Source organism: Ochotona curzoniae, unplaced genomic scaffold (genome assembly GCF_017591425.1).
Source record: "Ochotona curzoniae isolate NIBS_2020 unplaced genomic scaffold, NIBS_Ocur_1.0 scaffold_4506, whole genome shotgun sequence".
Taxonomy (NCBI): domain Eukaryota; kingdom Metazoa; phylum Chordata; class Mammalia; order Lagomorpha; family Ochotonidae; genus Ochotona; species Ochotona curzoniae.
The window spans coordinates 29215332-29287420 of record NW_024467119.1 but is presented as its reverse complement, the minus strand read 5'-3'; the positions used below and the strand labels follow the sequence as shown (position 1 = coordinate 29287420).

Below are 72089 nucleotides of genomic sequence, written 5' to 3'. Positions count from 1 at the left end.
ACAAGTAAGAAGTATTCGTAGGCATTTGCAAATATGTTTTTTTCCGTCCACAATAGTAATTATGCAACATGCACCGAACACACATGTGACATATGCAAACTAGACAGTGCAATCTGATCGTGAAATCATCTAGAATAAAAGGAAATTTTGTTTTTCAATGTCATGAAAGCATTTTTAAAAAAACCATTGATCTGCTCTTTCAAATGTTCCCTTTTCACTTTGTTGGAGGACCTAGTTACTTTTAAATTGTTCTCTTAGACAGAGGAATCTCATGAAGTAGAAAAGAAGCAAAACCTTCCTTACTTTGGTTTTCAAAAACCACGTCCCCATGGAAAACCAGGGAACAGATGAGAGCAGATGAGAAGACTGTTCCACAAGCGACATGGAGGGAGGGACCCGGAGTCACATCAAGGGGAGCGAAACGGTGGGAAGCAGAGCTGAGCCTTGTTCCCGCCATCTTCCAGCTTAGAGTCTCTGAGAGAGAACAGGGTCCTTAAGAGGCCTTGGAGAAGTTTAATGGGAAGCACTGCCTCACAGCTTCTGGTTTAAGCCCTGGTAAGGTTGGAAAACTCCAGAGGACTGAAGTACCTTGGAGCAGAGGGTATGTACTATCAACTTCTACCCTCATGGGGTGGAAGGGAGAAAAACAACAGGTTTGGTCCAGGTCCCCAGAGCAAACTACAGACATAGATTCTTGCGCCTCAGACCATGACAGGAGCAGCAGAATAAGTATTTCACCCAAGTGTTGTGAGGAAGAAGTGAAAGGAGCTGTTAGCCCTGTGGGGATCAAGTGGACAAGATGAGGCATATCTTATCATACCTGCAGTAACTGTGCATAAGAATCCTAGGTCTACCCTGTAAAAGACAGCTTCCATCCACGTTTGCCCATTTAGACACAACTCTAGAGAAATTTCCAGTTCTCTGACTGTGGTTCTGTTTGAACTTGGGAGGGATCGGGGACTCAAAATAGAAGTTGTTGCAAAGGAAGAACGTGTGACACATGAGGCCAGTTGGTCTATCTCTTTCCCAAGGACTAGCCTTGCATTCCAGGGGGCTGCTGTCAGACCACAAAATACCCACTGCCTTACATCTTGCTCTCAGGAAATGGATGCCTGAATGCCTCATGTTTATGTGAATCATCTCTGCACCCTGAACCCATAAGCTCAACTGACCACTGGACGTTTTCACTTAGATGTTGCAAAGACACCATATGTTCATTTCTGCAAAATCAGCTCTCTGTGGTGTGCTGTGTCTCAGTGAGTGAGACCCTTTCTGGCCAAGACACAATCCAGCAACCTCGACCTGGTCCTTGAGAGACCCCTCTCTATCATCACCCAGCTTAACCTATCACTCTTCTCCATTTCCACCATTACCACTTGAACCAAGACTCTCATCCCATTCACTATCATTGCACATATTCGCTCTGTGCCCCTTTCTTTGTGCTTTCTACTGAAATTGAATGCTTTTCAAGGCAAGACTCTACGAGCATGTGGTATGCACAACTCACTCCCAAAACCTCACATGAGTTCCATTGCACCAAATAATTAACAGGTTGATATCTACGTGAGTTGACTACATGATTTTTATACAACTGCACTTTGAACCAGGCTCCTCTCAATTACTACACTTCAGGCACAACAGTCTCTTTCCTTTCCTCAACATGGAACTCCTTGAACATCTGAAATGTCCTCCTGTGGAACACAGGTCTTCATGTTCTCCTTAGTCAATTCTCACATCTGAGATCTTACTGTTTATTCCCAATCCTGTCAACCAATGGTAGCCCCTATTCATGACCTCAGAGTACTAGATATTATTGCTTCATAGCAATGACCACAAGTGTATTGTTGATCTATTCTGTAGGGTTTTTTTTTTTATTATTCTCTGTCTTATTAAATTGTCAGCCCAATGCACAGTGAGAATTCGGAGCCCTCTTCTCATCAACAATGACTCAATTCCATGCTGCCTATCCCGTAAGTTATGGAATGTGGAATGCTTCAATAGTTCAGTCAAAGCTGGCACTATTTGAAGATTTCATTCCAGGTGTGAGTTTACTTAACTCTCACAAACAACCCTGTGGGGCAGGTGTTGTGACCACTTTTATTTTTGAATGGAAAAAGGCACAAAACTCACACAGCAGGCAAAAAGTTCAGAGCCTGTGTTTTCTCTAGCCATCTTCACTCCCCTGAGAACTTTATTCCACAGCGAACTCTGGTTCTACCATGAGGAGGCCACCAATGATTATCTCATGATTTTTTTTTTCAAGATTTGTTTATCTGAAATCCTGAGCAACTTGAACTTGTGCCATCCAACTCCCTGCTAATGTGCCTGGAGAAGCAGCTGAAGATGACTTAAGCACCTGGGCCTTTGCCACCTGTGTGGGAGACATGACTTGGGAGATACGGATGGAGTTCTGGGCACCTGGCTTCTGGCTGGTCCAACCCAGCCCATGGTATCCATATGGGGAGTAAATTAATGAAAGATGGTGTGTGTGTGTGTGTGTGTGTGAGAGAGAGAGAGAGAGAGAGAGAGAAAGAGAGAGAAAGAGAGAGAAAGAGAGAGAGAAAGAGAGAGAGATAGAGAGATAGAGAGAAGTGTCTCTGCATCTTTGTTTTAAAACAAATTTTTTAAAAGTATCTGGGAGCTGGTTCAGTGGCATAGCACACTAATCCTCCATCTACAGAGCTGGAATCCCATATGGGCGCAGGTTCATGTCCTGGCTGTTCCACTTCAGATCCAGCTCTCTGCTTTTGGCCTTGGAAAGCACCAGAGAATGGCCCAAATCCTAGGGCCTCTGAATCCACATGGGTGACCCAGAAGAAACTCCTGGCATCTGGCTTTGAATCAGCTCAGCTCTGGCTATTGTGACTATTTGGGGAATGAATCACAGATGGAGTATCTCTCTCTCTTTCTCCTTCTCTTTGTAAAATCTGTCCTTAAAATAAAAACAAATAAGTCTTTCAAAAAAGAATCTGAAGAATGTGGGAGAAGTCTGTTCTGCCCTGCTCTCATGGGTTCTGGTGATTGCTGGCAGTATCTGTTTTTTTTAAAATATATGACCCTGATCCTGCTTTTATGTTCATGTGGCAATCTGTGTATACATTTACATATACATACACATATACATATACATATACATATACATATACATTTCTGTCCCTCTGTGTCCAAATTGACATACATATGTATATATGTATTTATAAGGTCATCGCAAATACAATAAGCTGATCATGTAGGCTCTGATCCTGGATACTAATGCTTTATGATTAGTAATGGCACATGATTTGCAAATATTTTATCTTCATTTATTGATTGCCTCTTCATCTTGTTAGTGATTCCTTTTGTAGCACAAAGATAAGCAAAATTTTAGTAACCTATTATTCATGGTGAGTCCTATCACACAGTAACTAGAACTGAATCTAAGGTCCACATCAACAAAGAAACAAATAATTTAATCTACAAAGCACAAAATGTACCGGAGACAAGGAAAACAAGAGGAAAACAAATGCCTTAAGGAAATGATAGACCTTACATTACCATGAAGCTCTGAAGCTCCTGAAATACCCACAAAAGGGCTCCTCTGTCTCTTGAATCAGCTCTAATTATGAGTGTGTTTTCTTTCTGAACAAGCAATTTTTAAAATAAAAGAAAAACAGAATGCAGAGTCAAATTGTGGAGAGAAAATAGCAAAGAACACTTGGCATGTTGGGGAGGTGGGAGCATTTTGGTAAAGTCTCAGCTGGCACAGTATAAAGAAATCTAAAGTTCAAGTAAGAAGTTATTTGCATAGAAGCAGTCAACATATCTACAGGACTAGATAACATTTCCTGAAAGCACATAATATGAAAAATGTAACTGACTTGGCATGTCAAAGTTACAACATTCCTTAGGAAACCCACATCCCATTATTGCAGTGCCTGTGTTCAAGTTTTTCAAGTTTCAACTCCATCTCAATTTTAGCTTCCTGCCAATGCACATCCAGGGTAGTAGCAGGTGATGTATAGGATGATTCGTCCCCTTCTAAGCTCGTATCTCCTAGCTTAGGCCTGGCCCAGGCCTGGATATTGCAGCTATCTGTGCTCTTTGGGGACTTGACCAAAAATTGAAAAATCTCAGTAACTTTGTCTCCTCTCTCTTCGAAATAAATTAAATAAAATTTTTAAGTGTAATCAACCAAAATTCTCAGGAATGTCAATATGTGACATACGGTCAGATAAGAGAAACAATAAATGGAGAGAAACACTTTGAAATATCAGCATATTATTTTCAAAAGAAAAGCAGAGACAGGCCTTTGGTGTAATGACCTGGCACTGTGAGATTCCCTCATCCCACTTCAGATAACCAGCCTTCTGTATATGCGTGTCAGGGAGCAACAGATGAAGACTCACCTACTTTGATCCCTAACACCCGCATGAGAAAGCTGAATTGAGTTTCTGGCTCCTGGTTTCACTCCAGCCCAACACTGGCTGTTGAGAGCAGTTGAAAACTGAAGATCTCCCTGTCTCTCTGGCTTACGAAGTGAAACTAGATTAACATAAATTCTACAAAAAGAGAGAAAAGAAAAATAGTTCATGTAATCCTGAATCTCAGGAGATTAGGGAGTGAAGGTGTCAAGCTTTAACAAGCCTCTGTTGAGCTCTGTGAACTGCTAATCTGCCAGCCAGTTGCATCCTCATCACCTGGAAAGCTCTTTAAAGGTCAACATTTCCAATCCCACCCTAGCGTCTCTTCACTTAGGAGGACTCTCACCAGGCTCAGGATTCAGCATTTTTTAAAACTTTCAACTGCAACCTTCTTCTGGTTTTGGAGACATCTGCATCATGTTTATTGCTTGGGGTACACATTTGACATTTTAAGAATTAGTTTTTATTTTATATAAGCAGAGCATATGTCAACTGTGAGTTCTTAATGATACTCCCCACCAGGTTCTGTGCAGTCCTTGACTGACGACAGAAAAGTGACTCCTGCTTTCCTCGGAGTCACAAGCCTTTGTGACTAAAAGAAACCAGCAATTGCCAAGCTAAGAAACACCTGTAAATAAAAGAGGTGGTCATTATAAAAATAAGCACCTATAGACAGTGTTTATTTTATTGAAAAAGTAAGGGTTTAGAAGAAGAACTCAAGCTATAATAAAATTAATTATTGTTCTGCCTGCCATCCTAAGGGAAGGTTTCCAAGGAAAGGAATTCTTTGTCACCATTTGGTTGTGTTCATGGCTGCCAGTTTCAGCTGCAGCAGCTGCTTTTTGAACTGTGTTATGTGTTATCTGGATGATTCCCAGTGGTTTCTCTCATCCACGATCCCACAGGACACTATCTTTCCTCAAGAAATCACTAGGTGGTCTGCTAAGTAAATATTTATCTTATGAGTTTGAAAATTTCAGAGATAGAACACTCCCATCTACTGGCTTACTCCCTAAATGCCTAAAGCTGCCAGTGCTGGGCTGATGTCAAATCTAGGAATTGGGAAACTCAATCCAAGTCTCCAAATGAATGACAGGAATCCAGTCCCTTGAGCTAGCAACCACTACCTCTCAAGGTCCATATGAGCAGGAAGCTGGAGTTAGAGAGCTGGGACTAATCCAGACACTCCAGTGTTGGCTAAACCACACTGTGACTGCACCAGGGATTTTCAAAATCTCCACACTCATGTTCAAATTTCAACCTGGCTTGAAACATCCTCAACTCATTTCCCACAGCTCCATCCAAATACACATTTTCTGTCCTATCCTTCACAAACCACTAATGGCCCTTACTTACTGTATTAAACTTGAATAAATCCATCTCTTCTGCTAAGTAGTGAATCCCAAGAGGACAAGAACCAAGTCTTGTTTGCTGGAGTAACTTATATTACATAGAATTTTGGTAATTTGGGGTTGAAATCAAATTTAAAGTATTCTACATCCCGTTCCTTTCATAATTAAAACAAGCATCCTTTAATGGATGGATTAATAAAACTTGGTAGAAGACATAAACCAAAAGTTTAACCTCAAGTAAAATCTGCTACCTGAAGTTTGGGGCCATTTGTAGATACAGTCAATAATAGTTTGTGGATGCTGGTAATATGACTCTGAGCAGGCACAGCAAGTATTACTTTAAACACAGTAAGAGTTGATCATGAATAGAGAAGCTTTGGTTCAGCAATAAAATATTTTGTCCTTAATGCAGAACCTAGAAGTTTAGCAACAAAACAAGTAACAACAGCAAGAGCAGAGTAGCTTGTATTTGTTCATAGAATCCTCACATGAGGCAGTTACTATTATTATTCTACTAGTTAATAACATGTCTGGTGTTACACATGTTAGAAGTAGCAGAACTGGGTTTCATCTTCTGAGAGCCAGTAAATACCATGGATGTAGAGGTGTCAAAACAAGCTGCCATGTGTTTTAAATCTGATTCTAATAGCTTTGTGATTGTGGGTAAGATTTTATGCTTGTATTCTCATTACTCATGCCTGGTGGCAGTTTTAACTGGAGCGGAATGAGCTCTTTGCTGAGTCCATCTGGCTGTTGCAGCCTCCCTAGCCCAGTCTTTCAGGATCATTTCTGAGAACAGGGAAGGACTTTGCCGCAGGAGAGCCACTTCATCCATCCTAAAGGCCTATCCACTCTGGGCTTCTGGAGGTGGCTTTTGGGTTGAGCAATCCTAGAGTCCTCTGCACAAGGGCTTGAGGTTCTTGGAGCAAAATTGCCCTATCGCTGTGCTACATGGCTGCTGTATTGCATCTTTAGAATACATACTGAAGACAAGTATCATTAAATTTTTAGGATTGTACCTAGGAACTGCATTGAATCTGTTACCTTTGTATGAAAATCAGGATAACAATGGAGACTGGTGAGAATTGGGTAGTAGTAATTATCATGCATTTACTATGACCTTAAGAATCTAATGTTTCAATAAATTCCCTTCATAAAATAAGTAAAAAGGCTGTACTCTGTACCTGCACATGAGCCAGGCTGCCCAATCTTGGTTCCTTCACAGTGCAAATGGATGCTCTGCTTTCTTGATGACTTTGAGCTTTAAATAATCAGTCACAAGATTCTGTAAGAGGCTTTATAGGGGTAGTATGAAGCAGCCAGAACCAGCCTGGAGTTCTGTGCCCACTCCCAGGCTTTATGCCAGGACAGGGTCCTCAACTGGCAACAGATTTATAGCAATTTCTGAATGAGATTTGGTGCTTTTCTGATTCTTCCAATTTCCCCCCATGTTAAATTGCAGAATCCTGTCATTTTTTTTTCAATAAAGCATTTTTTGGTAGCAGCAGTGACTTTGGCAGTTGCAATACAGTAAGGCTCTGATTATTTCATGTTTCATAGCATTCAACAGCTTAATTCAGATACATAAGATTTTTTTTTTCCCTACAGTACTTTGGTTGGATGTTCCCCCAAAATTCACATGCAGGAAACCTAAACCCCACAAGCATATGCAAGCAGTGCGTAAAGATGGGATTGTGGGAGATACTTAGATTTGAATGAGGTTGTTAGGGTGGGCCCCTCCAACTCAACTTTAGCGGTTTGATGAGGAGAGGATGAGAGATTCAGGTTAGAACTATGCTCTGTCTCCATGTGATTCCTGTATGTGATTTTGACACAGCTAGAAGGCCCTCACCAGACACTTGCACCATGCTCTTGGCTTTCCAACTCGCAATCATGAGCTAACAAACTTCTGCATGACACAGACTGAGGCAAAAGATCACACATTTATCTGATGTCAACCTTCTGCTTCTTCAAAGAGCAAAGCTGGGAGGGGCTGGTCTTTATTTCTAGTGTTTTCTACAACTTCTGCACACATGAGCATGCTGCAGAGTTGCTACCAAGTCTCTTTGTTCCTGCTTCTGTGGGCACAAGGTTTGATTCCTAACAGACAATAGGAGATGGTTTGTCTGCCTGCTTTGTTACAGTACAAGATCTGTAGATTCTCCTCTAACGGGAGAGCAGAATTCTCAATTCTTGTTGCATGGACTCACAGCACTCCATGTGTTAGGAACTGTCTTTTACAGTAACTCTCCCCCTCCCTTCCTTTTAATGAATCTGTAATTGGTACTTTTGGTTGTAAGGATGTGAACCAGATTTAGCTAGCTTAAGCAGAAAATGAGATTTCAGGGAGAAGGGTATTAGGAACATTGGTGATACCTAAAGACAGAAATGTAACTGGGGTTTAGGAACAACCAAAACTGATCATTCAAAACTATTAAAATTCTCTCCACCTCAGTTTTGTTCTCATCTCTATAGGTCAGCTGCATTTGTCTTTCATTCTGAATTGAGCTATTGGAGCCTACAAAACATTTGTAGACTTCAGCTTTCCCTAGACAGTGGACCAGAGAATGACATCTCTCTCTCTCCACTTGCTCCCTCTCAAGTGAGTAATTTTAAGAAATACATAAAGGATGTAGCTGGTGCCATATGGGTCATGTTTGATTTTCATTTTCATCACTTCAGCGACACATTGGTTATTCTGTAGCATGTTGTTAAGCTTCATGTTGATATAAATTTTCTATTTTTCTTCCTGTTGTGGATTGTGTTTGTTTAAGGTGATGTAGAATAGATGTGTAGCAGAGACTGACTTGTCCAGATGTGGAGACAGTGCCGTACGCCTCTCTGCCTCCAGACCAAAGATGGACTCCCAGTGAAACAGTTGACTATATTCTGACAGTACGATGCTGGACTCATGCCTACAATATCAGGAAAGACTTCAACAGCAGAATGATGGACTATTCATGATGGACTACCCACTGTAATCCTAGAGGGGAAATCAGTACAGGAGGGTGAAGGGGCTTTAGAAGAGGGGCAGAAAATCCCAGAGCCTATGGAACTGATCATAAAAAAAGATATAACCAATGATATAACCAATGATTGCTTTTAGTTTCATTAAGTTATAGGACTACTATCTTTACTCCTGTAGTTGCTAGAATAAAAGATTCATAGACCCAGTATGGGTCACATGACTTGATAAACCTATCAGTATGATTAAGAGTCACATCCTAGAAATGAACATCCACCATTTACATGGCGAGAGGTATGCAAGGGATGAATCTTTTTTTTTTAAGATTTATTTTTATTATTTTCTTATTGGAAAGGTGGAGAGATAGAGAGGAAGATCTTCCATCCGATGATTCACTCCCCAAGTGAGCACAACGGCCGATGCTATGCCGATCCGAAGCCAGGAGCCTCTTCCGGGTCTCCCACGCGGGTGCAGGTTCCCAAGGCTTTGGGCTGTCCTCTGCTGCTTTCCCGGGCCACAGGCAGGGAGCTGGAAGGGAAGCGGGGCTGCCAGGATAGAACCGGCGCCCATATGGGATCCCGGGCGTGCAAGGTGAGGACCTTAACCACTTGTGCCACCGCGCCGGGCCCACAAGGGATGAATCTCACAAAGGAGATGTTGCGAGGACAAAACAATATGTGGATGCCTCAAAAGCTTGTGGAAAATGAAATTAAAGGGTGCTACAGCCTTTTCTGACCCAGCCTGCTCCCAGCACTGGCGCTCGTGCTCACCAGCATGAGCTGCTGCCTAGCAGGGGAGTCCCCAAATTTCCCCTACCAGGCCTGCACCCATCACCGGATCTTGTGTGTGTCTTTGGATGCTGCTGCTTATTAAAGGGCAACTACTATAAAGAGACTTCAAAAAAGATTGTGGGGAAATAGAAGTAAAAGACAAGATTTTTGGAATAAACATTGTTAAAATTTATACATATTTTTCATAATACATATTTCCATGAATAATTTTATTTAAAAAATGTTGATCAGAATTCTTGCACCTATAGACTCTATGAAGTGTCCCCTCAAACTTTCCATTTTCCTTTCCTCCAACATATTTGAAGAATATCCTTGAGATTTCTCCTACTTGGGATAGGGATTCACCTGAACAAGCACAGTGGCATTAGGTAATTCTCCTATAGCTATTCAAAGGGAAGAACTCATTTTACCAGGGCAGCTGTCCATTAGAGCTCAGATACCCAGGACCAATTTGGCTCTGTGGTTTTTACTTAGTGGTACAGTGATGCTCTATTTGAGATGACTCACTATCAAGGAAGAATCTTCTTTAAAAAAAAAGGGGGGACTCTCCGTAATATTTACACCTTTTCATTACTATACTAGGTTTTCTATCTTTGCCTATACTTACCATGTCATAATACATTTAAATATCAGAAAAGTAAGCTTGTAACTTATACTAAGAGGCTATCCTGGAAAAAAAGGCTATGGTATTGTGAAAACGAGGAACAAATGGTAGGAAAGGGAAATGGGGAGTGAGTGAATAAGGGAGAGAGAAAGGAGAGCAGTAGCGATGAACTTGTAAGACTATCAATTGCATCATGGGAAACAGTAAACAAAAAAAGAAAAAGGAGGTGGATAAATTCCCCATAACTGAGTTTTTATTCTTTTTTTTTTTTTTAAGATTTATTTTTTTATTATTTTTTCATTGGAAAGGCGGATATACAGAGAGGAGAGACAGAGAGGAAGATCTTCCGTCCGATGGTTCACTCCCCAAGTGAGCGCAACGGGCCGATACTATGCCGATCCGAAGCCAGGAGCCTCTTCTGGGCATCCCACGCGGGTGCAGGTTCCCAAAGCTTTGGGCCGTCCTCGACTGCTTTCCCGGGCCACAGGCAGGGAGCTGGAAGGGAAGCGGGGCTGCCGGGATTAGAACCGGCGCCCATATGGGATCCCGGGCGTGCAAGGTGAGGACCTTTTAACCACTTGCGCCACCGCGCCGGGCCCCTGAGTTTTTATTCTTTAGTCATTCACCTTGTTAAAGAAAAGAATCTCAATTTTCCAGAAGAGTTTTCTGAAGGGTACAAGACAGACTGTCTTATCCTAAAGTATTTGGGAGGAAGTTGCCAAGATATCATGATAATCCTGAATGATTTAGTGTGTAATTCCTATAGCAAGAACCTGCCCCTGTCATACACATAGAGCATCAGCACTGGAAAATTATCATTGATGCATCACTGTATCTAATCTCTAGACTCCCTTCAGGATTTTACTTTTCTCACAGAATGGTCTTCATAGAAAAAGAACTCATTCAGGTCAAATGTCACATTGAGATGCCATAGCTCTTTAGACACCTTCAGTCTGAAATACAACTTTCTTTGACTTTCACGAATGTCATTTAACAGGAAGTAGATATTTGGTCTCTGTCCCTAGTTCCTGATACAGTTTCTAAAATCCTTTTATTTCCTGAATGATGGAGGTACAAGGAATTTTATATATACAATTATTATCACTTATCATAATATATTATGACACATTATATGATATGATATGATATAATATATTGTATAATGTTATATAATACTATATATTATTAATAACATATATAATATATATTATATATATTTAACTCATTAGAAGCCTCATAAGCTATATCAAAAAGTGGCTGGCAGGGTAGTATTCCTTAACAGAGGACCAAAACAATGAGAAGTTTGGAAACTTCAGTTCTACCTACCATTGCCCAGGGAGGGGGATAGGGATGGAAACTGAATTAAGGACCAATAGCCAATGGTTCAACACATCTTGCCTAACTATTGGACCTACCAATACAGTCCTAAACATTAGGATTTGAGGCACTTACACCTAGTGATCTAGAATGAACTTAAACCTGGTGAACTAGAGCATGCCGTGTGACAGGAGAGTACACACCTTGAATTCCATTTCTCACTGCTCAGCCAGCTATTTGCATTCAGCCTTTTCTTGCAATCTGTTTCTAGGGAACTCAACCTTAGGAACCTGTTCATCCCACACCTGGACAATTTTAAACATGTTTACAGGAAATAATGAACAGACAATTTGATTAGTCCTCCATCGCCAAATCTTTGTTTTCACCTATCTAAAAGAACGAGATGTGAGTGTGTGTGCATGTGTACATGATACGAATCTCTCACCAAAGTGTAGAGGCAGAAGAGTTGGGCAAAAATGAATCAATTACTTTGAAATGTTCCTTGACTCCATAGCAATAGGCAAGGAGGCTAACCTAGAGTTAACAAAAATGTTTTTGAAGCAAGTTGCACACAATGCTATGTGGGGCAACTTGCTCAATGAAGTCATAATGTGGGCATGGTACAAGCACTGTATCTTTTGTGTTTCTATGGCATGTGGTAGTCAGCTCTGGGCCTGAGCAATGCATTTCCTTCCCTTCCTCCATGGTGAAGTTCTACCGGGAATTACCATTTTTGCTTCATACAAGTAGATGCCATACAGTGTCTGGCATTTTTTTTTTTGAAGAGAAGGTTGAAAATAATAATAATGTACTTGGACTTGCTATTTTAACCCCCCTCAAAACCACTCAGTACAAACAACTTCTAGACCAACTCTGTCTGGGAAGAGCATATTTAGAAAGAAGGGAGACACTATAGACAGTACCACATAGAAGAACGAAAATACAAACCTCCCCGCCTGATACATTGTGGGAAGCTGCAGGATGTTGACTCACTTTGCAACTATAGTCCTTCCTGAGCTCAGAAAAAAAAAGGTAAGTAGTTTTTTATGCAACTGGTACAACTCAGACACGTCTCTCCTGACTCTGTATTGCTATGGGACTACTTGCGGCCAATGTTAATATCTGTATTGGACTCAGTTGAATTGTTTTTTCCAAAAACAAACCAAAGGATTTCTCAAGTATAGAAAACATCATGCACACACAGTACTTTCCTGTGTAAGCAACTTGGACATTTGACAAATGAAGGGAAGCAAGAAATATTGATGACATTCCAAAAATAAGTACACACCTCGAATCTTACAAAACCATCTATTTGCAAATGGCACAACCTGCTAAATCATACAGGAAATTAAGGTAGATGCTAAAATCTAGTCAACCTCTTCTGAGAGAATTTAGAGTTTTTATGGAGGAAGTTCTCATAGTTACAAATGAATGTTTCCAATTCCTCTGTAATGACTTGCTACATCTAAAGTATTGGCTGGGAAGAAATTCATTTTCCTTACAGAATATTTTACAGCTGACTAGTAATGAGGAATTTTGTCCAAAGAAGTGTGTTTTGACTGTGGGCAGGATAAATTATAAGGATGTTCTCTCTTGCAATGTGGTGAACCTTCCCCCAAGAGCTCGACATCTTGTACTAATGGGTATGACTCTGTACCTCATGGCTGATTTGAGCTAAAAACTTGGTACACACCGAACTACAGTTCAATTAAATGACCTCCCGAAACCATTCACTCTCAATGAAGCTCATGATGGAAGGATCCTTCTCTCTACCAAGAACTAGTTTGTGAGAATAACCGAATCATTTTTATTTTTTCAGCTCCTCATTCTGGGTATTGGGAAGATGTACATGGTCCCAATGGGGGAATCCTCAGAGGAAACAGGAAAGGTTTTTGTTTTCGCAATCTTTAAACAACCTGGACGCTTCAATGGTTGCTTGTGCCAGGAGGAGTTATTGGTTTTCTTGAACTTTCTGGTCCTGTCCAAACCACCAGTGATGACGATTTGGCTTTCAAAAACATTCCCTGACCAATAATTTTTTACATAAAATTAGGATTGAGCGTATAAACTGACTGAATCACATTTTTTAAAGGAAAAGGCTATTTTTCCTCTCACTGTGCCCCCTCTGGTTGAATAGTACTATATGCATGTAAACATCTGTTTCCTATTTTTTTAAAGATCCATTTATTTTTCTTGGAAAGGCAGATTTACAGACAGAAGGAGACAGAGAAAGATCTGCCCACTGGTTTGCTCCCCAGGTGGTCCCAATGACTACTGCTGAGTTGACCTGAAGCCAGGAGTCAAGTGTTTCTCCGGGTCTCCCACTTGGGTGCAAGGTCCCAACTCTTTCCAATTATCCTCTACTGCTTCCCACACCACAAGCAGGGAGCTAGATGGGAAGTGGAGCAGCTGTGGTGTGAATCAGCTCCCATATGGAATCCTAGCGCATGCAAGGTAAGGATTTAGCCAGTGAGCCATCTCGTGGAACTCACTCCCGTTTCTTTATCCATTCATTTGTTGATGTGCTCTTAGATTGATTCCAATACTTGGCTTTTGCAAAGGGCACTGCAATGAACAGAGGAGAGCTGGCATTTGCGAAAACATAGATGAACCTGGAGAACATTACGTAAGTGAAATAGGTCAGATTCAGAAAGACACTATTTCACTCCTATGTGGGATCTAAAAACATCAATCTCAGTGAAGTAGAGAGTAGGATAATAATTACCAGCGTCTGGAATGGGGAGGAGGGCGGAGGGAATGGGGAAAGGTTCATCAGTAGAAGTTATAGTTAGAGAGCACAAATACATAGTGGTATCCTGGCATAGTGGAGTGACTTCAACTGAGTTGTGATGAACTGGGTTTTTTCAAAATAGCCAGGAACTGACATTGTGAATGCTTTGCCACAAAGAAATGATGAATGTTTGAGGTAACTGACATGATAATTATGTTGATTTGATCATTACACAATGCATGCATGTATTCAAATATCATATTATACCCCATAAATTTGTATGATTGTGTATCAATTAAAAATTTTAAGAAAACAAGGGGAGAAAAGCTTTTGAAGAAAAATCTTGGAGCCAACATTGCAGCAAAGCAGATAAAGTTACTGCCTGCAACTTGGGCACTCCACTTCCAAACCAGCTCCCAGCTAAGAGCCTTGAACTTGGTCTCTCTTTAACTCTGACTCTCAAATAAGTGAAATCTTCAAAAGAGAGAGAGAGAAGAAAATATCTTCTAGTTACTTGATAAGATCTGAAGAAAAACTGTCTACAGATACAAATGTTTAGAGTTTGTAATATAAACAAATGAGGTTAATGTTGTAAATACTGACTTTGTGTTTTAACGTGTTCTTTATCTGAAGCTTTCCTTTTTTATACTAAATATTTCTGAAGATAAAACTAACAATTATAATGGATATTTATACTTATAATATTATCTTTAGATCAGCAGTCTAAATATGAAACAAAGGGTAATTTTCCTTAAATAATCAATATTTTAAAACTCTAATTGTAATAAACATGAAAGTTCACAAATAACAAAATATATCAGGAGACTATCATATATGAATAGAAACCTAGTAATCATTTTTGTAACTTATTAAATATATTGTGTACAAGTGTATGCTTTTTATTAAAATTTGTTTAGTAAAAGCCAGATTGGCAAAAAAGGAGGGAGAGAGATCCTCGCTCCAGTGGTTCACTCCACAAATCGTCTACACAGTCAGTTTGGGGGGGGGGGTCAAATAAAAGACAGCACTCTAACTAGGTCTCAACCATGGATGGCAGAGAGACCAAGTACTTGGGTCATTTTGTGCTGCCTTCACAGACACATTAGCAGGAAAATTAGACAGAAGTGAAATAGACCAGACTGGAGCCAGTCCTCCAAAATGGGATGCCAGTGTCACAGGAGGCAGCTTAACCTGCTGTACTACAACACTGGTCCACAAGTTGAGTTGTAAAGAAATGTGAAATAAATACACCAATACAATTTTAAATTTGAGAGATTTGATATTAATGAAATGAGCAATGCAAACTACAGTTGTAATTATGCCACTGCGTAAGTTTCTAATGACTCCCCTTTCCCTAATGTTGACATGCTTCCATCATATACCCTCTCCACTCCCCCGACTAAGTTGTCCTTGATGTCCTTTAAAGTCCATCCAGGGGAAGATGTGTGCCTTACTGGTTCAGAAGCTGATTAGAATACTGTTTCCAATATCAGATGCCTAGGTTCAGTTCCCAGCTCCAGCTCTACTTCTAATTATGGCTTTCTCACAACCTAGATGTTGGGAGGCAACAGGGATCACTGCAGTAAGTAGGTGTTTGTTGCCCATGTAGTAGACTGGATGGCATTCTTGGCCCCAGCCCAGCTCCAGGCATGTGGACATTTGGGGTGTAAGCTGTTGGATGGGAGCTCTCTGTCTTTGTTTCTTTGCTTCTCAAATAAAGATATGTTTTATTAAAAAAGAAATTAACATCCAACCAAACCATAGCTACTCACTACTGTTTTATGATATCCTTAGTAAGCTCTGGGTCTGCATTCAGTAGAGCCTGTCAAGTGATTGTTCTTTCTCTTCATGCATCTTAACATCCTGCTTAATGAAATCACTTCTTCATTCCCTAGAAGGTTCTTTTAGCTCTATTTATTTCTTATGGTGCTTTTCTTATTTAACACAGCTCAGTACACATTCTTATTTACTCTGCTAATATTAGCTTCAGACATAGTTTACTTATCTGTATGTCTCTATACATATTGTTTAACTCAGTATGTGATATATTTTATGTATTTAAGTATTATAGTCATCTGTAAAGTGAGCAAATGGATGGGAGATCTCACTCTCTCCCTTACATTATGTAAGGACGATCAGGCAACTCACAGGCCGTGAGATTGGAAGCTCAGAAATTACTCTTTGCAGAGCTGGCATCTTGGTACCACAGGGTAAACTACCACCTACAATGTTGGCATTCCATACTAGCATAGGCTCAAGTCCTGAATACTTTGAGTGAAGCAGTATAACATAACTCAGTTGTTTGGGATCCAATAACCCATATCGGAGACTTGGATGGGGTTTTAGGTTCCTAACTTCAGACTAGCCTATCCCTAGCCATTCAAGCCATTGGAAAGTGACCAATGGATAGAAAACCCTTTCTCTCTGTAACTTTGCTTTTTGAATACAAAAAATAGAAAGAATAAATTTTCCTTGCCAGATTCAGGTTATCTGTAGAGAAGTCACATGCAAAAAGGATGGTTTTTTGAGTTGAATGGAGCAAGTTTTATTTCAGTCTCACTATCCACTGCTTTTGCTAAGCATGAGATTCTCCAATCCTCCATTTTCTCATCAATAAAATGGGAATTATTATTCCAACTCACCTGGTTTATTATTGAGATTAAGTCACATTCTATTTGGAAAGTTTATGGTGCATAAAAATAGCTCAGGAAATGACAGTTTCCATGATTGCTAAGACTTCCAATTTGAACACTTATTGGTACGCTGTTCCTGGTTCATTCATGGTCACATGGTTTCTGAGACTTGTGGAAGATTTGTGCTGCAGAGGCCTTTCTTGAATTTAGAGGGAGCCTAATGCAAGCCGAAATAAAGAAAATAGCCCATATGATCATAGCCGATATTTACTGAATGTTTGATATGTGCTTGGAATTGTGCTAAGTGCCTCTCATGAGAATAACTGTGTCTAATCTACAATAGCAAAGACATGGAAACAACCCAGCTGCTCATCCAAAGAGGAGTGGTTAAATAAACTGTGGTACATTTACTCCATGAAATACTTCTCAGTTTTTAAAAATAACGGGATTCTACCATTTGCAGCCAAATGGTCCCAACTAGAGACCATAATCAATCCTGAAAGGACAAATCCCATATGTTCTTTCTGATAGAAGGCAAACTTCATGCAAACTATAAGGTCAATAACCCTTTCAATACTGTTTTTACTGCACCCCATGTGTTTTGATGGGTGTTTTTAAATTTTTCATTCCTTTCAAATAGTTTCTTTTCTCTTGTCGAATTCATTGCTAGCTCGTAGATCACACAATAGCATAATTTTCTCCAAGAAGCTTTTGTGTTTTCTCTTTAATTTCTTCATTGACACATTGGTTATTCAGTAGCATGTTACTTAACTCCATGGTGCTGTAAATCTTTCAAACTTTATTTCTGTAACTGATTTTGTTTTATGGCTTCTCATTTAAGGGAATGTATAGTAACTGCACAATAGAGACTATCATCTCCAGATCGAAGATACAATGCAGTATGCATCACTACTTCCAAATCAAAGATTGTGTCCCCAATGAAACTGTTGGACATATCTTGGCAATAGGATGCCAGACTGTCTGCCGTTGACTGTACTGGCAATGTCAGGACATAATTAAAAAACAGACTGATGGACTTATGACTGCTTATGAAGGACTATACTATTTGGGGAGGGAGTAAGGGAAATATCAGAGCCTATGAAATTGTACCATCAAATTAAAAATAAAATAGAAGAAAAACTAAATTAAAGAAAATTGCAATCTAGCAAAAAAGGAATAACTGTTTAATGCTAACATAAGGTATATTGTAAATGAAATGTCTGGGGCTGTTGTAAGAGCGCTTTCTCAGGAGTCCTCATAGAAAACAAAATGTGTGCAGATCTCACTTATCAAAGTCACTGGGAATAGAGCAGAAGTCAGGTTGGGGAGATCAGATACAGCAGAAAGACATTCAGGTGAGGAGGTGTGGCTCATGTTGGAAGCCAAGTCCAAAGGGGGGATTTCAGGTCTGATTCAGGCAGACTTCCAAACCAAGAACTCTGATCCAGCAAGCAGGGAAACCAAGGCACAACACTGTGGTTTTTAGCAAAATGTCTAATTTTAGTGGGGAAAAAAATACAGGAAGCAAGCTACAGTGTCCCAGAGGAAGGAGTTTTTAGCAAGAACTAGGGAAGATATAAAGATCCCATCTTATAAACAATAGCAAAAGTTTTCTTTTATACAATTGTTATGCAAGCAAAAGATTTCCTGAAGCCTTTTGTCTGAGGCTAAATTTGGGCCTAGCAATAAAGAATACAATGGATGACTGATTGGTGATGTCTGCCATGAGCACTGAGAGAAGTGTCAGCATACCATTGTGAATCTTGGGCGTCATAAAAGCACCACAGCAGACTCAAAGAAAAAAGAAGAAAGACTTTGCTGAGATGGACTATTTTACACAAACTAGATACAACTTTTAGAAGGTAAAGGGAAAGAAAGAAGGAAAGTTGGGTTTGTCAATCATACTTGGAACTAAAGATTATGCCTGCAGAAATTCTATATGCCCTCTTTCTGCAGTGTGCTGCCTTCTAAGTACCGACTGTAATGTTCCGATGTCCTAATTGCCCATGTCTCCCCAAATTAGAGGCTTGGAGCTGTATACCCCCTGTTTCCAATTTGCTATTTATAAAGACTTGTGAGTTTCTCAGAAAAATTCAAAAGTATCTCAGGAGAAATGGTAGCTTAAAAAAAAAGGTTGGAGTGGGTGGAAAAAGAAGATATACACATATTTAATTTGTAAGTCTCATAATAAATTTAAGTCACACTATTGTTTTGAAATGCATCAGAACAATTTTATTCTACTTGAATATAATTCTTTGAGAACCATGTTTTAATGTTAATTTATTTTATGTGTATTTGCTTACGTAAGAAAGAATAAAAGTGCCAACAAAAAGCAAATTACTGAGAACCTTTCAACACATATTATAGCAGATTATTCCTTTTTGAAGCAAGGAACAATGGGGTGGACATTTGGACATTTTTTTTGTCTTTGAAGCCACATTCCTGTGGCATTTCTCAAATTAAATCTTTCACTCATATTGAAAGTGGGAAAAGAAAATGACTATTTTAAAGCCAAACAGAAAATCAATCTGGATATTTTTATTACATTTTTCTATGTCTGTAACTTCCCAACCTGTTCTATTTGTAAAAATACAAAAATATAACAGCATAAGACAAAACATCTGTCAGTGTTACCCATCTATTTCTTAAAGTGGACTTTGTTTGAAGGGACTTTGATCCGGGACTATATGTAGAAATACCCTTGTATATATGTGGATATATGGTAATCTTTTAATTTATATTTACTCTAGCAATGAGAAAGGAAGACATTTATGAACTAGATTTTTAAAACATATTTTTGAAAAGAAAACCTCATGTTAAAAAACAAGATGTTTTGAATTATTATATAGATTACCTGACTGCTTTTCTAAATATTTTTTCAGAGTATTTTACATCTAAAAATTTGTGAAACTATAGAGTTTTCAAATATGTCACACTCAGCTTTCCCTATCATTAACATCCGGTATATGCTGGTATATTTATCACAATCAATTACTTGTGATTAAACAGCTTGCATTTTTGAATCACTGGATTATTTAACATCACAGAATTGCATCATGATACACAAGTGTAATGTGCTAACAATAAAGTGAAATTACAAATAGAAATAATTAGTCTTTAGCCTTCATGCATATTAATGCAGGTGCAAGGGGACTTAACACATTAATAGGAAAATTGAATTGAAAATATAAACTTGATTTCTCAGCATCAGCTCTGTCAAGGTCAAGACAATTGTGTAAGTGATAATACACTGAAGTTAGTCCAACTCGAAAGGACTCAGTTTTCTGGGAATTTGACTGTGACACTATTTTTGTATATTGTTAATTGAAAAATGGGTATTTTTAAAGATTTTTTTAATCTAATAGCAAACAAGAACTAGTCACAAGAAATCAAATCAGAACTGTGAGGGGAACGCCTAATTATTTTCTATCACAACTCTTGAAAAACTGCCCTTATTTGGTGAGAGAAATGAGCAGTAGTATTATCACGCCAAGGGAAAAATCCTTCAATCGGGATTTCCTGAGCATTTTTCAGGGGGAAATCTGTGGTTTATGTTCTCAAAACACTCAAAAGAAGATGTTTGGGAGCCAGGTACCATGATTCAATGGCTAAATCTTCACATTGCAGGTTCTGGAATCCCATATGGGTGTCAGTTCATGTCCTGGCTGCACCACTTCCCATCCATCTCCCTGATTGTGGCCTAGGAAGGCACTACAAGATGGTCCAAGGCCTTGGGACTTGTACCTGTGTGCGAGACCTGGAAGATCAGCTCTGCTCCTGACTTCAGATTTGCTCTGCTCCAGCCATTGGGGCCATTTGGGAGTGTACCCCAGCAGATGGAAGATCTTTCCGTGTGTGTGTGTGTGTGTGTGTGTGTGTGTGTGTGTGTCTCATTCTCTCTGTAAATCTGAACTGCCTTTCCAAGAAAAATTGCAGATATTTAGAACCATCTGTTTCGGACAGTGCATGGAATTAAGCTGCAGTATCAATGCTGGCATCCCGCAGAGGGCCTGTTAGAGTTTCAACAGCTCCACTTTCAATCTTCTCCCTGTTAAAGTGCCTGGGAAATCATGAGAAGATGACCCAAATCCTTGAGGCTTTACAGCTCATGTGGAAGACCTACATGAAGCTTGGGCTCCTGGTTTCAGCCAAGTCCAGCTCTGGCCATTATAGCCATTTGGACAGTGAACAGGTGGATGGAAGATTCTCTCTCTCTCTCTCTCTCTCTCTCTCTCTCTCTCACTCTCTCTTCTCTCCCTGTAACTCTATCCTTTAAATAAGTAAATCTCGATAAGAAAGACTCTTTACATTAAAAGATGGACTCCCAATGAAACTGTTCAATTTATCTTTCCACTGGAATACTGGACTTTATACCATTCTCTACACCAACAATGTCAAGATACACTGAAATAGGAGAATGATGGATTTGTGACTTGTTGAGGGATTAAACTATTGTTTCAATATAGAGGAAAACAGTGTGTGGGGGAGGGGGTGGATAGTGTGGAAGGAGAAATCCCTGAGCCTAAGGAATTGTATTTTGAAAACTAAAGAGTTTTAAAAAGAAGATGTTATTATTTTTTGCTACTTCTCCTCCAAGAAAGTCAACAAGCAGATCAGGACGCTTTCAGCATCCCAAAGAACTGCCGCCATGACCTTTGCTCTTGACTAACTGCCCAGCTTCTGTGTTAACTGTACCACATCTGCTCGGCAGGGTGTTGTGATTTAGCTTTATTTTGAGAGTCATACTGAGAAACCATGTTTCATCCACAGTTCCAATTCTGTAAGAAATACTTGAGAATCTTCCTACTCTTTCCTTAAAGCTTCCATTGAAAACCCTGCTCTTGTTGACAACTGATCTGGCTTCAACAGTTTGGGTACCTGTGTAGCAGAAATTGTGCTGCCCTGTAAATATGCAGTCAGAATTAGGTAAACTACACAAATTGAACTGTGTGTGATGTTGGCTTTTGTGTCTGCTGTTGATCCTCCATGCTGTTCTATTGGGATGCAAGCAAGTTTCGTTTCTTGCTTGTAAATTGAAGGGAACAGTCTGCTGTGATGGGCTTCATCTTTAACATCATTTTGTCCCTTCTTAAAATACGTTGTCCCTTTCTAAATGGGTCCTTTTCCCCCATGGTGTTGTCTCTACAAACAGGGTGTTCATGAGGTGCCAATGACTTCATTGTTCTTTCTCCCAAGCTTCACTGTAAACTTTGTGCTCCCTCTGTTTTAACAGAAATCATTTTGGTTTCACAGGGGTTATTTTCAACCCTTTGTTCTGCCATTCTTAGTGCCTCAAACTAGATGCTGTTAAAATTTGTAGTAATAGATTAGTAAGCATGTACTTTGGTATGAAACCCAGGCACAGGACTACCAATGAGACTGCTACATATATCTTGATTATAAGATGCTGGACTTTCTGCCATTGTCTATAACTACAAGGTCAGGATACACTTAGTATAACAATGGATATGTGACTATATTTGAAGAGCTATAATATTATAATAAATATGGAAAATCAGTAGGAGCAAGTGGGAGCAAGGGAGCTGGGGGGGGGTGGGCAAGAAGGGGAAATCCCTGAGCCTATGGAACTGTATCATTAAAAAAAAATCTGGGCCAGATTCCAGCACCTAGTGGTATTGTTACTTGTGAGAGACAGGGTGGGTGTTGAATGGGCTGGGCTAAGTTTCGGCTTCTACTGAATCATGTGAGAGCTGTGGCTATTAGTGGACCAGGTTTGGTCCCAAGAGTAACAACTGGAATGGGTGTGGGCTAACTGGACAATGGCACTGAACTTGCCAGGACAAGAGGTGGACTAAGTTAACCTGGGCCAAGGACGCGCCAATATTCATGAGATCTGCTGCTGGGAGGAGACCTGATAGAGGATGTTGGAAAACTTCTTTGTCAGGAGGCAGTTTTGGTAGGTGCACACAAGAACCAAGGTAAGGAACAGCCTAAATCATGCCAGGTTACTGTACCTGCCAGCATACCCGTGATTCAGGTCTGTGGCTGGGCCAGGCTGGATCAGTTCATAATATCCATTATCAAATTTGAGAACCAGGACAGGAATGGACTGAGTCAGACCACAACTCCAGCCAGTCCACATTAGGGCTGAGACTGGGTGCTGGCTGGGCTGGGCTGGGCTGCAACACCCACCAATAGGAGCTGGACCTGGGAATAGGCTAGACCAAGCCAGGCTGCAATATTTGCTGGTGGATGTCGAGGTGAAGCGAGCCACAACAGTGTGGGCATGGTGGGTGCCAGGTCTGTGAGCCCTGTGGGCAGGGAGTCTGGTAGGACCCAGGTCCCCTAGCTTGGACCCTTGGGTCCTCCTATGAGAACTGGTCCTCCTCAGTGGAAAAGACAGAGCAGTAGAGGGCAGGCCCTGATGTACATGGAAGATATGGTACCCCATAGGGGCCTGAAGAAGACATTTGGTATCATAATAAAGGAAGGAGAGCAGAATAAATTGGATAACAACCCCAGCCAAACAATAACATCAAAAACCTGATTGAATGGAGACTATAAGGTTCCTCATCCTTGGATCGGGGAGATCAACAGCATTTCAGATCTAAACCACCTGGGCAGAACCTTAGAGCATGTGCTACATTAGAACCATTGGTTGATATCAGGTGGCCTTACCCCAACCCCCGGTACTGGACAGTTGGGAGGCTCGATATGGCTCATCCCCATATCTCCTCCCTTTCCCCAAAAATAAGAAATAGAAAATTTTGAAATAATGATCACACCCACTTTTCTCTAACCCTCAGTCCTTCCCACCCTGATCAACTATATAAACACCATCAAAAATAAAATTTTAGAAAATTAAAAATTAAAAAATAGGTGCTCAGTGCAATGGTTCGGTGGATAAACCATATGGACACTGGCTCATGTCCTGGCTGCTCCAGTTCCCATCTAACTCCCTGTCTGTGGCGTGGGAATGCTAATAGGCAATGTGCATGAATTTCCACCAGTCCAACTATATGGAGTATCATATAATGTAAACAAATGAATATAATGTGATATTTCGCTGAGTTGGTAGACTAAGATACATACATCGCATCCATTAACGGCAAATATTGGAGCAGAGATACTACATTTATTAATCTTCCTTTAGTAATAGAACTGAGTGTCTGATGGAACTATTAGTCATGCAGAATAAGAAGCCCTTTTTCCAGCTCACATTATAAAGTGCGCTCTGGGAGCAGTGTGTACTGCTTATGACTCAGGTCTTTTAAAGGGAAAAGGTGAAACATTCCCTCTCTTTTTTCTTACTTCCCTTGAATTAGAGTTAAGGGCAAGGTAGTGAGCCCTCTCAGCTGAAGCAGAAGTAAACAATTGAAAGGGAGAAACATCTGCAGGTCATAGGAACTTGCAGTCCCTGGCACCCATAAAAAAATTCCCATAAAAGTAGGGAATCTGTGTGTAACAGAGACAAGTCCTGTTGTGAAGACCAATATTTTTCAGGTCCTGGTCCAACAAGCCAAGCTGACATTAATCAGATCTCACTAGCACTAGTCTGGATGAGCAAGTGGAATGGTTACATCCTGAAGCAGCTGTTTAATGATTGTACAATAGCAACAGTGGTAGATGGCCTGAATGAAGGCTATAGATGATGGGAAAGAGAATAAAGCTGAATTGAAGATCCGTTCTATAGGACGTAATAATCATGCATATGCAGGGAATGAGAAAGAAAGAGATGAAAAACATGACTCTAATATTTCACAGTGCTGGACTAGCATAAAAAATAATAGCTTATATTGGGAAGGAAAACAAGAAAGAGATGAGACATGAAAGAAGATATACAAAGTGATGTGTCCAAATGTGAAGATGGTGTGCTTACAAGGAAGACAGCCTGTTTTCTGCTAGTCTCTTTTTGTTTAGAATGGGAAAGGCTACTGAAAGCTGGAAAACATTCAAGTAACAGCAGTGTTCATGTCTGGGAACCTCAGCATTTAGTGTCTGTATTAAATTCCCTCAGTTTTCCAAATGCTTTCCTCAAAAACTGCTGTTACTCTCACTGTTGCTTTCAAGACTTGCATCCCCCTTAATGTTTTCAGATAAAAATGAATCTTCTATTTACTGGGGTAACAATCTTTTGAAAAAAATTGAATTCTGGAATCTGAACAATGGCTCAGTGGCTAAATCCTTGTCTTGCAAGTGCCAGGATCCTGTATGTGTGCTGGTTTGTGTCCTGGATGCTCCACTTTCCATGTAGCTCCCTGCTGGTAGCCTGGGGAGGCAGTAGAGAACAGCCCGGGACCTTAGGACCCTGAACCAGTGTGGGAAGCCTGAAGGAGGCTACTGGCTCCTGGTTCCTGGCTTTGGATAAGCTCAGATTCAGCCATTGTAGCCACTTGGGGAGTGAACCAATGCATGGAAATGTTTTTCTCTCTGTCTCTACTTCTCTCTGTAAATCTGCCTTTCCAATAGAAAAAATATTTTTAAAAGTATATTACTAATTTTAAAAATATGGTGAAACCATGATGGATATATATCATCTTTTTGCAAAAAAAAAAAAAAAAAGAATATACACTCTAAGGTGTGGAATACAGACATTAGTTAATGATGATGTTTCTGTGTGGATTCAATGACTGCAGCCAATTGTCCTTTGATGGCACTGAGTTTTTGATAATGGGGAAATGTAAACGTGTTGGAGAAAAGGAAAATATGAGAACTCTATTTTTCACTCACTTTTCCTGTTTATCTAAAACAAAATCTACTAACTTAAAAACGTCTGGTTGTATATTTTTGCCTAAATAATATATTGTAAATGTCTTCTTCCTATTCCAATTCAAGGAAATCTATCTATAATTGCACCTTCCTCATTCATAGGTTCAGGGAGAGATAAAGAAAATGTTTTGGAACCACAGCATGCATTAGATACGTCAAAGATAGCTCAACTATGTTGCCATGTTGCTGCATTTTCCATTGTAGAAAGTAAATAAATTACTTTCACAGGAAAAAACAGCTTTGCCTAGAGAAACTGCTTCTGTAAGCCTAGAATATTCAAGCTGGCATTTTTAGATTGGTTCAGGTGTTGACATCTTTGTCCAGGAGTGGGGTTAGGCTGTAAAGTACCAGTAAGCTCCTAACTATTTATTGCAATATATGTGATATTTGTACATTTTATGTAACTTTGATCCTAAGCTGAGAATCTGGGTCTCCCACATGGGTAAGGGTCTGATCCACTCTGCTGCTCTTTCCAGTTCATTAGCAGGGATCTGGATCAGAAGTGGAGCAGCTGGAACTAGAACTAGCACCCATATGAACTACTGGTGGCTCAGGAGGAGAATTAACCTACTGAGCTGTCAGGCCAACTCCCACATGCAGGTCTTCAAAAAAGGCTTTGTCACAATTCAAAATCCATTTCCCTCATCTCTAAAAGGGATTTGGAACATACATCTCATTAATTCATTTTAAGATCAAATGAGAAAATGCATGTGAAGTGTTTAACATAAAGCACAGCATAAGAATCCACTCAAAGAGGATATGATTTTGTGATAGGTGATATTGTTGAATCATCGATTTGAAATCTGAAAGGATTTTCAATCATTTACTAAGTAGAAAATGAATTAAGTTTTGAAAATCCAAATTTCTAACTCTGGCAAGGCTGAGAGGAATAGATATTATAATTATTCTCTCAGTATCAAAAACCATGCAATTTGACAAAATGTGTAAAGCAATTCTTTTCAGACTTTAAACATGACATGTATCCTTCAAAGCCATGAAGTGTGGATGAATTTCATATTTGTTCTACTTTACCATCTAGAAGGTAGAACTGTAAAGAGTAGAGCCAAACAGAGAGTAGCAGTCTCACCCACCACCAGAAATAAAGGCTCAAATTTCAGACTACTTGAATAGCTGGAAAATATACCCGAAGTTCACAAGAAGAAGGAAGTATGGTAGCAGAAGAGCCGCCAAGATCTGCCTACATGTACTTTTATTTTTTCCGTGAGCACCTGGACATGCATATGGTAACCTGCAGAGAAGCACAGGAAAGAGTAACTGCTTTGGAGAGGTGACCTAAGTGCAAATACCAAAGGAGTATAGTGCTGGGAGATAGTAGAAGGCCAATAACCCCAAAGCTCCAGAAAAGTCACCATTTAGGAAAAGAACTATTTTAGCCCTAGTGTTAGAAACATTTAGGACTTGATGTAACAAAGCTTAAAATCAAGGTTTAACAGAAAAAAAGACTGAGCTTCCGGTAGATGAATTCCCAACACGTCTTAGAAGGAGACAAATAAATCCAAATCTCAAGAGTGTACCACTCTATAGTCAGGCATAAAAACTGAAAATCACTAGGCACATGAAGAATTTTAAAAATGAGAATGTTAGGAGGGAAGATCAGCAATAGAAACTAATGATGGAATTAGTAGGCAAAGACTTCAAACAGCTAATATAAATATGGTTATAAATAAATATAATCAAAGACTTAATGGCAAGGTTAAACATACGGGAGTGTCAGCAGACAGAAAACAAAAGAGAAAAGAATCAAAGGAAGCCATAGCTTCAAAAATATTCCAAAATCTGAAAATTTTCTGAATTGGGCTTAATAACATTTTGGATACTGCAAAAGGCAGCATCTTGAAAATGGCAAACTATCCAAATTGAGGCATGAGAAAGAACTGAGAAAGAAAAAAGATGCAGAACCTAAGTGATCTGCGTAGTCTCAGAAAGCCTTCCTTCATGTTCAGAATAGAAGTCCCAGAAATTCAGGCAGGAAAAAAAATGTTGAAATTAGTAATAGTCCCCAAATTTCCCAAATTTAATTTAAAAGTAACAACTTACCGAGAATAACTGTCAAGCACCAGATAACTAATGCCTCTGGGGATGTTGTCTCATTTCCTTGGTAAGACATGAGCAGTTTACAATGTGGTTTTGAAAATCCCAGTTTAGGATTGTGACAATGACAGAGAAATGAACAGAATGAACACAAACAGAATGAACACAAAGAAAGCCACATCTATGCATATCTTAGTGCAATAGTTGTAAACCAACCAAATTAAAAGGGAAAAATTTAAAACATCTAGAAACAGACATTCAGGCAAGGAAATAATAATAACCACTGCACTTACCTCAGAAACAACACAACCCTGAAAACGATATCAGGATAGTTTCAAAATACTGAGAAATAAACTATTACATTAAAATTCTAGTCAAGCTTTCAAACAGTGAAACTAATGTCCTGTGTTATAAGAAATCTTAAACAAACTAAGATTGAGGGGAAATTGTTCTAGGTGGAACTCAGATCTACATGAGTAAAGAATGAACAGGAAGGGCCCGGAACAACCACCCAGTGACTAAATACTCACCTTGCATGTGCCAAGATCCCATATGAGCGCCAGTTCCAATCCTGGCTGCTCCACCTCCTTCCAGCGCCCTTCTTGTGGCCTGGGAAACAGTAGATAATTGCCCAAAGCCTTGGGACCCAGCACCACATGGGATACCTGGAAGAAGCTCCAGGATTGGCTCAAATCCAGCTGTTGCAGCCACTTGGGGAGTGAACCAGTGGTGGAAGATCATTCTCTGTGTATCTCATTCTCTTTGTAAATCTGCCTTTCCAATAAAAATAAGTAAATTGGAAAAAAAAAAAGAATGAATAGGAAACATTTTTCTCCTGCCTTAATTTCTCTGCAAAGAAACTAACTGAAGTCTAAGCAGTAAGAGAGGAGAGGATAAATATGACTTTATTTATGTATGGTTTTTACGTTATAGATGCAATGACATATTAACATGCACATAAGTTTTGATAGGTTAATAATTCATGATATAATCCTTACATAAATCTCTAAAGAAAGGAAAAGTAAAATAATGAGATGATGAGACAAACGAGAATTGAAGTAGGAAATATTTAAGGAGCAGATGTTTGTCATACTGATTAAGATACTCCTTGGGATACTTACCATCCTCCAATCACCGCACATGTGTTTGAGTCTCAGCTTTGTCTCCTATTCCAGCCACCCACCCCCCCCCCCGGTAGTGTTCATACTGGGAGGCACCAGCTGGGTCGCTGCCACCCTTGTAAGAGATTCAGATAGTGCTATTGGCTTCTGACTCCAGCCTGGCCCAGTTCCATTCATTTTAGATACTTGGAGGGAGTGAACTAGTGGATGGTGGCTTGTGCTCTTCTCCTTCCCTTGCTGAATTTGGAAGAAGTCATTAGAGAATAATTGCTTCAAAAAAGAAGGCAAAGGGGCAGTAGCATAGTGGATAAATTTGTCACCTTGCTGTTCCACTTCCCTTCCAGATTCCTGCTTGTGGCTTGGAAAAGCAGTAGAGAATGGCCCAACGCCTTGGGACCTTGTGACCATGTGGGAGATCTGGAAGCTCCTGGCTCCTGGCTTCTGATCAGCTCAGCTCCAGCAATTGCAGCCATCTGAGAAATGAAGCAGCAGATGAAAGATTTTTCTTTCTGTCTCTCCTTCTCTCTGTAATTCTGACTTTCCAAGAAAAATAAATAAATCTTTTTTAAAAAAAAAAGAAGGCAAAGAAAAAGAATATATAGACAAATTTTAAAATAATACAAGTGTGGAGTTAAGGCTAAGCATGCCAGTAATTATGTCAAATGTAAAAGAGTTAAGCAAGCAAAAGGCAGAGAGCCACTACCCAACTATATACCGTCTTCAAAAGAATCTCTCCAAATATGAAGACATAGATCAAAGCCAAATGATTTATTAGGCAAAACATTAATAATAAACTGGAAAGAAATGCATTCACTTTAAAAAAGTACACTGCATGAGAATAAGAAACATTACAAGAGCTAAAAAGAAATGGTTGCTACACTGACATAACCATGCTGCCACTGTAAGTACTGCATCAGGGAACTCCAAAATAAAGGAAGATACAGCTGAAAGAAGTAAGAGAAATGACATGTTTATAGCTATAATTGGGTAATATAACACTTCCTTCTTTTTAGCTGTTAGAACTCTTGAGGAAAGACAATAGTAAAGGTACAGATTTGGACCACACTGCCAATCAGTTTAATCTAATTAACATTTATGAAACACTGTATCTAAAGTCCAATGCACATGAACATGTTCATACATTGGAAGGTACACAATATCAAGCACATTTGAGATGCTTACAGTAAATCATCCCAAATTAACCTATAAATTTAATGCAGTTACAGTTAGAGTCCCAGCTGATTTTAAACTATATATGAAAAAACAAATGATCCAGATTAGTTTGTAATTGAAGAACAAAATTAAAAAGCTTATATTATTTTATTTCTGGATTTATTCTTACTCCAAGAGATGCTGTTAAAATATGACAATATAAATTGTATACAGAATACAGATGTCATATAACTCAATAATGCAAACAATGCCATAAAATTAATGAGTTCTTCAAATGAAAGTTAACAAAAGTGATATACAATGGCAAAAATGGACAAGAAAGTTCTGAAGACAGTGGTCGTTGATGAATGTTATAGCTCCAATGATATACCATCACTCATCTACTGAGCAGCAACATCAAATGTTGGCAAACATATGGAGCAACTACACCTCTCATACATTGCAGAGTGAAGTTTAAAATCATATAAATAGTTTGAAAAGCTTTTACCTAATAAAGTTGAGTATGTGACTCAGCAAGTCTAGACCTAGTTGTCTACCAAACAGAAATAAAACACATTATCATCAAATGTTGATAAATTAGAAATAAAGGTTAAAAAAAAAACCAAAACAAACTTAAAGCTCTTACTTGTAACATTGCAAATCTCTCATGTGATTATTCCCACCACAAATATTAACATCACCAAACACAAAGCTAGGAAGAAACACACGTCATCAGCCAATGAGAGCCAGCTTCCACATGCTTATTAACATATACACAAAACATATGTAGTCATTGTTTCATTCATAGCAAGAAAAGCAGTAAATAACCCAAATATTCTTCAACAGAAACATCTGTAAGCATATGTATTGCAATATTTACACAACTGAGAGCTATTCAGTAGTGAAAAACAATATGCTACTAATGCATGGGATGTTAAATGAATATCACAAACATTGTAATGAATAAATCCCAGACAAAGAGAATATATGGCGCGAATGTTATAGCATGAAGTTTTAGAACAGCAAAACTTGTTTATGTTAGATATATCTAAAAAAAAAAAAAGCAATTGGCTCTTGTGGTGGTGGTAGTGGTCAATTGACGCAGAAGAACAGGGTAATGGATAAGTGCTATCTCTATATGTGTACATATTTGCCAACTATCATCAAATTAAGTACTTAGTTTTTATTTGCTCCATAAAAGTACAGTTCAATCTTATAGTTTCTTAAACTTCAGTTTTGCTTTTGTTTTGTTTTTCAGGATTTTTGCTAAAAGCTGTGAACATGTGTATATGTAATATTTTGTCAAATGTTTGTGAATTGGGATGGGTATTTAGCACCAAAGTTAAGACAATTCTTGGGAAACCCACATTACCATCAGAGTGCCTGGATTTACATCCTGACTTTCAGTTCCTACTTACTGCAAATGTGCACCCAAGGAGGAAGCAGGTGCACATTTGTAATATACATTTTGTAATGCTTAGTGATTTTATTTTATGTTGTTTGTAGGTTAATGTTAGTGCTTTGAATAATGTCACAGTTGCTGGGTTACTGAAAAATAAGATTAAATTCATAGGTCTTCCAACTGATCATTTTTATAGGCATTACTTTTATGTAGGTGAAAGTAAACTTGGTAAAATAGAAATATGAGGCAGAAATATGAAAAAGTTTATACTCTTTTTAATTGTCCTGAGCCTATGCTACCCCCAGATATACATTTTCTGTTTAATTTCATCCAGCTTAATCTTTCTAGCTAATTAAAGAGGTTTATCAGCTAACGTGAAAGAAAAACAGCACAATTCTATATCCAGGTCAGACTTTAAGACGTACTTGCAATAAAATTATATAGCTACTATTACTCCAAGTGGCTTTGTTGAATCAGAGGGAAACCTTAGTGAAGGGTTCTCTGGACATGAATCAAATTCAAAGCACATGATTTTTTCCTAATATCACTTTATTTCCTACATAAACAATTTAAGTGTGATGCAAGTGGATTACTTTATATTCATTTATGCTTTTCAAAACACTATTTTCAAGTCATTTGTATGCAAATGTTTTTTCTGAACTTTTTCCTTTATAGGAAGTAAAAATAAAAGGTCAAATTACAGTCAGATCATTTAATTCAGAATTTTAACTTAATCATGTTTCATTTTAAGATGTCTTTTTTCCCTGAAGCTTATGTACTTCCTCTCTCCCACTTTCCTATCTTGTATCATAATTCAAGATTACATCCATCTATTGCAAAATTTTAACCAAAACATTTAAGATTTTGTTAAAATACAAACAAATCTATTAATTTGCTGCAGGTACATTATAAATCACAAAGGTATGATGCTAACTCATACTATCAGCCATAGTAGCTTGTGATGGAAAGCAAGTGGAAAACAAGATCTGGGAGACCAACTCAATGCATCCTTATTGCTTCAATGGGAATAGCAGGTCTATAAGGAGCAGCCTAGCCTCTTCTGACTGTCTTTAGAAGAAGGAAACACACACACACACACACACACACACACACACACACAGAGCCTTCCACAAATCAAGATGTAAGTGAAGAATTAAAATGTCTCTCATGTCCTAAAAGAAAATCTATGTTTCCTAAATCTGCAAGGAAGATGTAGCTACTGATCAAACCCAAAACTTGGTCATAACGGTTGCAGAATTTCAAAATGAGTTAATAAGCCCTCTGGCCAAGTTATACTAAGCTTTAGGGCCTTGTTTGAGAAGGAATGGAATTCACTTCTACATTGTAAAGATTTTAGGACAGAAACAGACCTCGCTGAGAACTCTAAACTCCCCAAATCACTTTTACTTTTCTTTCTTAACTGAAGAAGCCTCTCATTGTCTCTAGGGTAATAGACTCCCTACATAAAACAGCTTTAGGTATCACACACTGAACATTGTTTCTTACTTGGAATTCTCAATGTCACTCCTTGCTGTCAGATGCACAATAGATCAGACACAGACCAGGCAGAGAGGATCTACTTCACAAGGGCATGTGGAAATTGTACTGTCTCCCCAGCTTGTGGGGCCATTCTGAGGACCTAGCAAGAACATAGATTCCTAGGATTTTAGAGCAAAAAAATAAGATATAACTTTGTGTTATCTCATGCACTTGGTAATGGTGGAAACAGGTTGATGAACTGGTAAGTGGAGCCTTGACTCAGTGTAATATTAATACCAATATAACTGAAGGTGTTAGAATTTCTCTTATTCTGAAGAATAAAGAGTAAACCTTAAAGATATGATAATATGGTAGTGAACCTACTGTATTATATTTGCCCAGCCACTCTCTAACTACAACATTCAGAAGGACTTGTACAACCTTCTTCCTCAAGACAATCATTGGTGAAGACAGCCTTAGAATCTTTCCAAAAAAAAAAAGTTCTAGTTTACTACTGGAACCATTAAAAAATAAATGCCTAAAACCGGTACACTAAGTCACTATATAACCCAATCTTTCTGTCATGCCCCTAATTCAGAAGAGCTTCTGTAAAGAACATGGCTGTTCTTTACACATTCTGTCAGGACATTCTTCTGGGAGGGAAGATCTTGAAACTCTTACGGTAACTCTTGATTGAGAAGAGGTTGGATCCTTGCCCTTCCAGATAAACAATGCCCTACCTCATGTCCTTTGTGATTGCTGGCTACTGATAAATCTGTAAAGTACTCCCTCTTGAAAGAATAATAGATACCCAAAAAGATAATTCAATTTTTATTTAATTTAGTCTAGCTCTGTCTCGTTATTATTAGAGGTTTTGAGGCAGCTCATAAAAATATACAAATAAGGGGGAAAAGCTAAATAAATGAGAAAATCTGAGTAAAGGGGAAGTTGAGTAGGGAAATAAAATAAAACCAAAGGAACAGTTAGTACCAAGAAAAAGCCAAGTTGTAAATTACTGCACTTACTAATGTGGACTGTAAGTATGTGTTCAAACTTTCTGGAGGCTGAGATGGGGGAATGATTTTTCCACATAGACTATTTATCTATTTGTTTACTTATTTATAATTGGAAAATAAGATTCACAGAGAGAAGGAGAGACAGAGAGAAAGATATTCTGTCCACTGGTTTACTCCCCAAGAGGCCACAACAGCTGGAGCTGAGCCAATCTGAAGCCAGGAGTAAGGAGCTACTTCCAGGTCTCCACATGGGTGCAGGGTCCCAAGGCTTTCCTCGATTGCTTTCCCAGGCTACAAGCAGGGCATTGGATAGAAAGTGAAGCAGCCAGCCCCCATATAATATGCCGGCATATGCAAGGTGAGGACTTTAGCCACTAGGCTTCCGTGCTGGGCCCTGGCGGGGGGGGGGGGAGTTTTTTGGCTATAGAATTCCTAGAGCAAAATTTAAAGGTTACCCAGGATACAGCATTTTCCACACATTGAAACTGAGAGCAATTTCTCTACAGGTCAGCACAGGGAACTACAGGAAATAATGTCCTTCCCAATGGTCATGACTGATGTCAGCTCATGTATATAACTTCACAAGACTTTCTTAAGGCATTCAATGGGAATTCTTTAAATATCAAGAGATAACAAAATCCATAGTACATATGTGATACTGATAGGATAATAAAATCAGAATACTCAAGAAAAAATTGCTTAAACACAAACATGGTTAGAAATCAGTAGAGATGTTAAATTTGTATTCTTATCATCTAAGCTAATAACTTAGCAAGTAAAGATTTGGGGCCAGCACAGTGGTGTACCAGCTAATCATCTGTCTGGCACTGGCATCTCATTTGGATACCAATTCATTTCCCAGCTGCTCCACTTCTGCTCCAGCTCCCTGCTTATGGCCTGGGGAAGCAGATGGAGATGGTTCAAGTCTATGGGGGCTGAGACCCAGAAGAAGCTCCTGGCCCTTGGTTTCCGATCAGCTTAGTTCCAGCCACTGTGGCCATTAGCAGAGTGAACCAGAGGCCAGAAGATCTTTCTGTCTCTCCTTCTCTGCAAATCTGCCCTTCAAAAATGAATGAATGAGTGAATGAATAAATAAATAAATAAAGTTTTTAAAAGGCAGATAGGGATTTAATATTTCTGACTGAACACCAATCTATAAGCTTTGATTATCCATTACATGGTGGAGGATAGGTTTAGCACTTCTTAGAAATGTTTGTAAGTCTAACCAAAATGGGTAACTGACAAATTGGCCACTCACTCTACATTTATTATAGTTGGATTCCCAGGTGCATCTTTTTTTTTTTGCATCAAAATGAACTTGTCCTTTCATTTCATTTCCACTAACTTTTTTGGAGCATCCTCATACGTGTGATAAATGTCCTCATACTCTTTTTCATTCCTTTCAAGCTGTGTTCTTCAAACTGCCGGGAGGCTTTACAAAGTGTCTTCAATGTCCTAGTAGACCCTTTGCAGATGTTATAAATAGATGAACCAGACAAATTCCTTACCCAGTAGGTAGTTCCCCTGTGCAAGAGATCTTACTGAGACAGCTTACCTATAAAACTGCCAGCAAGGATTGTCAGGAGACCATGGATCCGCTTCAAGAGAGTGGCACTATCAGGATATGGGTAGAGATTCTTACCAAACTCAGGCATTTGCTGCTACATCACTGAAGCAACACAGAGGTGCTTTAACTATGGACAGCCAGGCCACATTCATGTGCAATGGAAAGTTCCAGCAAAAAGCAACACCATGCTACACTACCCTACTCCTACTACTATTGCGAATGAGCTTACTCATGCTCCTGTAGGACCTGGACTTTGTCTCCACCGTCATAAAGGAACTCACTGGGCCACTCCATGTAAATGTATATGTCATAAGGATGGTCGTGCGGTCTGAAACTGCGGTGGAGGGAAATGGGAGACAGGGTTTTCTCCACCCTCATCAGCACTGAGGAGCTGGAGCTCACTTCCAGCCTGGGGCCCTCAGGTGCATCTTGCCCCTGTCCCTCTCCCGAGCCACCCAGGCTGGAGTAATAGAATGGGAGCAACGCTAACTCCAGGGATGAAAAGCCAGATAATTTGTGCTGGAATGTATGGCCCATTACCTCCAGGGACAATAGGTTTTCTCATTCAGTGGAAGAACTGTATACTGCTGATTAAAAACTGCCAAAATAAAATATCTTACCGATCAACAATTATTTTTTTTCTTTTAAAATTTGCCCAGAATTCCATTTGGGAGTGTTTTTCCTTTTTGTATTAGCCTACATTGCAATCTCCCTGGTCTACCCAGTCATGGGAGTGCTACTGCTGATGTGGTTGAATCTACTGCTGCATTTGGCTGGTGCCTAAAGCCATACAATCTCACCAACCCTATTATAGGTTAAAATGTCAGCTGACTCTTCTCATGCACGAGAGGTGTTGTCTCTTCATACTCCCAATGTGTTTTAAAACAGCCTTCTGGGGCCCAGTGCTGTGGCCTAGCGGCTAAAGTCCTCACCTTGTATGCACAAGGATCCTTCCTATATGGGTGCGGATTCTAATCCCAGCAGCCCTGATTCCCATCCAGCTCTCTGCTTGTGGCCTGGGAAAGCAGTCGAGGATGGCCCAAAACCTTGGGACCCTGCACCCATGTGGGAGACCTGGAGGAGGTTCCTGACTCCTGGCTTCAGATTGACTCACTTCCAGCTGTTGCAGCTGCTTGGGGAGTGAATCATCGGATGAAAGATCTTACTCTCTGTCTCTTCTCATTTCTGTATACCTGACTTTGCAATAAAAATAAATAGATCTTTAAAACAAGAACAAAAAAGCAGCCTTCTGATCCACATACCAACATCAATTTTAGAGGACTTACATGTAATGCAATCTGATAGATGGGTGTTACTCACTACACACTCTTCAGGTGCCTGGGTGCCATTCATGTTACAGTAGATACTTATTCCCATGGAATATAGGCAGCTGCCTCTACCAGAAAACTTCACATGTTGTTCTGGTAATTCCAAATTAAATGAAAACCACTTATACTGGTCATGTACGTAAGCATTTTTGCAGACAATAGAATATTCAGTATTTCATTATTCCCTGTAACTCTCAGGGCCAGGCTAATATAAACTGACAGCACCAATACCACAGAACAGTTGGAGAAGCAAAAGAAAGGAGGCGCCTGGGCTCCTATGCAAAGAATTAACATGGCTTTCCTTGATTTAAGCTGTTTTCCTTGTAATGAGCAGGCATATATGCCTGTGGAAATCCACTGGCCAAGCCTGATGAAAAGCAACATGGGTGGGTATGTTGGAAAGTTTTGCAAATGGACTTTGTATAAACATATGCCAATGATTTTGTAGGTGTCTTTCTAGACAATGTAAAAACCTGGTTGGATCCCAGCCAGCTTGAACATAACCCACCAGAAGATGCCCCTCTCTCATACAAGAATTAATCACTGTAATGACATATCAACCAGAAGGCCAAAGGGGAACCAGCAATGCCAGCAATTTCAGTACCCTTGGCAGTGATCTGAGATGTCTGCATAGATTTGTCACCTACCCCCCAAAAGGCTCAGTTCCAAAAATACTAAAAGAGCAGAGAATCCCCCATGACAGTGGGGCATTGAAATGTGACCATGACTAAAGCAGAGGAAGATCTCCAGCACACAGGCTCCCCGAGGGACCCTGTGAAACTGTTCCCAACTGTGCCTGCTGTGATCGCAGCAGTAGTGACCACGCTGGGGTGACTGGGGAGGTCTGTTGGGTTCTAGTGCCAGAATCCTCAATAATGAGATCCTTAATGTAGGCTCATATTCCACCTTGTCTGGTAGTGATTGATACTAAAAATTGGGGATCATCCTGGGGGAAAAATAAAGTAAATAATTTTCAATGAAAGGGAAGGCTTTAATTATATTGCACAGAAATGAGAGTGGCCTTTTGTGTCAGTATTAACAAATCTTTAATTGTGTCAGTATTAATAAAACTTTATTTATGGCTTTTTTTAAATTCCAATATAACAAATCAAACTAACACATCTAACTTCAGTAGTTTGCTGGGGACTCTTTTGAACCCATCATGTTGTATGCTGTGGGATGATAGGGACAGCTATCCATACACAACCATTAGTGTTGTGACCATCTAATAAATTCCTAGTGACTATTGGAAGGAAGGATTATGGATTTAATAATAATTGGCCAATAGTTGAGGCTGATCCAGAGGATGGTCAAGTCTTCCCTCTAAGACACTGCATGAAAGCTATTTCAAGCATCTCAAAATGAATCCCTCAAAGTTTGAGCTTTCCCCCCATGTGTCATCCTGACTGACAGCTGTAAATATAACTTTTAATTCAAGTCTTCAGACATACAGAGTCTCCTACTGAAAGCATAGACGTACATGGTATATTTCAAATGACTCGAATCCTCAGATTCAAATTACAATGCCGTGTCTGGATGCCTACTAACCCCACAGAGATGTGGAAATTCCAAGAGATTTAGCGAATGATGAAAGAACCTGCTGATATTTTCAGGTGGCCCTGCCATAAACCATTTCCATGCGTGGTTACAGTAGGATTAGTGACATTGGTGGGCATCACAGCCTCAGTGTGTATGGTTGCTGTCTCTTTATCTCAACCTGCCTAGATCTCCAGGTTTGTAGATCATCTACAACACAAGTTACAAAAGTATCAAAAAGTCAGCAAGGACTTGTTCTGCCCTCCATCCTCAGCCAACCAATGAGTGTTGTGGCCCAGCCCAGCGCTACAAAACACACACTCAGCTCTCATGTACCACAGAGGGAGCTGCAGCCCAGTCAGAGCAACCCCCAATAACCCACACTCAACCGGCCCCCAGCTCTGGTTCCTGTGCCTACCACCACATGCAGTGGACTGGTCTGGTCTGCCCCACATTTATTGAGATCTCATATACATCTTTGGGCATTAAAGCCTAACTCAACCCAACACATACCCTCCAGCCCTCACTCATGCCAGTAGGTGCCGCTGCCTGTTCAGCCAGACCCACTCCCAGTCCTGGTTCTCATGCTCACCAGTGGGAGTTGTAGTCCATCAGAGGAGCCCACAACCTCCCCACTCGAACCATTCCCTATCCCGAATATTGCACTCTCCAGATGGTCTGCAATATAGATCCACAGGACTTGTTACCCAAGTCCCAGCACTTACCTGCAGATGCTGCAGCAAAGCCCAACCCACCTGCCCTTGTTCTGGCTTTTCCCTGTATCAGTGGATACAATAGGTTACCCCAGCCTGGCTCTCTCCTTAACCCAAGTCACATGTAGGCCAACATGTGTTGTAGCCCTGCCCAGCCTGGTCTGCCCCAATTCCAGCTGTCACACTTACCAGCATGACCCAGCAGTGGAGTCTCCACTACTCCCCTACCAAACTCACCCCCTGCCCCAGCCTTACATGTGCTGGTGGCCCATTCTGATGTGGCCCGTCTCGCCTTGGCATTTGCCAGTGGCTGCTGCAGCCTGGCCAGGCCTGGTGTGCTGCCATTAAAGCTCAAGCTGGTTGCAGCTGCTGCACAGCCCAGTGCCGTCAGTCCCCAGTCCTGGCCCTAATATGAACTGGCAGGTGATGCAGCAAGTCCCAGCCTGTCTGAAATCTGAAAGGCTCCTTCCCTTCCCTTCCTTTCCTTTCTTTTTTTCTCTCCTTCCTTCCTTTCTTTTTTCTCTTCTTTCTTTCTTTCTTTCTTTCTTTCTTTCTTTCTTTCTTTCTTTCTTTCTTTCTTTCTTTCTTTCTTCCTTCCTTCCTTCCTTCCTTCCTTCCTTCCTTCCTTCCTTCCCTCCCTCCCTCCCTTCCTTCTTTGCTTCCTTTCTTCTTTCCTTCCTTCCTTCTTTCTCTTTCTTTCTCTTTCTTTCTTTCTTCATTTCTTTCTTCATTTCTTTCTTTCTTTCTTTCTTTCTTTCTTTCTTTCTTTCTTTCTTTCTTTCTTTCTTTCTTTCTTTCTTTCTTTCTTCTCTCTTTTGCATTTATTTTTATTGGAAACTCAAGTTTACAGAGAGAAGAAACAGAGAGAAAGATCTTTCATCCCCCAATTCACTCCCCAAGTGGTTTCAGTGGCCAGAGCTGAGCTCATTTGAAGTCAAGAGCTTTTTCTGGGTCTCCCACCAGGCTCCAGGGTCCCAAGGCTTTGGTCTATCCGTCACTGCTTTCTCAGGCCACAAGCAGGTAGCTGGATGGAATGTGGAGCAGCTGGGATCTTGGTGCTTTCAAGATGCCATTCCACTAGGCCATTTCACCAGGCTCAAAAGAACACATCTCTCACAGAATTTCATCTGCTTTTTAAAACACAGAGTGAAAGTGCCCAGTGCAATGGCTTATTGGCTATTAGTTTACAGTGAAGAAACGGAATCAAGGCACAAGGAGAGGGAGACGTGGTGAAAAGTTTTTTTTTTTTGAAAAGCAGTTAACTACTAGTGGTAAACAAGAGACTGTTCTCTGCAGCAAAAATCACCTATGTTACATTGATTCACCCATCCGCCTGTATTTCAGCATCCCATGCACTTCCTGTTGCTCAGTGACCACAAGCTCAAGCAACAGTGCCATCTGCTGGGATGTGTAGAAATGACAGAATTTGATGATTTTATTCCAACATTCTTGAATTTCAGGATTTAGGCTGGTGTTTTAAATTTTTTAAAAATTCTATTTAAAAAATGTTGTATAGGACACTTATCATACTATGATATTTTATAGATTATATCATGGATCAAAATATCACATTCTACCACAAAACATGTAGTTTTAATTGGCACAATTATGTTTCAAAAATCATATTTTGGTTTCTTTTAATTAAAAAGAACTAAACAGAAGAATCAAGATGGTGGAATAGGGTAAGGACACATTTAAATGGACGGAGAAACATTTAATCAGGATGAAGCAGAGAGGACACATTCCAGGAAATAGGAGAGGACAGAACAACAGCAGAGGGGTACCCGGAGACTGACAGACACAGAAAAGCAGCGGACAAAATGATGTGGCGTTGCAGTGACTGATACTCCAGCAGCATACAACTAATGGCAATCTGAACTCCACCAGCAGCTGGAACTCTACCAGCAACAAAGTGGGAAGGAATTTGCACCGGGAGCTTGGGAGGTGAGCCCAGACAAAGAACTGTCCATCCTGCTGGTCCATTTGATTTCACCAGGAACAGAGACAGAGTGACAGATCCCAGACTGGCAATGGGAAAACAGGGTGGATTTCACAGCCCAGTCAGCCCCCTAGAGCCGAATTGGGCAAAGGCAAGTGAAAGGGCTGAGCATATGCTGAGCTAGGAGTAAACTTGTTTTTGACTCAGTGAACTGCAGCAACCTGATATTCTACAGCTTCAACCCAAGACAAGTCTGGGTAGCTCTCAGACCTGTCAGCCAGCAGATCAAGAACTCTAGTAGAGTAGTACGTCAGGTGCCATTTTGTACACTGTGGCAAAAGCTTTAGGACTGCAGCAGACAACAGTGAACTGCGCATGTGCCGAGCTCACAAGAATTCACTGAATTCCGTGGATTGCACTGGTCCTACAGGAAAATAATACTGACTATGGCATCGTGCAGGTCAAAATAAGCCCATGTAGCACCCAGATCTAATGGCCAACAGGTTCCAGCAAGATCAGCACAACCAACAACCTAGCTATATAGGACACATGGTGTCTCCTAACCCTGGGACCTGCTCCAGCTGGAAGTGGGAGAAACACTGTACAGACAACGGTTCAGCCTCAGCATGGTATCACAGGAGGTAGAGATTCGTGAGCCAAGAGTTGGGGCTACAGAGTTCTTGGTGGAAATCTAACATAAGACCCCCAGACCTGGAACTTGCTTGAGGTTGTGGCACAATTGATTGCAAGCAAAGAGTTGTGTACCAACTACAATAAGTAAAATGAAACTTAGACCTGTGGCTGACCCAACTTAGAAACCTGCCCCGAGGAGAAGACTCTGCTAACTGGAAGTACAATGATCAAGAGCAAAAGAGACAAAGGCACAATGAATATTACCGAAAACTCCCCTGCAAAGGAGCAAAACCCTATGGCAACCTCAGAGTTAATTGAGGAAGACATCGAGAAAATGGGGGATACAGAATTCAGAAAACTCATTTTAAAGCTTCTGATCAACAATATGAAGCATATATAAGAGTTCAAATAATTTAAGGAAGCAATAAAGCAAATCGAGGCTGATATATCAGAAATTAAGAACATAGTAGAGCAAATTAAAAGTAGAGTGGAGAGTCTCCAAAATAGAATGAAGCAAGCAGAAGAAAGAATCACAAAACTGGAAGACATTTCCTGTCATCAGTTGGAAGCAAACAAAAAGCTGGAAGCAGAGCTGGATCAGGCCAAAAAAAAAAAAAAAAAATTCAAGAATTGAATATAAGAGTTATGGGAGTCCCAGAAGGTACAGAAAGACTAACTGGTTTTACAAATATATTTAATGAAATAATAAGGGAAAATTTCCCTAATCTAGAGAAAGAATTGAGAAACAAGATCCAGGAGGGGCACAGAGTTCCAACAGGGTTGACCAAAAGTGATTTTTCACTATGACACATGATAATCAAGCTAACTTCAATAAATCATAAGGGAAAGATCCTTAAATGTGCACATGAAAAAAATCAACTGACGTATAAAGGAATGCCAATTAAATTCACAGGAGACCTCTCACAGGAATCTCTATAGGCCAGAAGAGAATGGAGTGACGTATTCCAGATTCTAAAAGAAAAAATTGTTGGCCCAGGATAACATACCCAATAAAGCTTTCCTTTGTCTTTTAAAATGAAATAAAATTCTTCCACAGCAAAGAAAATTTAAAAGAATTTTCCTCTTCTATGGGAAGCCATGCAGTTGGGTCGGATGGCATAGGTATGTGATGGCTGTGTGGCAAGGCCCAACAGAATGTCTCTGGTCACTTCATCGCTGCCTCATCCCATTGTATGGACACTTGCTCACCTCTCTGATGTTTCATAGAATTCTTCTGAGCATGTTGTTGTTTTTTCTGCAAATGTGAAATGATTCCTGTAACTGGTATAACACCTCAAACAGATCAATCATGTTATGATAAAAACATCTTTAGCAACTTAAGGCAATGACACACAACTAAAAGCATACAATAGTACAATTGAGCCCACAGTGTCTCCAAACATCCTGTTATGTGCCCACTTTTGTCCTGAAGCTTGCCCTAATATAAGTAATGTTTTCCTTAACAAATGGCTTGATAATATCTTGGAACAGGTGGCAATCATGGAGGTACAAAGAGTTTGTTTACCATGCGCATGGAACTGTTACAACACATGAAATGACGCACTTTGGTGTCTCACCACGGAAAGCAGAAAAAGTATAGGGGGGCATCTGCTAAAGGGAAACAAATGTGAACCCCCCCAAAAGTGGCTTAAAATTTCTATCTTATATTGGCACTTATATTTAGGGAAATAAAACGGTTTATGAAGACAAAAACAAGTTTCTGGTAAAGGTCCTCTGTTTGTAGAAAGGCTGAGTTGCCCTGATCCCTTTCACTGCCGTTTATCAAAAGGAACAAAAAAACAATTGAATCAGTACTAGGTGAAGGCGATGGTAATTAATGCATAATTGATTATAAGATTTAATAAAAAATCTATGTTATATGCTTTTATAAATCCCTTTCATTTATAGCTTTTCTTTTAATTCTGTACTCTTGATTAAGTACTGAATTAAGAAATATTGGTTAATTTATGTTTAGTGAAAATTGATTTTGGATATAAGTAAACCACTTGTCACTATGTAACTGCATGTGCTGCCAACCATGGAGTTCCTGGCTTCAGCCAGGTCACTGCGGGTTAGAATGAATAATAGCTTGCTGAAAACATTTTCTCTGAAGTAAAATAATAATGTTTTTAGAATAGTTTTTGTAATCATTCTTTTATAATGAAGTTAAAATGAAACAATTGGATGCCATGCAAAAGTTTGAGATAATTTACGTATAAATAAAGAAGGCAACTTTTCTGAGTTGTCCATTATGAGCATCATGCCATAGTGGTCCTTGCCTCCTCTGCCTCTTCTTGTCTTCTCACTGATCTATGCATCCTTCGCAAGTGCTTGAGTCAGGAAGAGCAGATCCCCGCTACTCTTCCAAACTTGCCCTACCAATCATACTTAAAGATGTTCTCTTGACAGAGAAAAGGAATAGCTCCCACCAAAACCAAAGGCAAATGTGAAGAACATCCCAGTAAAATAACAACAGAAGACTAAGTCAATGAACAACCATTGTTAAATTGACAGAACCGAATTACCACCCATTCATACTAACCCTGAATGTAAACGGATTAAACCCATCAACCAAACATCATAGATTAGTAGACGGTTAAAAGCACAAAACCCATTTATTTGTTGCCTACAGGATATACATCTCATCAACAAAGATCAGCGGAAACTACATCTCACAGATTTTGACTTTTTTGTTGTTAGTTTCATCTCTTCAAAAATACTTTTCTCATTAAATTCTTCACTGACTCATAGATCATACAGTAGCATCTTCAAGAAGTTTCTTGATTTTCTTTCTCATTTCTTTAGCGACACATTAGTAATTCAGTAGCAGGTTACCTAACTTTATGTCATTGTAAATTTCTCTTGTTTTCTTCCTGTTGTTGACTTTGTTTTGTGGCTTTTCATTTAAGCAGATGTATAGTAACTGTGTAATGGAGACTATTATATCCAGTGGCATGTTATTTAACTTCATGACATTGTAAATTTCTGTTTTTCTTCCTCTTGTTGATTTTGTTGTGGCTTTTTACTTGAGGGGATTTATAATAACTGTGTAGTGGAGACTGTCATGTCCACATGTGAGGATATGGGGCAGTGTGCATCTCTACTTCCAGTTTGAGAATGGACTCCCATTGAAACTATTGAATGTGTCATGACAATGGGATGCTAGACTCTCTGCCACTGTCCATGCCCACGATGATGGACTTACGACTATTTATGAGGAACTATGCTGTTGTAACAATATGGGAGAACTCAGTGTGTAAGTGGAGACTTTTTGGAGGCAGTAGGGGAAATCCTAGGACCTATGGAACTGTATCATAAAATGGTAATAATAATAATTGTGTGTATATATGTATAATTTCATCTTGAGAATTTTTTTTTTACAGAGAGGAAGATCTTCCATCTGCTAAACAGGGAGCACTATGGGAAACTGGACTGCATGGACACAAGCTGGTGCCCATATGGGATTACAGCTCTTTGCAAAGTGAGGAATTTAGCTACTAGGCTACTGTGCAGGGGCCCAAGAATATTTATTTTTATTAGGTGCTTTTAAAAACTCTTTAAAAGTTTAAAGTTAGGACCAACACTATAGCATAGTAAGCTAAGCCTCCATCTGTGGTGACAACATCCCATATGAGCATTGGGCAAACAGAGAAGTGGTGCATGTGCTATGGAACTGAATCAGGAACAGGGACAATGAGGGATCAACAGGGAAAGGAATAGTTTATTAAGCAAAAAGAGAGGGAACTCTCAGCAAGGCCAAGAGGGAAGCAATGATATGTATAATGAAGGTGCCCAGGATGCAGAATCCCAGGGGCTGTGAGTAAGTTGGTACCAGGTTAGTCACTGAAGACCTACTCATTGCTGGGGAGTTGGGGTCTAGAGTTGGGTAGGTTCATTTGTACCTGTACCTTGTTTTGTTTCCAATTTTTCTGTCTCATTTTTGAATAGTGAGCCATTTTGTTCCAGTTGGGTTCATCTTATGTCAGGCTGGTATTTTCCTCTGCACGTCAGACTTGAGCCCTGGTCTACCTACATCAGACTTGAGCTATCTCCTCCTGGCTCTGTCACCTGGACTATAAATAAGAATAAATAGGAATACATATATCTCCTCTCCTCTCCTCTTACAGGAGGCTGGGAAACCATCAATAAAAACCTCTGGGAGCCATCAAAAAAATTTCTGGAGCTTTGTCTCAGGATGGAACACCCTGTATGAGAGGTGGAGCATGGTGCAATATAATTCATGCAAGTCCCCTTCTATTCCTCTGTTCTTTGTGAGACTGTCTTATTTTCTACTCTCTTTATTTTGCACTCCCCTTATTTTCTGCAGTCCCCTTATTTTCTATCCCCCGGGTCATTTTTAACCTTTTTGCTTGAGAATCATTTCAACCTTTTCCTCCTATGTAGGATATGATGACCAGTGTCATCATAAGTACAAACCACAGCATCCAATGCTTTGGGGCAGTATCACAGCTTCAAGGTCAAATGAATTCTAAGCCTGATTTGCTGAAGACTTGTGAGAATCAGTATTGAATAAGCTTCTTGGACGTCACTATCGTATTTTCTTTTACAAAACTTCAAATAGTTGCCTTCATCCCTCTGACATATGTCTTCATTGGGGAAATTTGGGGAAAAGTGAGAAAGCTTACTCAAACTTAGGGAACTAGCCAAATAGGTCATTAGAAAGTGAGAGGTTCTTAGACTCATCAGGCGTGAGAGCAAACAAAGAATGAATATAGAATTTCCATTTCCCATATTTTAAGCATATAAAACCATTTTTGTGGATGATATTCCACTGTTAAAAGAAGCTCCATGGCCTCATCATTGAACTTAGAACCCAAGTCCCACTGTTTTCTGGATTTTAAATTTGGAGAATTAATTCAGACTTTTTGTGCCACATCTGCTTGTCTTTACTTATCACATGCTTTTTAACCCTTGTTTAAAACTATTTATTTTCATTTTATTTAGTTAAGAAGCATAAAGCATCAGAGAGACAGAAAAACAGAGAGATTTTTCATCTTTCCCTTTCTTGACATTTTATACCACTTCTAGTAGCAGGATGCACCATTATTTATAACAAGTGGATAAAGGAACTGATGGAAGCTTAAATAAAAATCGTTATATCTGACTTTAGCAGTGCATCATCCCCCCCACACACACCAAACACATACACACAATGTTTACAGTAGCCAAGGCTCACCCAGGCTGGCACCAAGCGCCTGGAAGTCAATCCAGGTCAACCACATGGGTGTCAAAGACTTCCCAGGGTGCCCATCAGCAGGAGCCTGGATTGGAAATAGAGCAGCCAGGAATTTTGATACGCAATGTAGTTTTCCCTAGCAAAAACCTCACGGCTGAACAAATCCCTGCCCCGTATGTATTCATAAAGGGGTAGAGTTTATAATATCTAACACATGTGCTTCATATAATAAATCATAAATAAACACCCAACTAGGCAATCTTGACAAACTAATGATTATGCTTTCTTGCCTTAATCTGGCATTCATGTGCCCTATCCTTTAAATTCCAACTCATCTTTCTCATTTGTCATTATTCCTTCATCCTGCTCCTCTTTTACAAGTATTTCAGCAACACTGAATTTCTTTTACTATATCTTAGCATGCCATGAAAAATTCTGTGCACTTACCTCTGTGTTCCTTCTGCATGAAGTGCTCCTCTCCCCAGTTTTCTTATTCACCTTCTTAGCTATGCCTTAGCTATGCCCTAACACCTCCCCCATTTCCTAAACAGATTGATGATTCTTTTCCATGTACTCCCACGAGAGCTTCATTAGAGCATTGCCACCTCTTGAACCATCTAACCTAGTGAGCACACTTACCTCTGCTGAGGCTGATGATTTGCCTAACGGAAGAAAATGTTTCTCATTCACCTTTGTGTATATTCACCCCCAATTCCTGCATTCTAAAGCATGTTCCATGCTTGCTTGAATGTGTCCATAAGTAAATGGTAGCACTCAGAAATGGTAGCACTCAGAAACTCAGAAATTTGTATTTATTTGGGAGCCACAAGAAGGTGTGTAACTCAGCTGAAAACTAAGTAAATCCTCATTTGGGTAGTAAATTTTAAAAGCTACATTTATATCAGGATAAGACAGAACAGCTCCCAGGCCACAAGATCCATAGACATCACTTGGCTGTTCCATGATGGAGACAAGCGGGTCTGCTTGAGAAGAGTGGATTAGCTGTCATACGCTGAGAAGAGTAAAGATCACTGGGGCAAGAGTTGGTCATGACACTTCAGAGAACTTTCCAGGGGAAAGGAGTCAGGTTTCCAGAGTTCAAATCCAACCATGGAGCCTCGTTGCATCATGGTCTCATGCTGGTAAGTGTTCATGCTGCAGTGCTCTGTCACCTTTATGCTCATTAGACAAGCATTTTGTTCCTAATCTTTCCCATTATAAATTTCAAGCTGACTATTGATCATGTCCTGGCTTTCCAGATGGACTCCTGTAATACAAAATTCAGAGAGGAACTTCATAAGGAACCTTCTACACCTTCAAAACTGTGGACCCAGTCCAGTCATTCTTTCTTTACATGACATTTTTACACCACTTCTAAATGCAAGAAGCACCATTATTTGTAACAAGTGGATAAGTGAACTGATGGAAGCTCAAATAAAAATACTGTTTTTTTCTGACTTTAGCGGTTCCTATCATGAACACAGCTGAAATTCTTATCATGGTTCTGTCTTCTAAATGCCCTGCAAGTTAACTTGGGCAATGTGTTATGGGACCTAAGAACACTGTATAATTTAATACATAAGTTTCTGAGGTTGGGCTAATGAAGCTTTTCAGTTTTGAAGAAACACAGATTGACTCATGGTGTCTTAAAAGGTGGCATTTAATAAGAAGGAATGTCAGGATTGCAGGGAGGCCTGGTAGGCAGTGGGAGAGTCAAATCCTAGCAAACAGGCAAAAATTCCACTTTGTCCATTGGCATCAGTAGTTTGATAGTCTTCACTGTTGTGCGTCATACATTGACGGGCCTCTATTTCTGACTTTCTATACATGCCCTTCAGTTTTTGTTCTGAATACTTTTAAGAAATAGCTCTTTCTGAATACTCAGATTTCTGGAAAAGGAAACCCACATTAGAACTCAGGTGTTCAGGCGGAGTCTTCACAACATGCCCATGTGAATGTTCCTAGTGGCCACCAGATTCCCCTTTGGTGCCATCCCATCCAGTCACCTTTGATAATGTGAGGAATCTGAATGGTTGGAAGAAGGTCACCAAGGCCTCAGGTGTCCCAGAGGTGTAAACCCAGGGCAGGTCTCCTTGGAAGGAGCTGTGGGCTGGTAAAAACCTGTAGGTATCACGAGTGGAGCTGGATGATTAGTGCAAACAACTGTTGAGGTCAAATGCAGGTAAGGGGTTGAACTACACCAGAATCTTATGAGATCCTTGTAAAACTACAACACACTGGATCCTGCACCCTCCATATCAGTTTAGAAGTCTTAAGAAAAAGGATGAATGAATAGATATACAAGGGGTCTTCAAACATTTCAGGAGAATGTCTATTATAAAAAAAGCATCCATGGGCTTCAAAATGTTTGTACAAAATTATCTTTTGATCAACTTTTGAACATTACTTGTATATATGTGCATTCATTTTTTTTGAAAGAACTCTCTTCACTTCAGCACTTCTGTTTTATAAATGCTTTACTCATACTTCCACTGGGATACATCAGAATTTCCTTGAACATTTATTAAGAGAATCAAGATTTCCTTGTTTCCCAAGGCTCTATGCTGTCACAAGATCAAAGCTGAAGTTGCTTAAGAAATTTGAGAATATATGTATACACACACACACACACACACCCCAAGGCACATACATGCACACCAACCCACACACACCCCAACACACATATACACACACAGAAGCACTTCCAAAAGTTCATGGAAAATGGAAGTGAAAAAATACTTTCAAAATCCAAGCATAGCTTTTTCATAATACACATTCTCCATAAACTTTGGGAGTTGCATGTGTAACCTAACAATACTACCAAAGGAAATACACACATATTTTTTCCTGGGTAATATTATCTTTATTACAAAACAGGTATCTTATGTTGAGGTAACATTTCAAATAGCAATTGGCAAAAATCAACTGAATCCTATGTACAGAATTTTTCTATGTGCAAAACATAGAAAGATAGATTTCTTAGCACAGCACATGAATTGATTTTTGGAAAAACTAAAGCTGAAGTTTCTCTTTGTGAAAGGAGATTTCATTCCAAAATTCTCCCCTACCTCTTGTCCATACCCATGGTAAGTGAGGTAAGCTCCACGAGTTCCATGAAACATCACTGAGGAGCATAAATGGCTTTTCAAAGATTGCTCCTCCTAAGTACCTCCCTACTACTATTTGAAAGTGTTTCCACAAACTAAAAATCCAGTCATGTAGAACTGACTGATATTTATCTCAAGCACAGAATTCATCTGTCTCCCATGTGGGAATTTTATGCAACTGTCCAACTCCTTTCTGTCGTGAAACCCATACTAATTCTCCAAGCCAAAGTTGGTCACCCTTTCCTTTCATATGGTAGGGTTGTACTTCAGTTATGATATTGACCACACTGGACTGTGATAAGCCTTGCCTTCCTCATGTGTACCCTAACTTCTCCACTTTAGATTTTTTTTTTCTTAGTCTGCTCCTCAGGCACAAGAAGCAAGTCTTCAGTTTCCATACATCGCCAGCACCATGGCCAGTACTCAATGCGAGGCTACTTCAAAAAGTCTATGTGCAATGGAATTCAAAGATAGGTTTATTTGGGTACAAAAATATTTTGACATCCATATACACAAGGGAATTTTAAAAGTCTATGAAAACCATTTACGAAGAAAAAAAATTGTGTGCAGATTTCAAGCATTTTTGCAACAAAATTAACTTGCCTTTGAATTCCATTGCCCATAAACGTTGTAAAGTTCCTTGATAGAATCTCAATCATTGTTCACCAGATTAATGAGCTAGAACCATTCAATTGTGAACTCCTAATGCTCCTCTTCCTTTATTTCCAGTCACATCAAGGGTGTTCTGGGGTCATTTTCCACATTTTGAAACCTCTATGGACAGCTAACCCCCTGAAAACAAGTGTCATACCAGTAATTCCTTTAAGAAAGAAATGGTTTCTGGATAGTCTTCTGATTAAAACACCAATAAATTATAATTACAATGGTTTCTTTAACTTGCAAGTCCCAAAGAGCCCTTTCTGAAAGCCACTCCTTGAGGAAGCTAACACTAATAGCCGTCCTGGCAGTCATTGTCATCTTGGTCCCCGATGGGTTTATTGTGATAAGTGTCAACTGTCAATTTTCGGCTTTCAATCTCCATGTTTTTGGCCTGGCTGTCCTCCTCGCTGCTGGATGTGCTGTCTGTAGAGTCGCTGTCTTCTTTGGACTTGTTGATGTCTTGGGAGTCGCTGGCTCCCTCTTCGTCTGACTGGCTGTCCTGCTCCGACTGACTTTCCTGGCTCTGGCTCTCCGTAGATGCACTCTGGGACTCCAGGCCCTCCTCACTGGAGCTGTTCTCGTCCTCCTCCGTGGTCTCAGGGCTTTCTTCTGAGGATGTGAGCAGGCTTTCATTGGATTCGCTGTCAGCTTGCTCCTCTTGGGATTGGCTTTCTGAACTGGAAGGGACAGTCGGGTCATCCTCTGGGCTGGAGTCGCTGTCCTCCTCTTCCTCCTCCGTGCTACTGCTGGTGGCATCAGGGTTATCCCCCCTGGACTCACTCCCTCCCTCTTCCTGCGACTCGCTACTGCTTTCCTGAGACGGGAGGTCTTCCTCTTGACTGGACTCGCTGCTGGTGTCTGCCTCATTGTGGCTGTCCTCCTGAGACTGACTCTCCCTACTGTCCTCCTGGGACTCACTTCTGCTGTCTTCATCCGATGGGCTGAGGTCGGAGTCCCTGGGGTTGGGGCTTTCGGTGGAGAGAGTCTCCACCTCCTCTTGCGTGTTACTGTCCTCCAGCTCATCCCTGTCATCTTCCTGGGAAATGCGGGACTTCCGGCTAAATTTCCTACGGTTGTACTCCACTGCCTGGCTGTGCCCTGCATCCCAAGCACTCACGTCTTTGCTGTTCCCATGGGAATACTGGGACTGAACTCTGGCACTGACTGTTCTAACCTTGCCTCGGTCGCTCAGGATGCTGTCCGGATCATCACTCTGCATCCCTTCATCATCATACTCAGAGCCGTCCCCGGGGCTGCTCCACCCCTCGCTGCTGCCCCTCACCCAGAGCTCCTTGCTCTCACTGTCTGGAGTGGAGTCCTCTCCTTCCAGCCTGCTGTGGACATCGTCAAGGTCCTGGCTGTCACTGTCTTCCCTGGATTGTGTGTTATCAGCCGAATCTTCCTCACTGTCTACTTCAGAATTTCCGTCTTCCGGTCTCTCTTTGTTTCCTGGGCTACTTTCTTCATCACCGAAGGTGTCATCTCCACTCTCATCTTCGTCATCTTCTTTAGCATCTCCTGCCTTGCCTGCGCTCCTAGGAACGCCACCAGCTGGTCTATAGAGGTATTGGCCTCCGTCCGAGAGCAGGATCTCCTCCGAATCAGTAGTGTCGCTGGAGACCTCATTTACCTGCAGTTTTGGGATTAAGAAATGCAGTCAATACTGCAAGAGCTGACATAAAGGGAATTATGCAGTGTCTACATGTGCTTCTTCTGCCCCCACCCTTCCCTCTTCTAACCCAAGGTCAATTTCACTGCTTAACAACATCCCTGCCCAAACCTGAACAGAGGAAAAAAGGGGGAAAGTGATCAGAACTCAAGCCGTCAACTCAGTTTTCTATAGGTAAATTCACTCAACGCTGCAAAACATCTAAAAGCTTTATATGAAACTCATATAATGCCATGTGATGATTCTCTAAAGAAAACACTCAGGGATTGTGTGTGTCTGCGTGTGTGTGTGTGTAAATTAAAGAGTTGGTTTAAAATGTTCACTCAAATTGTTTGGCTTAGAAGATGTCTTTAAAATATATTAAATAACCCAAATATTTTTCTGATAACCTCTAGGATGAAAAGTATATTCAGATAAGAAGATGAAAGTCTGTTCAAACAAAAATAAAATGCTAAAGTACGCAAGACATCATCTAAGAGGCCATAGAAAATGAAAAAACTGTGTATAATTTCCAAGATGCTTTACATCAAAATAAGCTTATGTTCGAATTCCATTTTTCTAATTTTTTTGAGGCATCCTGGTACTTCACCCAAACCATGTTTGTGTGTCATTAACACAGAGAGGGAGCTGCCTCCCCAGGAGCAGCACAGCAGCCTAGCTCCAAGTGCGAGTCCAGAAGGATGATGTTCCTCACCCCACTGTGCGTTCTGCACTCATGTGGCGGCGTGAGAAATCTTCCTACACCAGGCTCAGGGAAAACACACTCCATTCTGTATGCTACAAAACCGCATTGTTAAAACACTTCCTTTACCGTACCTTCCAACACCACATCGTTGCCAGTCTTCTTTTTCACTAAATCCCTGCTGACCAGTGAGTACTGCTGTTCACACCCCTCCCCAGTCCTGCCCCACCAGGACGGAACTAGATTGTATGCACCTCACCTAGCACACAAGTCCTTCTGGAACAGAAATAGGCACCCATCCTTGAGGGCTTAGAGAACACTAAGGCAATACACAAGTCTCCAGGAAGTAGCATGTCCCCAGTCCTATGTTTCTAATTATCTAGGATGTCCGTCTGATGAACTTTTGGTAGATTGGGATAGTGACTGAGAGTGCAAAGCAACGAGGGAGGAAATCTTCAAGGTCATCCCTAGTCCTGGAATCTCAGGTGTCCCTGTCCCCAGCATAGATTATGGTACAATGATAGGCCAGGGAAGAAAACTATAACATTTAACCTTAGGAGAAAAAATTATTAAAATTAAAACGTTTCATTTTAGTAAAAAGATGTAAATGAAGTCTGCCTTTCTCACACACAGGACCAGTGGAGGAGACTATTCTAAAGAGGACATAATCATGAAAATAGCTATTTTCCTTAAAACTTCCTCAGAGCTCTCCTATCCGCTGTTTAATGGGACTTGTAACCTGGAGCAGGTCTCCAGGCCCAGAAGGCATCTCGTGTTAGTCTGTTTTTACTTGGCCAATCTGAACTATTCTAATTATAAGAAAAACATCTTAGATAGACAAGCGAACTGTTATATAGAAAAGGAAATTTCTCTCTCTCTCTCTCTGTGCTCACGTGTGTTTGTGTCCGCACACTTTAACCAGAAAGAGCATTTAGGGTGACTATTTAAATTCTGGCCTCAGAAGACAAAAATGGAGTGAACAGCATGTCCAGATCTGAATTCTCCTCACTCGTGTTTCTCTTCCCATTTTATGGAACTATTTAGCCAACATAACTGATGGTTAGAAAATATTATATTTAGAACAGTTGCCAGGTAATTTAATCTCGCATCATTTCCTTCCATTCCTAAGTACCCTGAAAAGAAAGGCCCATTTAATTACCTGTTCCTCTGAGCTAACTTTACTTTCTTCTGATGACACACTGTCCTGAAAAGAAAAAAAAAAAAGTTTGTTTTTCCTTTTAGCATTTCCTCAGGAAAGAAAACACTAGGGCTCGTGGTTTGGATTTACTACATTGAAAAATGGCAGGTGATGAGAAGAAAATTGAAACTACATCTCGAGGTATGGGTGACAGAAGTAAAGGCAAGTTACCAGGGGTGTTGGTGTTGGTGGTGGTGGAGTCAATGGGTCCTGAAAAAAAAAAAAGGAAATAAAGCACGTTACTCCTGCACAGACTGGTTTTGTCTTTGCAAATATTAAGAACAATTTTAGGATTTTTTTTAGTTCCTTGCTATACATTTTACATTTTCATGAGTAATAAACTTCCACAGAAAGATGGCTGACAAATGAAGGTATGACAAACAACAAATGCAAAGCTCTTGAGATAGACAAGATGCAGCATATTTTTACATTTTTGATATTTTAATTTAAAAAAGGACTTTATTTGCAATTGCTCATTCAACCTAGAGAAAACTTAAAACAAACAAAAGAAAAGGAGCATTGGCACTTGACACAAGAGTTAGGTCTCAATTAACTTGTTGGCTTAAATTTTAGACTTAAAACTATTTTAGTTGTTAACATTAAAAATTAGCTCATATCTCCAAGGGCAGTGTTGAGGCATAGTAAATTAACCCATCGCCTGAAACTCCAGCAACTCGTATCAGAGCCCCAGTTTGAGTCCCTGCTAGCCCCTGTTCATGGTCCTGGGAAAGCATCATAAAATGTGCCACGTGCCGTGTGGAAGACCTGAAAAGAGTTAGTGGCTCCTGCCTTCGGCCTGGCCCTGACTGTCACAGCCATTTGGGAAGCAAACAGATGAGAGATCTCTTTTTTCATTCTCACCACCCCCAGCCCTGTCTTTCAAATAGATAAGATTGGAAAATAAAATAAATAAAAATAAAAATTATGTCTTTAAGGAAATCCCTAAATCTTAGATAAAATGGGATTTTATTTATTCCGTATGAATGTGATTGCAGTTTACTTCAGCTTTCTGATCTTCAGTTTCTTATTCATAAGCTAAAAAAATTAACACTCATGATGCTTACCCTACAAGGATGCTAGGAGGGGGGAATCATCTAACATCTATGGGAACATCTGGAGAACTATTTAATGTGATAGAAACTAAAGAAATGCTCCATTCTGTCAATATCCACCTCATAACATTCAGAGTGGATAAAACTGACTTAAGAAAGCCATTATCTTAAATCACATATGAACACTGATACTACAAACAACTGTTTGATCTGAAATTTCACTAGCGTAGTTACAACTCTAATTTATTTCGCACTCTTTAGTCAAAGTAAAAACTCTTAGGATAGCTGAGTAACCTGGGGTGCCCCATCTTACCTCTTCTTCCCCTTCCTCTTGAGCATGGTAAGATCCTCTGGGGAACTCCCAAAGTGCAGGGCAGAGTCAGGAGCAGCTGCTGCTGGCAAGTCCTCAACATGCCTTTAAGCAGGGCTGGGCTAGGGATGGTTCCTCAGAGGGAGGATCTGTAATCACGTACACCTTTGCCCTGTGATATTGCAGGGAGGTGCCCTGGCAGATTCTTCCCAGTTAGTTATTTGGAATTAACAGGTGGCAGAGTGCAAGACATTGGTGCTTTCCTCTGACCACAGATAACATTGAGAACAAACAACGTTTGTGAGATGTGGGTCAAATGAGAGGTGACTCTCCAGGGACGGCTTTTTAATTAACCAGCTTGTGGATTTCTCTAATGGAAGTTCTGCCATGAATATTTCTAACTCACACAGGGGAAGGAATACACACAAACGCCTAAATTTATCTGACTACCCCCAAGAGCACTGGACACAAACTCCAGCACATGCAAAATCCAGTGAGAAGCAAAGCAACAAACAAGTACTCTGACTTAACAGCACCTTTTAACTTGTTCTCAGTGGAAATCCAGAGTATTTGGGTGACTTTCCTTAACCCAACTCCTTCCCGAGAGAGACATGGACACTGACTGAGAACATGCATCCTGAGGTCAGAGTGACAGAAATTCAATTCTGACTCTGATATCTTCTAACCGTATGTCCTAAACAAGCCAGGTAACCCTTTGTGAAGTTTTCTCATGTGTAAATGCATCTGATTCACTGGGTTCTTGTGGAGATAGGAAAGTTAGGACATGTAAAGTAGACTGAACCATGGCTGGCAAAGCTTGTGAACTACTGCGCCTGGACAACTAGTGTGCATCAAAACTCAGTGAAGAATAACTGTCATCCCAAAGATTATAGTGTCCTTTCGTTCTTTTTTTCTGTCCTCTTTATTGGGATTTAACCTCCTGTTTACTGGTTAAAACTAATCTTGAACCCCTCATCTTCACAAGCAGTCATGGTCTACTCTGATGTACCATACACACCTACAAGAATAAAGCTTAAAAAATGCTTCCACACCAAACTATATGACTAAGTTTGAACTGAAGCAATTCTTTTCTTCTATGAACTAGTTATTACAGCTCTTACTGTCTATGGCTCAGACTTAAGACCTTATTTTATAATGGAATCAGTTTGACTATTATAATAGTATGTTAACATCAAAATATTCCAAAGTAGTATTACTACTCACCTTCCATTCTTCAGAGCTCTCAGTTTTGGTGTTTTGATACTTGGCGACCTAGTAAATACAACACACAAGATCAAGTCACCAAGAAATTTCCAGGTCAGTAGTTAGTAGCACTTTCCATTCTTAAAGAGTGATGGTAGTCAACGTTAAAGCCGCACCTGACTTGCCTGCAAACCTTGTTAAACACAGATTGCTAAGCAGTTCCTTAAGAAGACTGGCTTGCGAGGACCTGAGAATTTACATTTCTAACCAAGTCCTTCTTGATGCTGACACTGATGGTCTGGGATGACATTTTGAGAACTACCACCTCAAGTCAACACTATAGGTGTATGAATAGCAAATGAACAAAATCAGGAATAACCTGACTGGTATTTTAAAGAAACAGCTTCCTAACAAACTACTATTTTCATGTGATGGAGACATATGCTGCCACTTGAGTCCACACCAATAAACACTATGGAGTTTTTGTGTGAAGGGGCCCCACTACCTGTCCAACCGTGATACTTACTGGGAGAGCACAGCATAGCCCCCATAGGAACATGAACAGAATGCTGAGCTTCATGGTCTTCATGGCCAAACAGGATGCTCTGTCTGTAATGAAGAACACAGATGTTTTCCTCTATTATTTAAAGAAAAGTGCTTTCAATCTCTTAGCATTTTCTTCCTATTAAACTGCATCTTATTTAAGTATCCATCAATTGATGACAACTAAACCAATAAAACTTTATTAATTTAATGGAGTTATTTTCAGCCAGAAGAAGGATGAAGTGCTGTTGCATATGACAAAGTAGAGGAAACTTGCGAACATGATGTCAAGAGAATAAAGTCAGACAAAATACTGCATCTGTTTACTGTCATTTATACGAAATGTACAGAACAGACAAATGTATAGAGGCAGACAGTAGTAGATGAGTGGTTGTCCCAGGCTTGGGAGGATGAGGGCTTGAGAGGAAACGGCTGTGGGGAGCAAGGTTGCTTGTCAAGTTAATGAGAATGTTCTAAAATTGATTGTAGTGATGGCTGTGAAACTCTGTGATTGAATGAAAACCCAACTACACAGTTCAAATGACTGAAATGTATGGTGGATAAATTATATCTCAAGTTGTTTAATTAAAAAAGCTTCACTCCTAACAGGTGAATTGAAAACTTTTCAAAGAAGGTATCCTAAAGCATTTCTTTATGCATACAAATTATATGTATAGGAAAAAGTGAAGAAGAGGAATTGAGAATTTCTGGCTGTTCACTTCCCCAATAATTATGTAGTTTGGCAAGGCAGAGCAGCCTAATAAACATATTCATCCTAAAAATGCACACTTTCTGACACCACTGTTAGCTGGACTGAGCATTTTACTCTCTCTCTCTCTCTCTCTCACACACACACACACGAGAGATTACTAAGCACATGTATAACCCTATAATAATGTCTAGACAAAATAGACTGCTTTTTTTTTCTTGATGTGTAATGGTTACACTTTGACAGTCTTCCTATAGGCTCCAGAAAGCTTTAACACCTAGCTTGAGCCATTTACTTAGACATTATGCATCGTTATGTTAGATTCTTTTAGTGACATTCACAGCCCTAAGGACTCAGGAAAGAAGAGAGATTTGAAATACCTTGTGAGTTGTGAGTTGTGCTCACAGCGACACAACAGGTCAATCTTTTTTTTTTTTTTTTTTTTTGAGGCTGGCTTCATTTCACACATAAGAACTGGAGACTTAGCAAACAATTTGTTCCACATCCAAACATAGATATAGATATGTTGAATGTCGATATTAGAAACTTAATGAAATGTTTCAAGCAAAACAATGGTCCCTTGAAGCTGGCCTAATGTAATTTGTTGGACCAAATGCCACAGACTTGGTGGTTTGCAAGAAATTCTGCCAGTTTAGTTCAGAGTTCACTTTTATTGCCGTTGTTGGTGTCAATATATCCCAATACCAGTAGCAAGAGACGTAGCCAAAGAACCTTAATTCTGGCTGTATATCAGCACTCTCTGGAAAAATTGTAAAAAATGCCAGTGCTTAAAATCCATGAGCAACAGATGGTTCACTTGGCATAGGTGTGGATTCCTTTTCAAGTTTCCCCCCAAGTGATTTTAACCCTTGATCTAAGACATAGGGCTATGTAACTCAATAATACCTGACTATTATAAGCAATATCTGAAGCATTGGGCCCAAGAATTCATCTAATGTTATCTTTAAAATTTGTTCAGGAAAATGGTAGTAATTTTAAAATAACACACTGCAAGTGTTCCTCATTTTGACTTTAATATAGATGAAAGTTAATGTGATGATCCCCCCACAGCATAGCTCCTTTTCATCTGCATTGCTTTCTTTGTTCTAGTTCAAAGTGGCACATCTCACTCCTTATATTTTGACATTATTTTAATTTCATTTTTTCAAATCTCAGCCCAATGTCAATAAAGAAAGGGAAAAGAAAACTCTTGCTTGCGCCTAAAATAAGTCTCATTCAACATAGATTACTCCCCCTTAGTTTTCACAATCAAAACATTTTAAAAGTACTTTTGGAAAACACAATTTTCCAAATTTTTTGAGATTTTCAAAACAACTGCATGCTGAAATTTTCAACTTTGCAAGTCAAATGAAAATAAGACATCCCATAATTTTAATTTCCAAGTGGAAATTTGACTAGGATAACAATCTCAGGATATTCTGAAACTAGCAAATAAAAGGGCAAATAAAAGGGCAAATAAAAGGTCAGTGACTAACGATCTTGCCTTTATATATATTCAGATTACCTTCTAAATAAAAATTGAAGAATGCTATTGTGAATTTCTTCTGCGCCCATGAATATTCTGTCTTGTTTTGTTTACCAAAAACAGTGTATGCTTCTGTGTGCAAATTTCTTAAGAATGGGATATTACAAAACACAAAAAGATACATCAACTTGCTTGGGATTCTCAAAATTTTATTTAGTATCTCAACCCAAAGTGATCCTTTCACAAATGCAAGTCTGACCAATGAAAACAGGACATCCTAGAGTCCAGGGAGAGCTCATCTGTCTTCTGGAGAATATTTTCCATCCTTAAGCATTAAAGAAAGCCAGACTCAGACCTTTGATCAGACTTTTTACTATTACTGTTGATAAGAGTGATTATACTCTGTGAGGTACTTTCCAAAATGAAAGTGCCAGACTTCCATTAACGTTAGCTGATATCCTAAAAGGATAGAAGTCTATATGCAGGAGCCCTGTTCTGAGTAATGAATTCAAACTGCCCACAAATCCAAAATGAGGAGTCCAGAAACCCCAGTGTTCTTTGGGGGTTGGTGTGTTTGTCTGCTATGTGAATGACAGCTTGCAACAAAGGGAATTAACCTTGATTGGAGTCCTGTCTGTTTGGAAAGCAATGTGTTGGAGAGTTCCTGGCTTTCTGAATTGTTTTCCCAGAGTTGAAAAGATACAAGTGGTTAGGATCTGTAGAAAGAAATAATGGTCTGGATTTTAAGTATAGCCAAATAACTTCTCTGAGTTCTAAAGCATGGAGGCTTGTTCTTCAATTTCCTTAAAGTTCATGATATACTTGTAAAGTAGAGAGAGCTACTTCGAAAAGTTGGTGGGAAATTGGGTTTTTAAATATGCTAATTTTGGTTGCAAAAAACATTGAAATCCATCCATAGTTTTCACAAATTCCAAAAACATTTAAAAGATTCTTGTAAGTATGTATTTCAAAACCTTTTGCATGAAAACCAACCCATCTTTTGATTCCATTTTTACAGATTGTTTGCAGTGTCCTTTTTCTATCATTTTACATAAATGAAAATTAAAGAAATGTGGCAAATTCAGAAAAATACGTGTTAAGAATCATAGGTTCGGGAGTCTCCCTCATCTTTCGAGAGGCACCCCACCTCACAGCTTCCTTTCTGGAGGTGCTTTCCCCTTCCCTGCTCACCTGGTCCCTTTGCAAATACACTTTTTTGTCTGCAAATAAATAAATAAGTAAATAATTTTAAAATCACAGGTTCTTTTTTTCTTGGAAAACAATTTATCATGCTAATTTGCTTATTTTTCTTAGCATTGTTATGATCAAGAATACTAATAAAAATGTATCATTCATTAGCAATTGACAACCATATACTGAAAACATATAATGTTATACACGGTGCTCTAGGTGCTGAGTGCATAGCAATGCCTGACAAAAATCATTATGATAAGCTTATTTGGAAAAAAAAAGTAACATTACCCAAAATTCACATAACTAGAAGTTGTTAGAATGTGGAAAATAAAATGAAATATGGCTTGGACGTATACTCTTACCAGGGACTCAGACAGCATTATAAATGAATCAATAAGATTTCTCAATCATTCCTATTGAAATTGTCCTGAATCTGACATTGTGTGCCTTCAATCAAAAGGAAAGAATTCTAAGTGCCCCAAATTAAATGTGGGGTAGGAAGGCCTCTAAGCATATTGGGTATATTGGTCTACAACACCATTTAGAGGTAGGCAAGTGGACTCATGGTCTTTAGAAAATTGCCTGTTTGTATGTTTTTAACAAACAAACAAGAAAATATAATCTGTTGAACCTTAGCTGAACAGAAAATTCAGTTAACCCAGAGTTATTGCTCCTAAATAAGATAGGTTGCTTAAAGTGTTGCTGTGACACATGGAATCTGCTAGACCACGTGTAGAATACATGACTTTATTACAGCTACTACTTTGTTGGGAAAGACAGCCTCCTGTGTGAGGAAGTAGAACAAATGAAGCAATTAAAATCACCTCTATGCTCAGATGGGGACTGTTTGAGCAGACTTTAAAACTCTCAAGGAAAGTACACCTACTCTTTTTAATCTCATTGTTCCACAAGCTTTAGCAAGTACCCTCTAGGGCACTAAAACTTTTGAAAATCACCTGTTGTTTTCCAATAATACCCTCCTCTGAAGGGTTGTCACATACACCATGAACACTTAGGTCTTCCATTCTAGAAAATGTTTGTAAAGTAAGTGTTTGCAGTGGGTGTTTGGTGTAGTAGTGAAGCCAAGACTCGGATGCTCACATCCCCTAGCACAGTGTCTGCGTTCAAGTCCTGCCTCTGCTTCCATTCAGCTTCCTGCTAATGCATTCCCTGGAAAGCAGCAGGTGATGGCTCTACTCCCTACATCCCTGTCACCCACATAGGAGACCTACTTTGAATTCTGGGTTCCTAACTTGAGTCAGGCTCATGCCTCGTTGTTTTGGTCATTTGAAGAGTGGACCACCTGAGGGAAATTTGTCTGTGTATCTGTCGCTCTTTTTCTCTCCTGTCTCTCTGCCTTTCAAAATGAGGAAAAATACCTTTCAAAAATTGTATTTTTGTATTCAGTTGTGTCCTACATACACCAAAATTTGACCATAGGCAATGTATCACACTAACACAAATATGCAACAATACAAACACAGTGCAGTCACTACTGTCTTGTTTTTCTTTCAGTGGTCTTAGCATCATCTTTCAGTTACTTATTCAGTTCATGATAAAGATTTATTGATTCTCTCTAAATGAATAACCTTAAATATATTCTCAATCAAAGGATCACATTCTGAAAGTCCTGCTGGTCTAGTGTAAATACTTTCACAACATCTCCATATTCGTGAAACCTAAATGTAAACATTTTATTCACTTTGCTAATTGAAGCTGAACTTCAAAATGACCCTTCCTCTTCCTCTGCTTGGTAAACTTTCTCTTTCAGAGGAACTGTACAGAGATCTCATTAAAACATCACCAAAAAAAACATTTAACTCCATTGTTGTAGCATGTCATCTTAATATAATTATTTACTGGGACATTAATAAACATACACAAAATGGAAACCACTCGTACCCAAAACGCTGCTCTCTGCATAACTTAATGCTCCTTTTGTATATACACACACTCAACATCTTTCAAACAGCACATCAAAAGCTTCCAAAAGCACAGCAAAGATTAAATGATGAGATTGTCTTACCCTCTTTCGCTTACAAAAACAAACAAAAAAAGTCAGGAATCGGGCCGAAGTTCTCACTGAAGAAATCTCAATGAGGCCACGCTTGTGTTGATACTCTGAACAGCTCCCTGATGCTGCAGGAATTTAAACTCTGCCACAGCTCTGCAGAGCCAATCCGCCTCTGACTGAGGGTGACTGACATCACAAGGTGTCACTGGGACCCCGGGACACCCACACTTCCTCCAGCTGGCAGCGGAAGATTTTCCCTAAAAAGCTTTTGTGGTTCCTAAATGACTAGACTAGTTTCCATTAAATTGAAGATTTTCCTAAAGCCTTATTTTGATTTCTAAATATATGTCATTCACATCCATGCAAGCTTATGAACATTATAAACAATGACAACGTCTTCTGCCCACTGACAGACCTCTGCAGACCCAGGGATGGGAAGAGTCGGGAGTGGGTAGAAGTTTCCTGTTAATATACGCTTCCAGGTAGTACATAAAGCAGGATACCAAAATACTAGACTTGCTCAAATTGTTGGTTTGAGAATATGGGCTTTTATTCCTTGCCTTTTCCTGTTATAATAATTTACCTCCTTTTCCTCTTATCTCCTATTCTCCTGAACACAATAATGTCCTCAATTCAAGCTGATCTAATAAAGTATCCACTTACATCAGACTGTGGCCATTAGAAATGCTGGAGCATCTTTCTTAAGAAATTAGATATTACCTAAGATGTCACTTAAATTGAAAGCTGCATTATTTTCCCCAACTGATTGGCATATTTTTGTGGCTGCTTAACATGAGAATTCAAGTGTGGAGCGTGCTAGTTGGGTAGCATCCATTTTCAAGGGACTGTGCTGTCACTAAAAATGTAATGAAATGGATAAAGTGATGTTTACCAGAATCCTTGGGAGGGAGTGTCCTGAAGACAATTGCACGGAAGTGGAAGTGGCTTTGGCCCCTTCCCAGGAGCATGCTCGTGTAACAATAGGTTGCTACTAAACCAACATTTCCAGAATATAAGCCACTGGACTTGAATTTCCTGAAGAGTAGGGATGTTTGTTTTGTTAAACTGGTATACACCCAGTGTCCTTTTACCTTGGACAGTTCTTGAGTCATAATAAGCACTCAATAAATACTTTTTAAAATAACTGCATGTTTTGATTGGAAAAGTAAGTCATCAGCTTGTCTGCAGTGCCCACGTGATTCACTATTCTTTGAAAGTGCTAAGATTGTGCAAATGTTGTTGTCAACAGCCTGGCTTGTTGAGAGCTGGGATAGCCAGCTTTATCCATGGAAGCATGGCTGTTCATAGTCAACTTTCATATAGGTAACATTTCACATGAGGAGAGAGGAGTCTATTTTTCCTAAAGGGTTGACTGGAAGGTCAAAGTGCACATGAGGAAGCTATGAATTTCCTGTGTTCTGGTTCTGAATTACATTCCCTGGTGGCTTCACAGATCTTGACTGAAGTCTATGCTAGAGAAACACTGTAATCTTATGACACATGGGAGTCTGACAAGATTTGAACAGAGGATGTTACAGCACATTGTTTTAAACTTTCTCCAAGCCCAATTAAAAAGCAAAGGAGGATTAAACAGAAAAAAGAATTGTAAAGCACAGACAATATTTAAAACAAAACAAGCTTAGTTGCATATTCCTACTTAAAAACAAATCCAGGGACATTTGGCCTAGTGTTTAAGATGTCAATTAAGATACCTGCATCCCAGTGCTTGCGTTTGATTCTCAGCTCCAACTACTGACTTCAGCTTCCTGCTGATACGTACCCTGGGAGACAGTAGTGATAGTTTAAGTGACTGAATCCCTGCCACCCATGGGAGACAATAACTGAATCCCTGGCTCCTGGTTTCAATCACTGTCTTGGACCATTGCAGATGCATGGGGAGTGAACCAGCATGCATGTACTCTATTTCTCTCCCATCCTCCCTTTGTTTCTCTGCATCACTACTAAATGAATCACTGAGGCATTGTGTCCCAAAATAACTATCATTTTGTTATCTGAAATAGCTATGGCTACAGTCAACTGGGAATTGAGTGACCCAGAGCAGATACAGCTACTGACCCTGACATGTAGCTGTATCTAGGAACTCAGGTGGCGTGGTTACTCTGAGATCCCTGTTGTTCATATTTTTCCTTGTGGTTAAGACTTCACACAATTGCTCAGAATGTCACTTTCTCCTCATTCTGTTTGTGAAATCAGTCACAGGGCTATCCTAGAGTGAATAGAACAAATGTTCTCCTCCTCTTGAGGTGAGGATTGGAGTGCATGTGCAATAAACAGATAAAATACCAAGGTCCTTCCTGGAGATTCTTTACCGTGCTGCATGCCAACTTGTACCAAAGCAACTGAGGGAAAACAACCCACTGAAATGGAACGTACAGGAATAAGCAAGGTCAGACAATAGGATATTCAATGGGCACAGGAGAAGAAACCCAGAGGCAGTCACTGCTGACAGTGGACACCAAGAGCCCATAACAATATCTGAAAAAATTGAGCAGTCCAGTCCTGAGATTTATCAAAACTCAGTATCACAGTTTCCTTCCAGGTCAGATTCACAGATAAGAAAAACTTGGGAATGGTCTTTCTACAAGATATATTCTATCATATATAGTCAATAGGAAAGACAAAAACATATGGGATGGGAATTGGATCAGTAAATCTTAAATTGAAAGCTACTTAAAAAAACAAAAAGAAAACCAAACAGCAGAAGAAGGAGCTGTGTGAAATTAGCTACCCTTAATCACATGCTGTGACTCTAAGTTATGTCCCACAGAAACAGAATACGCTGATACACAATGAAAGTAGACTGAAAAGAGACCATTAAAGAATAAAATTTAACCAGAACCTCAATTTAAAAAAATAACTAAAAGTTATTCAGAACCTGAGATAATAACTGAAAAATAACATAAATCAAAGTTAAAATAGCTCAAATAGCAAAACAGAATAAATAAAAATGAGAATAACTTAAATATGAAAGATCAGAGATAAATTTCTTGAGGTGGGTATCCCATTTTCAGAGCTCTGGTCAAGGTCTGGCTGCTGTACTTGTAATCCATCTCCCTGATAATAAATATGAAAGACAGCAGAGCATGGTCCAAGTACCTGTGCCCCTGTCACTCATGTGGGAGATCAGAATGGAGTTTCAAACTCCTGGCTTCACCTGACCCAGAATTGATATTACCGTGTTTGGGGTGGGGGTGGGGAGAGTGAAGCAACAAATAGATGTTTCCCTCCCCCTCTTTTAATTCCTCCCATCTTCCTCTTCCTTTCCCCCTTCTTTTCTCACCATATATCAGAGAATACTGTCCTGCAATGACCTGCACCAGGATATTTTTTCAGAACATTTTGGGACATGAAAAAGATAAAGAAAGGTGCCTTGGGTGTCGAAGCACTGGCACCAACTGATTCATAAATGAAAATCAGATTATCCTTAGAAATATATATAATTATGATATATTAATTGATAAAAATACTGAACATTACATTAATGACAACAGTGTAGACTAAAAAGTGTAGAATCGGGCCTGGTGCGATAGCATAGTGGTTAAAGTCCTCGTCTTGCACACCTGGGATCCCATATGGGCACCAGTTCTAATCCCGGTGGCCCCACTTCCCATCCAGCTCTCTGCTTGTGGCCTGGGAAAGCAGTCGAGGAATGCCCAAAGTCTTGGGACCCTGCACCCGTGTGGGAGACCTGGAAGAGCTCCTGGCTCCTGGCTTCGGATTGGCTCAGGCTCCTGCCATTGTGGCCATTTAGGGAGTGAACCGTCAGATGTATCTGCCTTTCCAATTAAAAAAAAAAAAGGGCAAATGTGAAGAACATCCCAGTAAAATAACAACAGAAGACTAAGTCAATGAACAACCATTGCTAAAATGACAGAACCAAATTACCACCCATTCATACTAACCCTCAATGTAAGTGGCTTAAACTCATCAATTAAACATCATAGATTAAAAGACTGGGCTAAAAGCACAAAAGCCATCTATTTGTTTCCTACAGGAGACACATCTCACCAAGAAAAATCAGTGGAACTAAATCTCATGAATTTTTTTGTTGTTGTTGTTAGTTTCCAATTTTTCAAAACACTTTCATCTCATTAAATTCTTCAGTGACTCATAGATCATATAGTAGCATCATTGTCTTCAAGAGGGTTCTTGATGTTTTTCATTTATTCAGCAATACATTAGTAATTCAGTAGCATGTTACTTAACTCCATGGCATTGTAAATTTCCATTTTTCTTCCTGTTGTTGATTTTGTATTGTGGCTCTTTATTAAAGGCATTGTATAGTAATTGAGTAATGGAGACTGTCATATCCAGATGTGAGGATACAAAGCAGTATGCACCTCTACTTTCAAACTTAAGATGGACTCCCAATGAAACTGTTTACTATATCTTGACAATAGAATGCTAGACTCTCTGCCATTGTCCATTCCCACAATGATGGACATATGATTGTGTAGGAAGAACTATACTATAATAATAATATAGGGGAATTCAGTGTTGGAGGAGGGAATTGGGGAGGAGATAGGGAAATCTCAGGCCATATGGAACTGTATCATAAAATAATAGTAATAGTAACAATAATAAGTAAAATTTTAAAATAGATCTTTAAAATGATAATAATAATAATAAAGTAAAAATTTCAAAAAGAAAATCATAAAATGTCAACAATGAGGTTTTCATGACTTATATGACTTTTACTCATAAAGGGCTCAAATATTTATTAATGAGCCAGAATGCCAATAATATTGTTTCCTCAAACCTTGTCTGGGAAATAATTAGAGGGTGAGCTCAAGATGACCAAAATCACTGGGGAAACATTGTAATGAGAAAAAAAAAATGGGGCCCAGTGCAATAGCAGGCAGGGAGCTGGATGGGAAGCAAGGTCGCCGGGATTAGAACTGGCACCCATGTGGGATCCTGGTGAGTTCAAGGTGAGGACTTTAACCACTACACTTTTACACCGGGCTCTACATATATTTTCATAGATGAACTGTATAATGGAAACTATCATGAAGAGAAGTTGCAGTATGGGTCTCTACTCCCAAATAAAAGGAGGACTTTGAATGAATGAAACTGTTAAATATACCTTGACAATAGGATAATACATCATCTACCATTGTCTATACCCACAATGCCATGATAACACTAAATAGTAGAATGTTGGGCTTATGACTATTGCTGAAGTATTAGACTACTGTAATAAACTGGATAAAACAGTGTGGGGTGTGGTGGATCTATATCATGAAAAACAATAAGAAAGGAAGAGAAAGAAAGAAAAGAGAGAAAGAAAAAAGAAAGAAAGAATTTATTAAAATCATACATTTATCTTATATCTTTGGGTATGTGTGTTATAATTATTGGTGAGATTCTTTCATGATGTATAATAGTATACTTGCCATCAGTTGATGACTAGACAAAGAAAATGCTGTATATATACACAATGGAAGACTACTCAGCCATAAAAGAGAATGAAATCTGTCTTATGTAAAAGGAAGTCATTATATTTAGTAAAATCAGCCAGTCCCAAGCAGACAAATATCATATTTTCCTGATTTTTAGTAATATACAAAGTAGAAAAATATATTATGCATACAAACAAAAATAACACTTTGAGATTTGATTATTGTTTACAGCCCTGTCTATACTCTTTGAGAAATAGTGGTCCCTCCACTTAATGCTTGCTGAATTCTTTATGCAGTGGAAGGCTAAACTGAAACTACACAATTGTAAACATTAAAAAAAAAAATAAGAAGGGAAGGAAGGTGAGAATGTGGATAGGAAGGAAAGTAGGATAGGAAGTATCATTAGAGTATTAGATCTGTACATATAAAATACATGAAATTTTTCATCTTAAGTAAATTAAATTTTAAAAACTAGCATTGAATAGAATCAATAAAACAAGTCTTCTAGAAATTTGTGATGAAATCTCACTACTTTATCAGCATCATTTTTAGCTAACTTTTCTGACTTAAGTGAACAAGGGTTTCAAATATCTTTTATATCAAATATTTTTCAGGTTTTATAAAGGTTTCTTTTTTTAAATTTGTTAATGGATTGGAATCCTTCCAATCTTTTTATTTACAAGAACATTTGAAAACTGCAGTCAACTATTTTTGAACTTACAACTGTTTTTTAATTTACAATACCACAACTTAGTTATTTGCAGAAGATTCATTTCAGTCTGTCAGAAAAACTGATTCTTTTCCAACGTGGAGACCTCAAATGTTCTGATCTTGGAGAAAATTGCTGGTAAAATAGAAATGGGTAAGGCTGAGAACACTGTGTTCCACACTCTCCCTTGCCACTTTAAACGATAGGTACGATAGATTACAATATCAGCTCTCCAACATTCTCTACTTGAGACTTCCTTCCTACAACCCTCCATTGCCAATAAAAGAACATTAAAAGAGTCACTCTTAATTTGTGAAAAGAAAGACTGACCTGCTGCCATAGCGGATGCTGGCCTGGGAGGTTGCACACATCAGGAATACTGTTTCCCATGAACAGCATAGGAGGAATTTCAGGGAGAATAGACTCACTGCCACAGCTTCTGAGTTGCTGTTATTCAAACTTACACCAAAGACTGGTTCTTGGATGTTGCTTTGTAATCCTCTTCAGGTGATTTTAGCATCCATGCCACCTTGGTGTTATCACCTGTTGATTTTGTCTTCTCATTCAATCAAAATGAGATTTTTTTTCTGGCAAAAAAGATAGATAGATAGATAGATAGATAGATAGATAGATAGATAGATAGATAGATAGATAGATAATAAAAAAATAAAAATATTTTTTAAAGGAAAAAGAAAAAAAACATAGAGAAAGACCAACCTGGAAAAAAAGTAGTTCAATTTAAAACTAAAACTGGTTTGGCAAGGTGGCTCAATTGGCTGATTCTCCACCTCCAAGTTCAAGGATTTTGTATGAGCACTGATTCATATCCTGGCTGTTTCACTTCCCATCCAACTCCCTGCTTGTGACCTAGCAAAACAATAGAGGACGGTCAAAAGTCTTGGGACCCTGCACCTATATGTGAGATCCAGAAGAAGCTCTTAGTTCCTGGCTTTAAGTTGGCTCAGCTCTGGTCATTGTGGCCATTTTGGAGAATGATCAGCAGATGGAGAATCTTTCTGTCTCTCCTTCTCTCTGTAAATCTGCCTTTCCAATAACAAATAAATCTTTTTTTAAAAAGCTGTATCAGGGACAGATCAATTCAACCATGCCAGGAATATTTAAAAAACCTGTGTTGACACCATCTAGTAAGATAAGAGAACAATGGTATCAAAGTGTGCCTACTTCCATGAAATGCCACACAGTTGACTACTGGCTTTAGATACAGACCAATCTGGAAGATATGCTCCTTCTCTAATGCTCTAGTCTCATTTTTTTGTAGAATATTTAAATGAATGTAAATTAAGTACATACTTTTGGCTAAGTAGATTATGTATGTATTAGATTTCTTCCAATCTAATTTTTATATGTACAAAATGTTGGTCAACTATACCATCATTGAGACAGAAAATTATGTATATAGGTAGATACAGATGATAGAGAATTTTAGGAAAGGTGATTATGAAATGGATATTTCACTTGTCCAGCAGTTAAGTGTTCTGTGTGCTTTTCTACTCTAGGAATTGGAATTTGCTGAGTACAGCATACTAATGGCAGTCCCTTTTGGCAGCACACTTTCTTCTATTCAGTATTTAACACATTCATTCATCAAATTAGCTTCCAAACTCAGGACCAAGAATGCAATATGCATTTTAGCCATTAAAAAATTAGATCAGAGCTACAACACATAGACTGATCATAATGAAATGCAATAATGATCTTGCTGCTCAAAAGCAGTAGGTATTAGGGGTGTTGGCAAGGGACACCAACTATTCCAACTGTTTCATGCAGTTACTGGGGTTTTTTTTTTTTGTTTTTTGTTTTTTTGTTTTTTTGTTTTGTTTTGTTTTGTTTTGTTTTGGCAAATTCTCTATCTTAGTTTGGGCTTCAGTAAGAAAAATGTCATGCCTTGAATGGCTTAGAAACACCAGAAGTTTACTTCTCATGACTGGATGCTAGAAGCCCAAGATCAGATCACTAGTTTGGCTGGGTTCTAGTGAGAGCCTCTTCCGGGTTGCAGACTGTTGGCTCCTTGGTGCATCCCCAGCACAAAGGCAGAATGTGATCTCTCTGTCCTTGGAAAGCACTGATCTTATTCATGAAGACTTCACCCTCCCAGAGACCCTGCTTCCATACATCAACTATATAGGTAACCAAGATTTCAAAGTATCAATTTTGGAAGAATATAAGCATTCATCCCATAAAGAACAAACCACGGGGTACAGTGGGTACAGTAACTTAAGCTACTGCCTGCCTAAAATCCTGGCATCCCAAATGGACTCTTCTGATCCAGCTTTGGATTAATGTGCTTGGGAAAGTATAATGTCCCAAGTGCTCCCACATGGGAGACCCAGACAGAGTTCTTGGCTCCTGGTTTCAGCTTGGCCTACTTCCAGGACTTGTAGTGATTTGGTGCGTAAATCACCAGATAAGACACCTCTCTCTCTCCCTTTTAAATAAATAAATCAGTCATTTTTAACAAAAACAGTCAAAAGAATGAAGAAACAACCAAGATATAATGCGAGAAAATACTTGCAAGCAAAGAATTAAGATTCAGAATATATGGAGAGTGCAAGAAAGCTCAATAGCAAGAAACAACCAATTCAGTTTAAAAATGGGCAAAGAACCTGAATAGACAGCTCTGAAAGGAAAAACATATATTTACATGAACAACAAACATGTGAAAATGCTCAGTATCACTACCCATCAGGGAAATGCAAATCAAAACCACACTGAGATATAACCTCTCTTCTGTTAATGTGGATATTTTTAAAAGACAGAGAGCAACAAATGCTGGCAAGGATGTGGAGAAATGAGAATATTTATATACTGTTACCGGGAACATAAATTAGTATAGCCAACATGGAAAACAGTATGAAGATTTCTTTTTTAAAGGTTTATTGGAAAGTCAGATATACAAACAGAAGAGAGCCAGAGGAAGATCTTCAATCTGATTATTCACTCGTTCCCCCAAGTGACCACAAAGGCTGGAGGTGAGCCGATCCAAAACCCAGAACCTATTCCAGGTCTCCCAGGCAGGTGCAGGGTCCCAAGGCTTTGGGCTATCCTTGATTGCTTTCCCAGGTCACAAGGAGGGAGCTGGAAGGGAAATTGGGCTTCCAAGACATGAACTAGCACCCATATGGGATCCTGGCACATTTAAGACAAGGACTTTAGCCACAAGGCTACCGAAATGGGCCCTGAAAATTTCTTTTAAAAGCTGGAAATAGGACTGTGATACAGCAATCCCACTACTCAGTTTTTACCCAACAGATATAAAATAATTATATCAAAGAGCTATCTACTTCACCATGTATATTTTAGTACCACTCACAATAGCCAAGATAGGGAATCAACCAAGGTACCCATCATTAGATGAATGGGAAAAAAATGTGATCTGACAAAATGTATGCATATAGTGCAATATATGATATCATGTCATTTGCAGTAAAGCAGATGGGTCTGAAGGATGTCA

At 39.5% G+C, this 72089-nt stretch overlaps 1 protein-coding gene across 1 annotated transcript; it reads right to left on the bottom strand.

Moving 5' to 3' along the window:
• Positions 1-49504: 49504 nt before the first annotated feature.
• Positions 49505-57119, bottom strand: DMP1 (dentin matrix acidic phosphoprotein 1). The gene is made up of 5 exons (XM_040967161.1): positions 57066-57119; positions 56561-56608; positions 54146-54184; positions 53936-53980; positions 49505-52055 (listed from the first exon to the last, which is right to left on the bottom strand). Exons 1-5 carry the CDS (start codon positions 57117-57119, stop codon positions 50715-50717), a joined length of 1527 nt encoding a protein of 508 aa, XP_040823095.1. The 3' UTR covers positions 49505-50714.
• Between the last annotated feature and the right edge of the window lie 14970 nt (positions 57120-72089).

Excerpts from the sequence above, each read along its gene's own strand:
- DMP1 (XM_040967161.1), bottom strand. The coding sequence starts at position 57,119 with ATGAAGCTCAGCATTCTGTTCATGTTCCTATGGGGGCTATGCTGTGCT. Across the intron at positions 56,609-57,065 it reads GGCTATGCTGTGCTCTCCCA|GTCGCCAAGTATCAAAACAC; the intron begins GTAAGTATCACG and ends TGTATTTACTAG. Across the intron at positions 54,185-56,560 it reads AGAGCTCTGAAGAATGGAAG|GACCCATTGACTCCACCACC; the intron begins GTGAGTAGTAAT and ends TTTTTTTTTCAG.